We start from the raw sequence: 51,936 nt of genomic DNA, 5'->3' as shown, positions 1-51,936 counted from the left end.
CTTAGGTTGAGTTACCTTGGCTCCTCCAAAATGATAATGTTGTGAGTTTTGTCTTTAAAATACTTGGACTGACAATAGCTTTGGCCTTACATAGAGAATTCTCTTTTTTTTTTCTTTGACCATAAATATTTAAACAAAAATTTATTTGTTAAGGAGTAATACATATGCTGAACTGACATTTATTAAAACAGATAGAATTTGACAAGATTTCTAGGTCTGAGATTCAAGCCACTGGTTTATCAGTAAATACTGCTTTGATAAGATCTTCGTATGACTATATATGGCATGTATTTTCCAGGACACACAAAGCTAATAGTTTGTTTCTGGATAGGATCTCATAGATCCTTGGTGGTCTTTCAGAATCCCATTCCCGCCCCCTCCCTTTATGTTCCCGAACTAGCTGGGCTTTACTGTTCTCTCTTTTTTTTTTTTTGCTTGACAAAAGCATCAGTGGCTTGCTTTAATTCCTCTCTTTCCCCCCTTTTCCTTTCCTCCCTCTTCCCTGTTTCTTTTTTTTTTTCAATGCAGTTTACTTTGTATTACTAAAATTAAAACTCAAGTCTGACTAGTCAATCACTTAACAAACCCAGACAAAGACAACACACACACACACACACACACACACACACACACACACACGGAGAGGGAGAGAGAGAGAGAGAGAGAGAGAGAGAGAGAGAAAGAGAGAGAGAAAGACAGACAGAGACAGAGAATAGGATGAGACAGAAAAGAAATAGAATCTCAATGTGTTTTTACTTATATTTCCCTTATGTACTTTTCCTTTTGAGAACTCTCTGTTCAATTAGATTGTCTATATATTAATTGGATTAAGTTTTTGATTTTTTATATCTTTATATCTTTTTATATCTATTCCTCTGATAGACAAGACAGGCAAAGACTTTCCTCCCAATCCATAGGCTGTATCACCACTCTGTCGTTTCCTTTTCTGTGCAGATATTTCTTAATTGCATGTAATCACATTTCTTAGTTCCTGACATTATTTTTGAAGCAGTGAGAAACTTTTTTATTATATAATTTTGCTGGAGGCCAGCCCTGGGAGTTGACAGAAGATACGGAGTTGGTAAGGGAATAAAGGGTCAGGCATGGTGGTCAGGGGAATCTCAGAGCTCTGACTGACTAGCAATCAGGTTGCTCCTTTATTTATGCAGGTTTCACAGAACAAAGACTAATGATTATCCAAGAAATACAGACTATGTCATTTTGTATCCAGACATGTGTTTGAGTTTTCATTACATGTTCAGGGTTACAAGTTCAATCACAACTAGAAAATACAAATAAAACACATTGTTATTTTATTATCAGCTCTATAACTCCAATTTAAAGAATCTAAAGATTGTCTCCACCAAAATAAACACCTTGATTATATAATGGCCTGCTTTTAGACTGACAAAATTTGCAGTTTTAAAGCACTCCAGACAAACAGAACATATCTGAACTTGTCTTTTAAAAATTGTATTCAAATTTATTTATTTATTCAGTTTATATCCCAACAGGAGCCCCTCTTTCCTCTCCTCCCACTCTCCCACACTCTTCTCCCAATCCCCCTTCCACTTCTCCTCAGAAAAGGGGAGCCCCACCCCCTACCAACCCACCCCAGCACATCAAGTTGCATCAAGACAGGCTCATCCTCTTCCACCTAGTTCAGGCAAGTTAGCTCCTCTAGCCAGGAGTGATCAAAAAGCAGGCAACAAAGTCCATGTCAGAGATAGTCCCTGCTCCACATACTGGGGAACCCACAAGAAGACTAGGCTGCCTGTTGGCTACATATGTGTTGAGCAAATACCGGAGCTCCAAGATGGTGGCACCCACTGTGCAAGGTATCTGAGCAGCAGGAGATTAATTCAGTCACTGCAGAGTGAATGGGAGGCTTTCCTGCTGACTGCAAAAGGCCCATGTCTCTCTCTGCTCCCCTGGTGAATGCTGGAAACAGCCACCTCCGTGGAGAGGGCTCATGAGCATCACGATCAACCAGCCTCTGGTCTGTTGGCACAACCTGCCTTCCCAAGGAGAGTTCCCAGGCTCCAGGATCACAGTTCTACCTGCCTTCCAGTTTCCAGTCTCCACAAGGACCTATTTCCCTTTCTGAAGAGACTAGCAGAACTCAGGTTCATTCAGGTTAGACCCCTATCCCATTCCTCTCCCTGTGGGTTCAAATGGGATAAAGCTATGGGTCTCTTTCCTGAGATCCATCCTCCAGCCTACAGTCCTACCCACCAACCTGAGGGGGGCTGCGACACTCCAGGAAAATACAGCCTCTGGCCCAGGGAACTTCCTACCTTCCCTAAATGTCCAGTGGGTACCAAGAACAATTAGTTTACACCAGGGTCAACCAGATGGCTAAAGACCAACATATGAACACAATCAACAAAAGCCAGTGCAATATGGCACAACCAAAATTCAGCAAGCTGTGGATATCCTAACACAGCTGAAACACAAGAAAATCACCTTAAATTTATTCTTATGAAGACGGTATAGGACTTTCAAGAGGAAATGACTAAACCCCTTAAAGTAATACAGAAAAAATACAATCAAACAGATAAAGGTCTTTAAAGAGGAAACAAAGAAATCCCTTAAAGAAATACAGAAAAATACAATAAAACAGGTGAAGGAAATGAATAAAATGGTTCAAGACCTGAAAATGGAAATAGACACAATAAAGAAAACACAAACTTAGGAAATCCTGGAGATGGAAAACTTAGGGAGAATAACAGGAACTACAGAGTCAAGCATCACCAACAGAATACAAAAGCTGGAGGAAAGACTCTTGGGCATAGAAGATACAATTGAAAAAATAGATACATCTGTCAAAGTAAATGTTAAATCTAAAAAATTCCTGACAGAAAACATCCAAGAAACAAGGGACACTATGAAAACACAAAACCTAACAATAATAGGAAGAGAAGAAAGATAAGATTCCCAGATTCAAGAATCAGAAAATGTTTTCAGGAAAATCAAAGAAGGAAGTTTCCCCAACCTAAGGAATGAGATGCCTACAAACTAGCCTTCCAGAACACCAAATAGATTAGACCAGAAAAGGAAATCACATAATAATCAAAACATTAAATGTACAGAACAAAGAAAGAATATTAAAAGCTGCAAGGGAAAAGGGGCAAGTAACATATAAAGATATATATCAGAATTTAACCTAACTTCTCATCAGACACTCTAAAAGCCAGAAGGTCCTGGGCAGACATCTTTCAGACTCTAAGAGATCACAGACATCAACCAGCGAAACTTGCAATCACTATAGAAGGAGAAAAGATATTAATACAAAAACCAAATTTAAACAATATCTATTCACATATCCAGCCCTATAGAAAATACCAGATGAAAAACTCCAACCCAAGGAGGTAAACTACACCCACTAAACACAGCAGATAAATAACTACACAAGAGTACATACATACACACACACAGACACACACACACACAGAAAGAGAGAGAAAGAGAGAGAGAGAGAGAGAGAATCACCATCACCAATATCAAAATACAGCAATTTAAAAATTATTGGTCACTAATACCTCTCAACACTAATGGACTCAATTCCCCAATAAAAAGACACAGGCTAAAAGAATGGTTGCTCCAACAGAATCCATCTTTCTGCTGCTTGTAAGAAACACACTTCAGGAGTTAAACAATACCTCATAGTAAAGGGCTGGAAAAGGGGTTTTTAACAAATGGACATAAGAGGCAAGCTAGAGTAGCCATTCTAATACCTATAAAATAGACTTTCAAACAAAACTAATCAAGAGAGATGGGGAAGGATACTTCAAACCCATCAAAGGAAAAATTCACCAAGATAACATCTCAACTCTGAACATCTATGCCACAAATGCAAAGATACCCACATTCATAAAAGAAATCACACATTGATCACCACACATTATAGTGGGAGACTTCAACACCCTTCTCTCACCAATGGATAGATCATTGAGACAAAAACTAAATGGGGAAGTAATGGAACTACCAGAAGTAATGAATCAAATGTACCTAACAGATATCTACAAAACATTTTACCCAAACACAAAAGAATATAGCTTCTTTTCAGCACTGCATGGAATCGTCTCCAAAATCGACCATATAATAGTTACAAAGCAAGCCTCAACAGACACAAGAAAATTGAAATAACCCCTTGTATTTTATCAGATCACTATAGACTAATGCTGGAATTCAATAACAACAACAAACAAACAAACAAAAACAAACAAGTCTATAAATGCATGAAAACTGAAAATTTGTCTATGCAACGACCACTGGTCTGGGAAGAAATAAAAGACTCTAGGATTCTGAGTTCAAGGCCAACCTGGGATACATAATGAGACACTCTCTCAGAATTGTTTTCAACACAATGGCAAATATATACTTGTTTCTAAATAAATAACAGAACCCTCACTTTCTTTTCTTCTATGTATTTCTGGAGCTTGCTACCGATTAGGCAATAAGCTATCTTATCAAGAGGAACTGATGACTATCAGATGACTAAAACCATGGTAGATACTAAAACCATGGTAGGAAATCCAGGCTCAAGAGGAGTATGATCGAGGGGCGTGCATGCAGAGGGAGGAGGAAGGGAGGGGTTGGGATGGTAGGAGGGAGAGGACCACAGGGGGGATACAAAGTGAATAAAGTGTAATTAATAAAGAAAAAAAAAGGCCAGATCATTCCCAATTACTCTCTCTTTCACCGCCTCATGTTTGTATCTTAAGATGCAGGCTCTCAGCCACTGCTCTAGAGCCATACCTGGTTCCCTGCCATGATGGTCATGAAATCACCCTCTGAAATTTTAAGCCTCAATAAACACTTTTTTTAAATTAAAAAAAAAAAAAGATGAGTATAATCAACTCAGAGTTTCTACATAGTAGATATGTGACAACAGGCACAACCTACTTCCTGCTCAGCTACTCTTCCAGCGTTCCCACTAGGAACCCTGGGTCACTTAAAGACATAACCACTTAAAGATCAACAGTTTCATGATAAATAGACTGTCATAGGAAAATCTCTGGAGTCCAGATGGATGATCACGAGGGTGGGAAGATAGCTGTTGGGTAGGGTGGATCACCAATGGGGTTAGAGCTGCCCTGAGGCTCCCAAGACAGTGGAGCGTCCTTTCTGAGTCAGTTCTTGACACACAAGGAGTGAGTCAGGGACAAGTTGGTGGGAGCCATTGCCCAAACAGTCCTGGGAATTCACCTCTTTATGGGCTCCAAGAAAAGGAGTTATACCATTTCCTTGGTCTGCTGGTATGTATAATAATCTCTCTCTCTCTCTCTCTCTCTCTCTCTCTCTCTCTCTCTCTCTCTCTGTGTGTGTGTGTGTGTGTGTGTGTGTGTTTTGACACAGGGTTCCTCTGTGTAGCTATGTCTGTCCTGGATCTCACTCTGTAGACCAGGCTTGCTTTGAACTAAGAGATCCACCTGCTTCTGCTCCAGAGTGCTGGGATTGAAGGTGTGTGCACAAATCTCATCATGTTACAAGTTCTTGGGCCTGGATTTCCTACCTTGGTTTTAGTGTGCGCATGTGCTCCACCTGTCTTAATTTACTCTGATAAATTTAGAAATTCTTAATTTTCATAGTCACAGGAGTGACTATCAGCCGGTGCCAGGTGGGCAGTGATGTGCAAGATCATGCCGTTCATGTGTTTACCCAGGTGCACAGTTGTCTTCTGACTTCAAAGCAGGGGTTGAAAACTGAGTGTAACACGCAATCTCTCAAGGCAAGGGGCAGTCTGGAAAAATCACCATATTACATACGCAATATGGAATAACCTAGCACAGGACACAGCCTGACCTCAAAGAAGTGTCCTCTGAAGCACAGAATAAAGAGAGCCTTCATTGTTAGGTAGAGCAATTGCTTAGGTAGAGCAATTCCTAAGCCCCAGGGGTGAATCCAGTCTAGTCCTGTACTCTGAGGACAGAAGACGCATCTTGAGTTGGGAATACAATACGCCCAGGATTAACATATTGCCTCAGAGAGACTTTAATTGCAGCCACACCTTCAGCTGGAAGGTTATATTGGACCTGGAAGAAGGAAGGTTTTACTCTATCTGCTTGCCTTCAACTTCCCAGCACATCCATTACTTCACTGGCATTGGAGCCTACTTCTTTGGGTCTCCATTAAATATAGAAGACTGGTGGAGATACCCAGCCTTGTGGGTAAGTGCAACTACTATATTCTTGGACTTTCATTGACAGTTAGCCATTGTTTGGGTTAGCTGGACTGCAGCCTGTAAGTCATTCATTTATATATATATGAAAATATATTCATTCCATATGTTTTGTGACTCTAGAGGACCCTGATTAATATACTATGCATCTTCACATATGTTCTTTTCTTGTCTGAATGGTTAGTTCCCCTATGTATAGTAAGGGCTTCATTTATGTCCAAGTGCACATACTTGAATTATAGCACTTCTTAAGCCTAGAGCCATTTTTCACACCAATGTAATCAGTCTCATCAAACTTAAGAATGTGTGTAGTTTTACACAGAATATGACATAGGTTTTTAAACTAAATTATATTTTAAAAACAAAGAGTCCTGATAAAGCTTTCTACAAGCAAATGAAGACAAATGTAGCAGATGGCTGGTGACAAGCTGTATGTTACTTTCTTATTCCTGAAAATATACCAACAAACGCCACAACAAAAGAGGAGAGTGATGACACCTCGTTTTTAGGCATTCTAGAAGCCAAGCTCACAGAATGATACTGCCCACTTTCAGGGAGTGTCTTCCCACCTCAACTAACCTAATCATCATAGTCTCTCACAAGCATGTCCAGAGGTTCTAGATCCTGTTGGATTTACAATAGATAGCCATTGCACCTATATACCTTGGTCTGTTGCCTATTAGTTACCTGCCTTCAGGTCATTTGCTCAGGCAGAAGAACTCACAATTTTGCTTACAAAAATGCAGTAATAGTATCTGAACAATGTCTTCTATATTTTGTGTACTGAAATATAAGATCCCAGTGAATGTAGCTGCCTTCTTGACCCTACATTTTTTTCTCGTTGCTATAAAAATAGTGTGATAAAGACCCTACCTATCATAAACTTTTAGCTTTACATTTAGGAATAACTCAGAGAGACAGACAATAGGCTCCAAGATGGTGTTGACAACCCTGCACAGTATCAGAGGGGCAGAAGATGCAAAACTCTGAAACTGGTGAGTGGATGGGCAGCTGAAGCCAGAGCATCAACTTTGGAGGCTTCCTGGGCAAGAGGAGATAATCCCTGAGCTGGGACAGATTGGATCCAGGCCACCCTTGAATGTCTCTGGCATTGAATGTCTGAGAGTGACAAACTATCAACCTGCTACTTAAAGCTGCACCTTCCCTTCCTGGCAGTGGCGGGGAGCGCATAACCCCAGGTGCAGGGTTTCCATACTCTAAAGGTCAAACAGGCAACCCAAATCTGGGAATAGAAAACTGTGGTCCCTCAGCGCTTCCCACACAGGCCTGCAAGTGAGTTCATGGGCCCTCAGCGCTTTCCACACCCACCTGTGAGTGAGTGCTTCTATGAGAGGGTGTATGCAGAGTCCCTGATCCAGGGTCCCTCTACTCTAGCAGACATCAGATCCTTCCCACCCACGCCCCCTGCTGTGGGCAAAAAAAGGGATCTCTTGGACAGCATTCTCAACACTGAAGCACCTATTTTGTGGGTCTCCCAGTAGAATCCAGGCAAACAATTCCTGGAACCAAGAAGGCGAAGCTCAGGCAGATCTGAATAAATGGAGGACAGTACTACAGGCCTGTGGGCCACTGGGTCATTCATGGCATCCCATTGCTGAAGGAGTAACTGATTAGATCTAAGGCCTGATCCAAAAGACAAAACTCAGATCTGGCACTGTCAAATAGTTCAAGAATCCATGGCTAGATTGGTCCTAGGTCCTAGGGAAGAACCAGTTCTATTGTTCTGCCAAATGGATATAAATAAAATAACTCCTAATCTTTTACTGCTATCCACCTAGATTAGACCTCTCATCAGAAGGGAGTTCTCCTTGCAGTAGATGGCTATGAACACAGGGATCCTCAATCGCTCAGGGTACAGAAAGAATCTATGGAGGTGCTCCACACTATAAAGCACACACATTAAACTTTTTTTTTTCCCCACAAGGATTTTCACGGAAGAGGGGAAGAGGGGACAGAAAGATTGTTAAGAGCAGAGGTCGTGGAAACACCGGAAAACTTTTCCAGATGCAGCACGCCGGGGGCATGTATGGACTTGCAGCAGTTGTGATAGTTGCGTAAGATACGCACAAGCGCAAGCCAGATAAAACCCCAGGCGAGAAGTGGGAGAGTGGGGCATAAAACCCCACTACTAGCTGAGGAGCACTACCAGGGTGGTTACAGTTTCAGGTCCTGAACTGGGACACAGGTTTGTATTGGGGTGGAGGCCGCCTGAAGCGTTGGGCCTGGGAGCGTGGGGTGTGGTTGTTAATCTTTGTTGTGAGGCAGATTTGGGTCTGATTTGGGGTTGGTTTTGGGTCACCCTAGCTAGTTCTTTGTTGAGACCCAGAAACCGTTGTGGTCTTGGGGGTCCTGGGGTCTAGCTAGCTAACCGTGTACTGAGGAGGAGCCCTGCATATGCAGGGTGCTGCCCTGTAGCTATCATAGAGTCATTGGCCCCGTGCTCTTCCCGTTTGCCAGTCTGCAGGATCAGGAGGGTTGGGCTCGGAGCTTTAGCGGGTGGGTGGGGTGTGGTGAAGCCTTCCGTCGTTGCTCTTCCCCAGATTAGATTCTCTCAGGTCTCAGCCTCAGTTCTTTGGAGGTTTCTGGTCCTGCTGGTTTCATATGAGAATGGTGTACCCAGGTCCGGATGCCGTCCACCTTACCAGCTGTCGGGGTGCTCAGGATCTGTGTGGGGGCGTGGGGGCCTTTCCAGCGGGGCTCCAGGGTCTGATGACGATGGCATTTGACCCAGACTTTGTCACCTGGTTGAAAGCAGTGCAGACTCATTTACATCTCTAAGGAAGGGCGGGAGGCTCTTCTGCACCTGTAGAGAGTCTCTAAAACCGTGGTTATGCATTTCAGCAAGTAAATCAGGCTGCAGGTTAGGCAGAATGGGCGGGGTCTCCCTATAGAATCTCAGGGGGGTTAATCCCATAGGTGTAAGGGTATTTCTAGCCTTCTACAAGGCAGAGGGCAACAGGCTTACCCAATCTCCTCCAGTTTACAAAGATAATTTAGTTAGAGCCTCCTTGAGTGTCCGATTCGTCCTCTCTACCTGACCTGAGCGTTAGGGACAATTCGTGCAATGCAGTCTCCAATTTATCCCCAAGACCATAACTAATCCCTGGGTTTCCTGAGAGATGAGGTCAGGTCGGTTGTCTGATCCAGGATGATTTCCTCTAACATTTCCTTGGCCACCAAGGTGGCCGTCTCTTTGTGTGTGTGTGTGTGTGTGGAGTAGGCTTCAACTCAGCCTGGAAAAGTGTATGTTAAGACTAGCAAGTATTTATAACCACATTTACCGGGCTGTATTTCAGTATAAGCCATTACCCAGTTTGTACCAGGGCACTGGCCTGGAGCCGTGGCGCAGGTGGTAGCTGGAGGTCTTCTGGATGCATTTACAGCTTGACAGCGAAAGAGAGCGTTGTCAACTAGCTCTCTCATGAGGAAGATTTTATAATTGGCCCCTCTGAGCAAGTCTTTTATTTATTTTTTTTATCCAGAGGTGAGTGAATCTGATGGATGAGTCATCCTTGAAAACTCTTGAGGGAGGACGATGCGATCCTCAGCTGTGTACAACCATCTGTTCTTTCTGTGGACCCCTTGTCATTTAGCCATGTCTTGTTTATCATCTTCAGTGTATTAGGGCCCAATGGGCAGTTAGGGCTTCCAGCAGGGCCAGCATTTCTTCTGCTTTTGACTGACCTTCCTTCTGTTGTCAGAAGACCCCTTTCTTTGTAAATGGCCCCTTGTACAAGTGCAGTAGCCAAGGCGTACCTTCATTCAGTATGGATGTTGGCAATGTCCCCTTTTGCCAGTTGAAGGGCCTTAGTAAGAGCTGTCAGTTCAGCCCATTGAGCCGAAGTGTCCGGCGCCAAAGTTTATGTCCAGAGGGTCTCCAGAAGCTTTACCAGGGCATACTTGGTGCTGTCCTGGACCAAAATGCTTCCATCGGTGAAGAGTATTTGTTCTGCATCTGGCCAGGGGATGTCTGGCAGATTGGGCCTCAGGCTCTGAGTTTGTTGTAACACGAAGAGGCATCCATGTGTCTGGCTAAAGGGTTGCCGGCTTGAGCGCTGACGTGAGACCGTATCGGACGCTGGGTGAGTAAAGAAGCAAGGACTAACAGTGCGCTAGCCTAGCATTTGACAGCCAGCAGTGGAATGGATTCTTCAGCATTCCCTCAGTAGCACGAGGGGTTATGATTACAACTTCTTGTCCCACAGAGATCTTACCCGCATCCTTCAACGATAGGGCAGTGGCTGCCACTGCCACAATGCAAAGGGGCCATCCCTGGGCTACCAGGTCCAGTTTCTTTGACAAATAGGCCACGGGTCTTTTCCATGGGCCCAAGGCCTGAGTAAGGACTCTTTTAGCTATTCTCTTGTTCCCGTCCACATATAAACAGAACGGCTTATAAATGTCAGGTAACTTCAGGACTGGCGCCTCCAGCAGAACCTGTTTGAGTCTTTGAAAAGCATTGTCAATTTCAAGAGTCCAGTTCATGTCATTTTTTTGGCCTCTCATGGTCTCATATGGCAATGGGCCTAGCAATCTCAGTAAATCCACGAACCCAGAGCCTGCAAAATCCTGCTGATCTCAGAAATTCCCTCACCTGTCTACAAGAGGGGGGGACAGGGAGGTTCAAAATAGCCTCTTTCCTAGAAGGGGACAACAAATGTTGGCCCCCTTAAGAATGTAACCCAGAGACTGCCTCTGACATAATCTGATTGGCCTGCTCTTTGATCACCTCCCCCTGATGGGCGAGCAGCCTTACCTGGCCACAGAAGATGACAATGCAGCCACTCCTGATGAGATCTGATAGACTAAGATCAGAAGGAAGGAAAGGAAGACCTCCCTATCAGTGGACTTGGGGAGGGGCATGGGTGAAGAAGGGGATGGAAGGGTGGAATCGGGAGGGGAGGAGAGAGGGGCTTATGGGGGGATACAAAGTGAATAAAGTGTAATTAACAAAAAAATGCAAGTGATTTTAATCTCATGATAGGGCCAAACATTGATGAGAAGGCAAAACCTTAACTATATCTCTGGGACTTTAAGCCAGATGTTAAATTGAAATTAGTATCTATCTTGTTAATGAGCACCAACATAATATTGCACATTAAAAATTACTCACAGGAAAAAAAAAAGAATGTAACCCAGATAACTTACCTCCCATTGGCAGAGTTAGGCCTTCTTAGCAGACACTTGATACCCCAACCAACTGAGTTCCTGCAGTAGTTTCTGCCTCCTGGCATCTCTCCAGCACTGGGGCTGCAATGAGAAGATCATCTATGTACTGGAGGAGGCATACCTGGGGTGGTTGCGTCTGTTCGCACCTAGGTCCTCATTCAAGGCCTCCTTGAGGATGGTCGGGAAGTTCTTGAATGCTTGTGGGAGGCGAGTCCAAACGAGCTGTCTGTTAAAGCCCCTCTCCATGTCCTGCCATTCAAAGGCAAAGAGAGGTTGGCTGATGGGTGCCAGGAACAGATTGAAGAAGGCATCTTTCAGGTCCAGGACTGTGTAAACTGTCCATTCATGGGGCAGGCTACTCAGGAGGGTGTAGGTGTTAGGTAGAGTGGGATATATGTCCTCTATGCATTTGTTGATGTCCCTGATGTCCTGTATCGGTCGATAATCATTTGATTGGGGTTTCTTCATGGGTAGGAGGGGAGTATTCCAGGCTGACTGGCAGGTAACCAAGACACCTGCCTCCCACACTCTAGTGATGTGTGGGGTGATTCCTGCTTTTGCTTCACGGGTCATCGGATATTGTTTGATTCTGGCCAGGATGGCCCCTACAATGATGGCCCCTGCACAATGATTAGGGCCCTGTGTTATGCCAGGCCTGTTGGGTTATTTAGTAGACAGCCCTCATTGGGACGAATAGGTTGGGAGAACAGTGTATATTCTTCCTCCAATGCCAAAGTCAAGACATGAGTGGGGCCAGTAGGGTCCATGGCTTGCATTCCTTCTGGCCCAAAATGTATTTGAGCCCTCATTTTGGTCAAAAGGTCCTACCCCAAGAGCAGGTAGGGGTACCCTGGAATTACCGTGAATGAATGGGTTACCCATTCCATTCCTATGTCCACTTTTCTTCTGGTAGTTAATGCGTAGGGTTTAGTTTCCATGGCTCCTTGGACCCAGATCCTTTTATCAGACAATGGCCCCATAGATTGTTTTGTACTTAACGTTGAGCCCCTGTGCCCACTAGAAAGTCCATGGGTTTCCTCTCTGGTGTTAGGGTTACCTAAGGCTCATGGAGAGGTTTTGAGCCCTGACATCCTCAGTCATTAACTTCCCCTAGTTTGAGGATCTTGGGGCCCTCTTTCTGACTTTTCTGGGGACACTCATTCTTCCACTCCTTTGCAATAGGCACATTAATCTTTCTGCAGAGGCTGATGGGTGAGGAAAATGCCTGCCAGGTGACCATGTAGGCTACTTGGTCAGGGTGTCCTGGTCTTCCCAAAATAACCCTTTAACCTTGTAAATCATGGGTAGGTGGAAGGTACCTTCCTCTAGCCATCCGACTTTGAAAGTCAGTCGGCCATGTGTTCCTGAAAAGCATGGTTAGTTTTGCAGTGCAAACAAGCAAGCCCTGGGAACCCAGGTGAGCAGGAGGCCTCAGCAGTCATGGAAAGAGCAAGAGAAGTTATGTTCTCCCAAAGTGTTCAGAGGGAGCCATTACCTCAGCCATTTACTCTGGGGTAAAATGAAATCTCAAAGTAGTTTTAATTTTCAAATCCTTGGTGGCTAAGGATTTTGGACATTTTTGAAAGATATTTCTCAGGCATTTGTATTTCTTCTTTTCAGAACCCTCTACTTGGTTCCATGCCTTAATATTTAATTATCCTTAATCATGGGAGGAAATTAAAGGAGGGGAAATTAAAGTCTTTTTGAATCAAGAATTAAAAACTAAACCAAGGAGATTCGAGGAAGATGATAAATGAGGGACACCCAGAACTTTATAGCAAGTCCACAAACATAGCATAAAAATTTGGGTGCATGGCTCAAGGGAGAGGATTTCCAGAAATCAACCATGAAGTTGGCTAGTGGGTGCTAGGTATATACCCAAAATTTGCTCAAGTACACAACCAGGACATTTGCTCAACCATGTTTGTAGCAGCTTTAGTTGTAATAGCCAGAACCTGGAAACAACCCAGATGTCCATCAACAGAGGAATGGATACAAAAATTGTGGTATTTTTACACAATGGAATACTACTCAGCAATCAAAAAGGAGGAAATCATGAAATTTGCAGGCAAATGGTGGGATCTAGAAAAGATCATTCTGAGTGAAGTATTCCAGAAGGAGAAAGACAAACATGGTATATACTTGCTTATATAGACCTACAAGATATAATAAACATAATGAAATCTATATACCTAAAGAATATAATCAAGAAAACGGACATGGGGTAAGATGATCAATCCTCACTTAGAAAGACAAATGGGATGTGCATTGAACGTATGACAGGAGTCTACCACAGAAGGCATTTGAAAGACTTTACCTAGCAGTGTTTCAAAGCAGATACTAAGACTCATAACCAAACCTTCAGCAGAGTACAGGGAATCATATGAAAGAAGGGGAGTTTGATGTGGAAAGGATAGGAGCTCCACAAGGACCAAATATATCTGGGCACAGGGTCTTTTCTGAGATTGATACTCCACCAAGGACCATGTATGGATATAACCTAGAACCTCTGCTCAGATGTAGCCCGTGGTAGCTCAGTAACCAATTGGTTTCCCATAGTAAGGGGAACAAGGACTATTTCTGACAGGAACTCAATGGCAGGCTCTTTGGCCTCCCCACCACCCAAGGGAGGAGCAGGCCTGTTAGGCCACAGAGGAGGACTTTGCAGCCAGCCCTGAAGATACCTGATAAAACAGGATCAGATGAATGGGGAGGAGGTCCTCCCCAATCAGTGAACTTGGAAAGGGGCAGGGAGAAGCGGAGGGAGGAAGGGTGGGATTGGGAGGTACAGCTGGGATACAGAGTTAACAAAATGTAACTAATAATAAAAATAAAAAAAAGAAGAAGTTGGCTAGTGGGACCTGCCAAAGTCCAACTCCAGCTAGGTGTGGTGAGCCACACCTGTGACCCCAAGATGTAAGTCCAAAGCCAACCAGACTTATTGCGAACAAACAAACAAACAAACAAATAAACAACAACAACAAAAACTAAGAGACTTAAGGCTGTCTCAGGTGGTAGAGTGCATGCTACACATGCGTGAGGTCCTGAGTTAGATAGGTGGGCATGGGCTGCCTACCTGTGTCGTGGCCGTTGCTCATACAATCCCTTTAAGAGCTGCCGTTAGAGGAAGATCCTCTGACAGTCATAAGAACAAAGTGTTTAAAAGTTGCTGAGACAGGGGAATAGAATAGAAATAAAAAATACTCTGCAGATTCACGGGTTACAAATCAGCGTGTCGGGCAGAAGGCTGTGTACTCTAGTCTTCAACACTGGCTCTTACTGGGGTCCATTGAAGAGCCCACATAAAGCCTAAACAAACAAACCCAGCCATTTAGTGGTAGAGCCACAGTCTCCTGCCTAGTAGTCAGGGTGGGTCTAGGAATCATCATTTTCAAATCCCTTTGAGACCCAAGGTTCCTGAATCACATTCTTCGCATATAAGCGCAGCTGCACCACTGTGAACTTGTTCCATGGTAGACTTTTAATCCACCTTGCCTTGTTTGATAAAAGAAAAACACCATTAACACAATTTTCCTGCAAGGTTGAGTATAAGAAGCCATTTAAACATATCCTTGGTATATAGAAGTCACCACCTAAAACCAAAGGTTGTTCCTGCCTGAAAACCACAAAGCTTTCCAGGGTGCCCCATTCTACCCGAGGCAGGAACTAGAGGATTTTGTGCGATCAGATTAAGAAGCAAAGGTTTGGGAGACACTGAACAGATTCTTCTCTGCCTTGTGTCACTTGGATAGGCTCTAGAAGTGCTCAGTCCAGTGTGTCAAGGTTATGGCAGCATTAGGTCAACAGCTGCATTTCTCCTCATTGCACAATGCATAAATCAGAAGACAAAAGTCCAGAAAGATTCAATAAACTGTGTGGTCAACAGTGGTGAAGGCTTTGCTGTCTGCTTGAGTAGTCCTTCTCAGCCAGGCCATGTTGACAAAACTTCTGAAGAGCCATACATGAACTTTTGAAGAGTCATAAAGCATATGAATGATATCTAATCCACACTCCATAGTCAAAACCTGTGACTATCTCTCTCCCTCTCTTTCTTTCTTATCTCTCAGATAACAATTCTCTCATGCCTCTCTGTGAGTTTGGCTGGTGCTACAAATTATTCTGCTAAATGAAGGAAATGAGAGTAAATGTGGGTGGATAGAAACCAGGTTCTGAATGCTTACAGAGATGTTTTAAATTGCACAAATTAATTTGATGATCTTAATCACCACCCCTTATTTAAAGATAATAATGAGCTGAATGTCACAGGGATTAGACTCCACCTTGCAATCATGTTATAATAAAGCCAAGTGTCAACCATAAATACATGCCTAAAACAAATAAGAAATTTTAATTTATTGGGTACCACCTATCCGCCATTTACAGAATGTGTTCTCAGTTTTATAAGATTGCATTTCCCCCATTTTACATTTGACATGATTGTGTCAGAAAGTCATGACATTTGCAGGTAAATGGATGGAACTGGAAAAGACAATTTTGAGTGAGGTAACCCAGATCCAGAAAGACAAAGACCACATATTCTTTCTTATATGTGGATGATAATGAAGTGGAAGTTTCTTGACTCAGTTTGGTTCTGGTTCTGGTCATGTGATGTTTTGCTGCAAGCTGGGCACGTGATGTTTTGCTTTCTCCTGGGAGGGGCATGACTTTGGCCAGCTGAAAACATCCCATCCGTGGATGGACTTTGAGGATAGGACATCTATAGAAGCCCACGCAGAGTGAGAGTTCACCTTTTTATTGCCATTGCGGTGCTGATCTTCATGCTTTGATACTTGACTTCGCAGAGAGAAATGTTCCCGAGAGCTTCTCTGGGCAATCCAACAGAGTCTTGTGGCTTTTGCTGACTTCGTGTTGCTGCTTGGTGTTAGCCTTTGGACTGGACTGGTAGTATCCTGAAGACTGAGTTTGGTAATCCCATAAAGACCCATCAGCTCTAATCAGCAGGAAGTAGATAAGAGAGGTCAACAACCCCTTTCCCTACTAATCTCCTACTTAAGATTTTTTTTGGGGGGGGCGGAGGTAGAAGGGAGGTAAAGGCACTTTACCCTAAATAAAGTACGTTTGGTGGAAAATCTAAGCCCACATCATAACTTCTAATCTTTACATTTAACTATATAACCTGAAGTAACTGAAGATGTCAATCAAGTAGAAATGGGCCATAGGAGGTTGGGTAATACAGGGAATGAGAGGAAGAGATAAAACAACACTAAGAAAATTTGAAAAAGCCATAGTGAAACATGATATTTTAAAAGCATAAATTTTTTATGGTATCCAACCATGCTTGGGGAGAATGTCCTGCTTCAATGGCTGTAAAGGCCTGAATGATCATGGCTGCATCACACTGTTGTGAGACTCTAATCTTGCATATATACCACAGGCAAACCAAGGAGACCAACACCAGAAGGCCTGCTAACACTCCCATGCCCGCCCATTCCTTCAGATGATTCATGGCTGCAGCAATCCATGTTGATAATCCTGTGGCTAGTCCTGCCGTCCACTCTGGTAGAATTTACTGTGACAATGGCCACTCTCAGCTGCTCCATCGTAGTATCGAATTCTCCAGTCCAATTACCTAAAATATAGCTCGACAATTGTTTAGACAGATTTGAAGCAGGACATTCTCCCCAAGCATGGTTGGATACCATAAAAAGCTAAAATGATACGCTCAGGATGCGAGGCTAAGCACTGCACTCAGGGTCAGCCGCTTTGGACCCAGAGATGAGCATGTCTGATTGCATGCGGGTTGATGCCCCAGGTCCCGCCTCTGAGAAAAAGGTATCGGATGGTCTGATGCTCTTTGGGTGGATGACACCTAAATGAACATCTGTACAAAGTCCCAATTTATTTCTAATATCAGAGATCAGACCTCTACTCTTGCCTGATGCGTCTAAAACAAAAAGGGGGAACTGTAGAGAGCTGCGGAATGCTATGCCTTAAAGATGGAGCTGGTTTCCGCCTTCCACCTTCCCGATGGTGAGTGCTCTCTGTCACGAACAACTCCACATTTGGCTAAGGCCGAGGATCTGGCTTGCTTCCATGTATGTGGACCTATCTGCATTGCCCCCGTGGCACGCCTGGGTTGGCTACCCAGAGGCTATTTAAGCTGTGGGCTGGCTTTCCCCGGGGTCCGAGGATTGTTCAATGTTCCTGAATAAACTGCATTGAAAAAAAAAATAAATAAAAGCATAAATTTAAAAACATCTTGAAGTTTCTGTACCTTTTCTTTAGATCTACCAGTTGTCCGTTTTTAACTTAAACTGTTTACCAGATTATGTATGTTATAACAGTAAGAAATCTTTAATCAGAAAACATGATTCAAGAGTGGTGGTGGCACAGGCCTTTAATCCCAGAACTTGGGAGGCAGAAGCAGGTGGATATCTGATTTTGAGGCCAGCCTGGTCTGCAGGACGCATTCCAGGATGGCCATGGCTACACAGAGAAACCCTGTCTCACAAAAATAAATAAATAAATAAATAAATAAAATAAATAAACTAAGATCAAAAACTCAAGTGACAACACATGCTGGAGAGGGTGTGGAGAAAGGGGAACCCTGCTCCATTGCTGGGAGTGCAAACTTGTACAACCACTTTGGAAATCAATCTGTGGTTTCTCAGAAAATTGGGAATAGCACTACCTCAAGATCCAGCTATACCATTCCTGGTCATATACGCAAAGTATGCCCACCATTCAATAAGGACATTTGTTCAACTATGTTCATAGCAGTTTCATTTGTAATAGCCAGAATGTGGAAACAACCTAGATATCTCTCAATGGAGGAATGGATGCAGAAATTGTGGTACATTTACACAATGGAATACTACTCAGCTATTAAAAACAAGGAAATCATGAAATTTGCAAGCAAATAATGGGATCTAGAAAAGATCATCCTGAGTGGGGTAACCCACAAATGGAAAGACAGGCACGGTATACATTCACTAATAAGCGGATATTAGCTATATAATATAGGATAACCATCTACAGACCTAAAGAAGCTAAACACTATGGAGGATGCTAGGGAGGATGCTTAAATTTCATTCATAATGGCAAACAGGAGAAACACCAGAAGCAGTGGAAGACAGTAAACAGGATGGGAGCCTACTATAGAGGGCCCTCTGAAAGGATCCACCCAACAGGGATCAAAGCAGATGCTGAGACTTAGGGTCAAACTTTGGGCAGAGCACAGGGAGTCTTATGGAAGAAGAGGAGTGTGGGGATAGAGGTACATGGAAGGGACAGGAGCTCCACAAGGAGACCAATGAAACTAACAAAATGGGTCCTGCAGAGACTGATGCACCACCAACAGAGGACCATGCATGTAGAGGACCTAGACCTCTGCTCAGATGTGGCCGATTGGCAACCCAGTCTCCATGTGGATCGCTACGTGAGGGGAGGAGGGGCTGCATCCATCATGAATTCTGTTGCCTGGTCTTTGATCATTTGCTCCTGGTGATGCAGTCTTGCCAAGCCACGGAGGAAGAGGATCCAAGCAGTCCTGATGAGACTTAACAAGCTATGGGCAGATGGCAATGGTGGAGAACTCCCCCTTTCAATGGACTAGGGGAAGGGGATGGGGGGGAGAGGGAGGGAGGGTGAGACTTGGGGAGTTAAGGGAGGAGGCTTCAATCAAGATATATATCTTTTGTAATTTCCATTGTGAAGAAGATTTAACAAGAAGATGCACAACAATTACATACAACACATCACTTTACATATATTGCAGTCTTAACAAACATTTACCATTTGTCACTCATACATGATGAGTATTCCTGCAAAATAAATCAATAGCAACTAATCTAATAAAAAAAAGTTTTAAATGCACATTGCTTCGAGACATTTTGATTAAAATAAGCCATCTTATGTCCTTTGACATAAGGACATAAGAGAGGATGGGACTGAGAGGGGAGGAGGGAGGGGCTTATGGGGGAATACAAAGTGAATAAAGTGTAATTAACAAAATAAAAAAATAAAAAAGAATTAGGCATTCCAAAAGTAATACTTTTATTACAAATTGAAAACTGGAAAAATGAAGGAGTCACAGGTTTTGTTACTCAGTTACTTTAGAGAGTTCTAAGGATAGGTGGAGTCTTGTTCTATCATGTCTTAGGTACAAACTGATACACAAACAATTATATAATAATGGTTATTATGAGTACCCAGACACAATTTCATTAAAACAAATTATACGTAGTAAAACAAAGTAGAAGGGTCTTATCTTTATCTACCTTTGACAAACTCTGTAAGGCTGCCTGTTTACTTTTCTCTGTCTGTTATTTCTTTATAGACCCTCAGTCCTGTAAAGTAGTTGTGTTGGGGATGGGCCCCTTTCTTTGCTGCATGTAGAGACAATTCACCTTCCAATGCCAGGTTTCTGAGTCCTTACAAATCAGACATGGTTTCAGGTGGTGGTGTGTGGGAGGTGTCCTTTGATGCACTTACATGCTCAGTAGCCTAACCTTTGCATCTGAAGCAGGTCTAGTCTCTGCTTTTATCTCTGAGGCGAATCAAAATGGTCCTTTGGTGGAAGGTCCAGTCAATTGAGCCTTACAGGAGCAAATACAATTATTTGAGCCCTTTCTCTCCTTTTTGTCCATTATCTTTAGTCTTTTTTTCCTGTTTGGGTTATCAACCATTGAGAAGGAAATTGCTAACAGCTGAGTCTATGTGGTCTGTGGTCCCACAAGAAACTTCTGAGGCCTTTTATGGATGCCAGGTGCTGGATAACTAATGAAATGTTGCTCCAGATGAGCTTATCCCCCAGCTTTAATGAGGAATTATGAGGGTTCAATTGTTTGAAAGCATCACTTGTTTGATGAATAGGGTAGGGCTTGTTCTTTCCTTTCTTGAGTAATCTTTGTGTTATTACATTTAAAATTTTACTTACAACAAGAAAAATGTTTTGAAACTTCATCATCATCATGTGTCTACAAGTCCAATCTGAGGTGTTATAAGCAGTGGATTCTTGATTTCAGAGTATCTGTGTTTCTGGTAGATACTCAATAGGATTTCAAGCAGTTACCAAAAAGCCAAGGCAAATTCTTTGTTGGTATAGGTCTTGCCATGTACAACCATAAGCTAAAACTTAGGCCAAAAGTCACTAGTAACTTGGGATAGAGACCCTCAGAGAATTTTCCTAGGTTTTCCTTTTATGAACGCTAGATCATGACAATTAGATCATGAACTCTAATTGTCCCCAAGGGCCCAGTCATTACCCATAAGAAGAGTGCTCTAGGCTTAGAAGTAGATGGTTGTTTGGAATCTCTACTTTTTAAAGTATTCCACAGGGCTTGCTTCCCACTTCTCTGATAATAGGGTAAACTGAAGAATATGGAGGTGGTATGGCGCTCTGTGGAGTAGGAGAGGTAAGATATTTTTTCTTAGCTCCTATTACCTGTTGCTTTCTCTTCAGATGTTTGTACACAAACAGAATCATCTAGTATGCTATAAGTTAAAGTTTCTCTTTTTATTCGCTCTTAATGTAATCCCTTATCTTGTTAGAGGGCTACAATGGCTTGAATATAAGGTATGTCAGACCATTTCCCTTGATTCCTGCAAAATAAGTCTAGCTTTAGGACAGTGTTGTGATTTCAACTTCTATACTTTCTCAAACTTCCGCATCAATCAGCTTGTTTTGAAACCTCAGAGAGCAACAGGAAAATATTAGTTTCTCTCTCTTTAGATTCTGAGAATAAGGTTATCCCATCTTTCTTGTTGCTGTTTTGTTTTTTCAAAACAGTTTCTTTGTGTAGGAACTAAAGTCTCCCACTAGTTCCCATCAGTGTTGGGTCAATATGTGATTTTAGTTGTAGTTGTGGGTTGGTTTTGTTTGCTTGTTTGTTTGTTTTCATGAGCTTGAGTGCTCTCATGTTTAAAAGTGTAACATTCCTTTGGCAAATTTTTCCTTGAATGAGTATGGAATGTCCTTCCCTGTCTCTTCTGATTAGTTTTAGTTTAAAATCTCTTTTCTCATATATTAAAATAGCTATGCCTGCTTGCTTCTTGGTTTCATTTGCTTGGGATTTCTTCTTTCAATCCTTTTACCCTAAGATAATATCTTTACTTGATGATGAGGTGTGTTCGTTCGAGTCAGCAAAAATATGGATCCTCTTTTCTAACTAGGTCTTCCCAGCCTATTGGAGGCTGTGTAAGAAAGCTGTGGACTTACTGTGAACTATGAATGGGGCAGGGGCAGAATGTGCTTCCCACAAGGTGACCTTCCAGAAAGAATTGCACTTGAAGGCACAGGCATGAAGAGAACACCCTGGAATATCCACATTGTCTCTGTGGGAAGGCAAAGGGCTGGAGGAATAGTCTTCATTCTTTTCACATAACCAAAGATGGAAGAGATAACACTAGGTATATTCTCTCACTGTACTTGCCCTTGTTTACGCTAGCTGTAAACATCACCTCATGTTTTGCTTTCTTCGATAATAAAAATGAGAAGTACTTTGTTTGTACTATTCTTGATCTCAAATGCTTAGAGTCCCCTGCTACCCTACAGGTCTTTGGAACATTCTTCAATCTGCAGAGACTTAGCCTTACTGGCCCCGGGTGGGTTGACATTAGTTTGTGTCTTTATTGGGGAACTGAGGCAATTGATATTGAGAGTTACTATTGAATAGTATTTATTAAATTCCTGTTATTTTGTTGTTTTTTTCCTTTTGATTAACTATTCTTAGATTATTCATTCCTTGTATCATTTTGGATATAGTTAACCTCTTCAAATTGAAACTTTTCCTCTAGTGTCCTTTGTAAAACGGGACTGTTGGAAGTTGTTTTAAATTGTTTTTATTATGAAGTGTTTTTCTTTCTTTCTCCATGACTTGTGATTGACACTTTTCCTGGGTAGAGTAGTCTAGGCTGTCACCTGTTGTGTCTCAGCATTTCTAGAACATCCATCCAAGTCCAAATGAATATGCTACAAGGTTGTTCAAAGAGAACAGCAAGGAAGAACTAGAAGGGCCCTTCGTCTACACCACAGGACTGGCTGAGTCCAAAGGGGAGGGAGGTAGGCTGGGAGGAGGGGTTTAGGTGTGTGGGAAACAAAAGGTTTAAGAGTACTCTGGAGACTAAAGAATGGAGAACAGGATTCATACTTGAGTCACAGCCAAATGTGGGGTCCCTGATAAAGAGTTGATCCATGGATTGGCAGAGAGTCACACACACACACACAAAAAAAAATGGAGCTGGACCAGAAGGAATGACTGAAGGAGAGGAGGAGAGGCAAGGGAGAACTAGGGAGAGGCTCTGTTTTCCTGAATATCCAGCTTAATAACAGGTACAGGACCTTGAAATATATGAAATAGAGGATGTGAGCTGAGCACAGCATGCATCTATCACTATCCTGCCAGATAAACTGTGCCTTTTCTCCCTTATGTGCTTCTGTCACGGTGTTTCACACTGTATTGTATATTCTCACTAGTTGTTTTTGGCACAAGTACTATGTGTATGAATGTATGTTATGTGTTCAATGTCAGCCTATGTTTTGTTTTAGGAAATTTTCAGCATTAACTGAGAAAAGAGGACTGGATTTCAGAAGTTCCTTTCTTATCTGTACTGCTCAGCTTCGGAGTGAGCAATATACTGAACCTGAGCAAGATGAATGACTCGGGAGTTACAACTGGGCAGGCAAACTTACAGGTTAGTTTGTTATTTCACTGTGTGCATCCAGTCACTGTGTAGCTCAGACTTGCCTCAAAATCATGGTCATTAGGGCGTGCTGCAGTATGTCCAGAGTCTTTTTTTGCTTATTGATTTGGAAAGAGCAAGAATGTTTGACTTTACTAGGTATTTGCGACACTGTACAAATCACTTACTTGCTTTGAACTTTAGTTGTCTTGTTTGTGATGGGGCTGTGACATCAGGTATCCAGGGTGGTGAGGACTCTATGGGGTTTTATTAGCAGAGATTTCAGAGTTGTGCCTGTTCTATGGTAGAATGTGATTAAAGATGGTAATCTAGAACCTGTCAGCTTTTTTTCTGGTCCCCTTGTCTAACGCTGAGGAAACATGCTGTCATACTTGACCAACAGCAAGTGACCATGGAGACAGCTTTTCATGGATGCAGCTTGTTGAGACAAACCCCAGAGCAACCTCCTTGTAATGATTCTAGGGAAATGTCTTTTCTTTTATGTTGGCCCTCACATAATAGGCAGAAAATATGGATCTTCAGTGCTGACTTTTATTTCACTTGAATTCTGTGGCATCCTCCTCTCTGGACCGCCAGGATTCTGACAGCTGGTGTATACGTAAGGTTTTGCCACTGGCTCTAAATTTTTACCTGCCCACTTTGACCATCCATCCATCCATGTGTCTGCCACTTATGAACTGACACAGCTATCAGGTGTTCTAAGAGTTCAGGAGTCAGCAGTTAATAAATGAAAAAATAACTCTGGATTTCTGGGGGATTTGTTCTAGAAAGGGCATGGAATAAGCACAAGTAAGAAAACTTTGTATCATATTAAAGACACCCAAGCCCCTCAGCTTCCCAATCTTAATCATCTTAATCTTCTCAGTAGTCTTCATGTTACTCTCTCTATTTGTCTTTGTAAATAAGCGTGTTGGAATAGGCTGTGATTACAGTAAAATGTTTCCACATTCCTTTAAAATTTTCTCTCTCTCTCTCTCATCTATCTAATCACTTTACCGCTGGATCCCAGCCCCCCTCCCTCCTCTCCTCTCAGTCCCACCTTCATCCTTCCCTCTCCCATTCCCCCCTTTCCTTCTCAGAGACGGCAAGGCTCCCATAGGGTACCAACCCACTCTGGCATTTCAAGTTGCAGCAGAACTAAATGTATCCTCTCCCTCTGAGGTCTGGCAAGGCAGCCTGGCAAGGTGAAAGAGATCCAAAGGCAGACAAGAGAGTCAGACAGTCTTTACTTCTATTGTTAGGGGACCTACACAATGACCAAGTTGCACATCTGCTACATATGTGTAGCAGGAGGTCTAGGTCCAGCTTATTCATGCTCTTTGGTTGGTGGTTCAGTCTCTGTGAGTCCCCATTGGCCCAGGTTAATTGACTCTGAAGGTCTTCTTACGGTGTCCTTGACCTCTCAAGCTCCCTCTATCCTTCCACTGACTCTACCACAACACTCCTATTTGGCCTATTGTTTGGCTGTGGGCCTGCATCTGTTTCCATCAGTTGCTGGACGAAGCCTCTCAGAAGACAGTTGTGCTAGGCTCCTCTCTGCAAGCAAAGCAGAGTATCATTGATAGTGTCAGAGGTTGGCTCTCTCCCATGGGATGGGTTTCAAGTTGGGCCAGCCATTGTTTGACCATTCCCTCAATCTCTGTTCTAACTTTATCCCTATACTTATTGTAGGCAAGACAAATTTTATGTGGAAGGTTTTATGGTTGGTTGGTGTCTCCTTCCCTCCACTGGAAGTCCTTCCTGGTTACGGGAGGTAGGGACTTCGGGCTCATTAACCCCCGCTGCTAGGGTCATTCCCATAGACTCTCCAGAACCTTCCCTGTAAATGCACACACACACACACCCCACACACACAGATTTTCATTCTATTTTATGGTACCCCTCAACCCCTGGTCTCCCCACACCTGATTCCCACCCCTTTAACCTACCAACACCCTCTTCCACCCAATTCTCTCCCTCCATCTACTTCAGATGTCTAATTGATTTCCTCTTCTGGGTGAGATTCAAGCATCCTTCCTTGGCTTCTTTGGGTCTGTGGATTGTAGCATGGTTGCCTGTACTTTATGGCTAACATCCACTTATAAATGAGTACATACTATGCATGTCTTTCTGGTTCTGGGTAACCTCACTCAGGATGATCTTTTCTAGTTCCATCCATTTGCCTGAAAATTGCATGATGTTTTTGTTTTTAATATCTGAGTAGTATTCCATTGTGTAAATGTACGACATTTTCTTTATCTATTCTTTGGTTGAGGGATATCTGGGTTGTTTCCAGTTTCTGGCTATTACAAATAAAGCCGCTAGGAACATAGTTGAGCAAGTGTACACATTCTGCTGATTTCAGGGTCCTTGAACATGTCCTTGTTGGTCTGAAAATAGAAGGATGCCACAAGCTTGGTCCTGAGGGGGTTTGGTCCCAGGTACAGCTGTGTGCATCACCTTCAAACTGGGAACAGATTCTGCTAGGAGGATACCTTGGGCTATTAGCATGGAGAAAAATGCAAATGCAATTTGGGGTTTGTTCCTCGAGAATACCTGGTGACTGAGCACCTATCTTGTTTCAAGCAGTCAGCATGAAAATAGAAACCTTGAAATTAAGGTAAATTAGGATGATTTCGAAGAAGAACACGAGGGAGCATGATGATTGAGGACAAAAATGTGGGGGATTCATGACACAAGGGAAGTTTCCCCAGCTGTAGCTTGCCATTCAGGGTTATGATGATTCTGGTTGCAAGCAGGGCCAACCTGCCTGTGGAAGAGATTATGGAACTGGAAGGCTCAGTCCTAGAGTAGAGTCTAATGAATGGCTCATTTGAGTCAGACACACCTGGCTTTTGATGGGGAAACCGAAAAACTTCCTTGAGCTACTGTGGGCAGATTGGCACACAAAACCTTGCTGTTACTGCTGATAAGCATGTCTGTTCCTTTTCCCTTCCCCTCTTGTTTATTCTCCATATTTTCCTTATGTAACAATGGCAAAGACTACACAGGGTGAGGGTTGTTGTTTTCTTTATAGGTGTTTTAATGATAGTGGGTGGTAGGCAGAAAGAAGGGATTCCCATTGATAACCATCTCCTTCCCTGTACCATTGATTCATATGAATAGTCAGGTGCCAAATTCCAATGAGACAAATTTCATGGGTACTGTCAATTATGTCCTTTACAAGTGAAATGAAGAGCAACCCGTAAAACCTCTTGTGAATCTGGGAGCGGCCACTTCTCACATGAAGATCAGATAAGAAGGAATCTTCTGAGGCAGGATTCCTTTCGTGTTAAAAAGTAAACCTTGTTTTACAGAAGATCGGCCTAAAGCCAAAATATGAAGAGATTGGTGACATACCGGAGGATGAGATAGTGGGAAACATAGCAGTTCTTTTAATGTGATAGGGACCTTATACATCCCTAGAACCCTACTCGTAAAGGCAATGGGGCCAAGACCTTTCTTGCTGAGTCCATTAGCACAGCCATGGACTCATAACATTAAAAGAAAGAAGCAGAGGTGGGTGGAGAGATGGTTCAGGGATTAGGAGCACTGACTGCTCTTCCAGAGGACCTGAGTTCAATTCCCACCACCCACATGGCAGCTCACAAATTTCTGTAACTCCTATTCCAGGGGATCTGTCACTCTCACAAGGACAAACAGACAATAAAAATACCAATGGACATTTAAAAAAAGAAAAAAAGGTGGTGCTGGACCTCTGTAGTCCCAGCACTCAGGGAGGCAGAGGCAGATGAATCACTGTGAGTTTCGAGGCCAGCCTGGTCTACAAAAAGAGTTCGTGACAGCCAGGGTTATACAAGAAAACACATGGAAAAAAGGAGAAGAAGAAGAAGAAGAAGAAGAAGAAGAAGAAGAAGAAGAAGAAGAAGAAGAAGAAGAAGAAGAATTCAAGTGTAATGGTGGCAAATCTCCAAGCTGCTGTTAACTCATTTTCAAGCTCTGTTCATCACTGTCAGACTAAAAATAAGCCAGAAACATTCTTTTAGTGAGTGCCAGAGTCCACAGGCTGCTTGTAAGATAACCAGTGAGAGAGTAAGGGTATGCTGATGGCAGCAAATGCAACTAGCTGTTCCTTCCTGGCTCCAAACTAATTAGCCATTCAGTCCTGGCTTTCAAGTAATATCACTGAAAGACATAGTTCTCACCTCCAAAGGAGTAAAAGACACCGTTTATTCTGTGGCCATGGCCCAGATCACAGATTTAGGCTATCTAATTTTCCATGTTCCAATGTGAAAGTGGTGTCATGAAGATTTTTATAGCTTTACGGAACAAAGAGAGTCCTAAATCAAGGCAAGTTTAAAATATATTGGTGGGTACGTCAGAGAAGAGGTTCATCAAGATTCAGGGAGCGTTTCTGTAGGCCTACAATGATATCTGATGACATTCTTAGCTTTTGGGTAGGTGGATCTGCTAAGTTAATAGATTCCAAAAGGCTTTTATCTATTAGTCACAAGATATTAGTTCCTGTGCAGGGGTGGCTAAACATCACAGTTCGTCTTAACCTTGTCAGGATATTTGGAATTTGTAGCCTGTGCCTTGGACACTGGAATCTTGAGAGACAGTGTTATGGAACACTAGAGTTTCTACTCACTGTTATGTTATTACAAACCACAGAACACGAAGTAATGACTCGTGTGTGTGTGTGTGTGTGTGTGTGTGTGTGTGTGTGTTTTCTGGTGCTTTGTGTGGCTCAGTAAACAGAGTCTCTACATACATATTAGTGGTAACCTCTCTCCCCTGCAAGTTAACAATAAACAAAAGTCTTTGGAAAGGCGAAGAGAAAACACAAGAAAACTGTCCCCTCCAAAAACAATGACCCAGAAATATTTTTGCTACCTTAATGTGTGTTTGAGCCACTGGGGACTCTTAAAAGTTTTCATTTCTAACCCTCCTCGGTGACATTCCCACAGCATGTGATAACAGATTTGATGGATCAAAAGCTAAAAGACTGACTTCTGTCTTTAGGGAACAATCATGTTTCCCTTAGAAAATGCATGCATAGATCTCAGTGAAGTGTTGGATACAGACAGGGCATCTGACAAATAGTCATTGCTCTCTCTGTGGCTGTGACCCCTGATTGTTAAGGCATGGAGAATAGGAAAAGTGAAGACTGAAATGCAATGAGGGTTGAGAGATGCAGATGGAGATGGAGGCTTAAGAGCTCAGCCTTGTTTGTGATGAGCTATTTGGCTTGAGCAAGTTACTTACCCTGACACAGTCATGCCAAATATAAAATGGGGGGAGTCAGTTCCATGGAATTGAAGCATTCTGTAACTGGAGGATAGGTGATGTTTAATAAATATAATTTTTTGTGTTATTCGTTTTAGACAGATTTCTGTTTGACACTTGGCTTTATTTTTACACAATGCAAGGTGTATTGTAATCCTCGTGGCATTTAGCTCTTAATTATCTTTAAATAAGAGGTGGTGATTAGGAGCATTAAGTATGTACGTGTAAGACATCTTGACATATGTTGAGAATCCAGTTGCTATCCACCCATATCTATTCTTATTTCCTTCATTTAGCAGTACAATTGGTATGGACAACCAAACTTGCAAAGGAGGCATAAAAGAATTGGTATCTGAGAGTTTAGAAAGAAAGGAAAAAATAAAGAAAGAAAGAAGGGAAGAAAGAAAGAAGGAAAGGTAGGTCAGTCTCAGGTCTCACCCATGGAGATTCTGATTAATAAATCTGGGGTGAAATTAGACATTATGAAAATGCTTTATGACTCTTCAGAAGTTTGCATATGGCTCCTCAGATATTTTGTTTACATGGTATATATTCACTAATAAGTGGGTATTAGACATATAATATAGGATAATCATACTAAAATCTGTACACCTAAAGCAGCTAAGCAAGAAGGAGGACCCTGGGTAAGATGATCAATCCTCATTCAGAAAGGCAAATGGGATGGACATTGGAAGAGGGAGAAAACAGAAAACAAGACAGCAGCCTACCACAGAAGGCCTCTGAAAGACTGTACCCAGCAGGGTATTAAAGCAGATACTGAGACTCATAGCCAAATTTTGGGCAGAGTGCAGGAAATCTTATGAAAGAAGAGGGAGATAGAAAGACCTGGAGGGAACAGGAGCTCCACAAGAAGAGCAACAGAATCAAAATATCTGGGCCCAGGGGTCTTTTCTGAGACTGATACTCCAACCAAGGACCATGCATGGAGATAATCTAGAACCCCTGCACTGATGTAGCCCATGGCAGCTCAGTGTCCAAGTGGATTCCCTAGTAAGAGGAGCAGGGGTTTTCTCTGACATGAACTCAGTGGCTGGCTCTTTGATCACCTCGACCTGAGAGGGGAGCAACCTTACCAGGCCACAGAGAAAGACAATTCAGCCAGGCCTGATGAGACCTGATAGGGTAGAGTCAGAGAGAAGGGGAGAAGGACCTACCCTATCAGTGGACTTGGAGAGGGACATGGGAGGAGATGAAGGAGGGAGAGGGGGATTGGGAGGGGATGAGGGAGAGGACTACAACTGGGATACAAAGTGAATAAGCTGGAATGAATGAATGAATGAATGAATGAATGAGTGAATGAATAATATGAGGGGCGGAGTTAAGTTTCAATAGCTTGGAGGACAGAAGGATCACAGAAGAGGAAAGAGGCACAGGAGGAGAAAGAGCCACATGGGTCAATATGAAGAGAAGCACATGGCTGGATTGGCATGGATGGAGGAAAGTGGCCCAGATGAGAAACATAAGGAAGTATTTATAGAATTACATTCGGGAAGCAGTTCAAACAGAAATTATTAGAGTGATTGGCATTGGATGGAGGCAGGGAGGATAAGGATAGTTGTTTAGCAGAGAATATCTGCCCAGCCCCAGGTAAAATAAGGCTTATCTAAAATCTATCAGGTGCCTGTGTCTTTTATTGATTTGACAGCGGGTTAAGTGAAACCCCTGTAATAATTATAGGCTTTAATAATAAACATTATTAGCCATTTCAGTTTACTACAACTTCCTTGTTGCTTAGCCTCCCAGGGTCTGTGGATTGCAACACGATTATCCTTCACTTTACAGCTAATGTCCACTTAGGAGTGAGTACACACCTTGTATGCCTTTCTGGATCTGGGTTACCGCAGGATTTTTTTTTTCTAGTTCTATCAATTTGCCTATAAATATCATGATTTCATTTTATTTTAAACAGCTGTGTACTACTCTACTGTGTAAATGTACCAGATTTTCTTTATCCATTCTGCAGCTGAGGAACATCTAGGTCGTTTCCAGTGTTTGGCTATTATGAGTAAAAACTGCTATTGTTATGGGTTCAGGACTAGCCACACACTGACCAGTCAGACACCAGACTCAGACTGATGAAACTTTATTGAATGCTGAACAAAACTGACCAGTCAGGGTCATAATCTGGACTCAGGAGACTATGACACTGGTCTGTTTCTAAGGCTGTTTTTTTTTTTTTTTTTTTAAATACAAAAAACCATAACCAGGTAACAACCAGATAACCAGGTATGGGAAGTGAGGGGAGGCAGCATTACATCATTTTGACTAGCTAAACATAATTTATTTTGTTCCAAGTATATTGTGTTATATCTAGGTAGCTGGACAAAGCACTTTAAGCTCATTGGCTGGGATTTAGGGTAGCAGAGTTGTTGCAGGCTTTCCAGCTTTCTGGGAGTAAGGAACACATCAGGATGTTTTGGTCTTCAACTCAAGCAAAGCATGCATTTAACATCTATTGTTTTGTTCTAAGCATCAAGTATTGAACTGTTGAATTATCCTTGTCTCAGGCATGTAGGCCTGAAAACATGAACTTAATTTCACCGTATGATCAAAATGGAGACATGGAGGCAAAATGGCTTCTCATATGCTAAAGGCTACAGTAGGTGTTAAAGGACGTACCACAATTATGTGGAGAACTAAAGTAGGTCTCAACAGAGGGACTACAGAGTTTAAACAGGTCACAGCACTATGAATATAGTTGAACAAGTGTCCTTGTAGAATAGGGTGTCCTTTGGGAAGTGCAATATTTTTTATTAACTCTTTGAGAATTTCATATATGCATACAATGCATATTGGTCATATTTACTCCTATACTCCTCCCCTTAATTTCTTCCAGATTGAGCCTTCAACACTATATCACCTCCAAACTTTGTGTTCTCTTTCTGTCTCTGTTTCTGTGTGTCTGGCGCTTTCCACAAATTATCCACCGTGACCAAGTTGAAGATTCCCTATGAGTCTAGTGCCATCTACTGGAGTGTGGTTGATAGGCTAAGGTACATACCCTTAAAAAAACAGAAAACAAAAAACCAAAATCTCCCTAGGATTTAATCAACTGTCAATGACACCTCAACTAAGAGTATTCTATTCCCACTTCTTGCTGGACTGTTGAATAGCTTGATCCTGTGAGGTGATGGCAGCTACTATAAGCTTAGGGAAGGATCAGTCATACCATGTCCAGAAGACACTATTTTGCTGTGGTCATCTCCAACCTCTGACTCTTAGAAGCTTTCTGTCTTCTCTTCCTTGGTGTTCAGAATCACAGGAGAAGGGAGGCCAGAGTCAGTGTGATATAAATGTACTATTTGTGGCTGAGCACATCAAAGACACTTAGTCTCTGGACTTTGATCAGTTGTAAGTTTCTGTATTAATCACTATTTACTACACAAAGAAACTTCACTTATCAAGTCTGAGAGCTGCATTAATCTATGTGCATATAGACAGGAATTTAGAGTATAATTTTATACTGTGTCCATTCAGCAAAATATTAGTAGAATATTCACTCCTGGCACCTGTGAGCTCCCAAACCATGGATTCTTAGTCAAATTTATACTTTGAGGCTGTTTCCTCCTATGGAGTATGCTATAAACCCAATAAGAGAGTGACTGGTTACCTCCATCTCATTTATGCCAGTATTTCCCCACGGACATATTTTGTCACATTGGCTTTTATTGTAGTTCAAAGCACTGCAGCTAGGTAATGTGGATTATGGATGTCCCCACCCCAATCTGTCCAATATTAAAAAAGAAAAGAAAATAATGGAGAAGAAGGTTTAAGCGGGGAGAAGGAAGAGTAAAGATGGGAAGAGGGATGTTAACTAATAATAAAGATGCTTGACAAAGCCTAATGGAAACCTACTATATTATAAGCTTCATATGTAGTTTGTATATTTATAGAAAAAAGCTTAATTGGAATAAGCCTACATAGGGAATAATGCTTCTCCAAGAAGCCACAGCTTGTCAAGTAAAAAGCCCAGTGCCATGTGTGGGATGCCTCTACTGGAGTTATTTGTCAGAGATCAACACACTTTAGTCATAGGACATGAAAAAATCAAGTTGATACTAACTCTTCCCTCCATCTTTTGCTTAATTTTGTCTTAACTAACTCTCAAACGATCCTAATGAGAGCTGGTGTTGACATCCAGCCCACACAGCTTTTTTTATCCCACCACATTAATTTAAAACTTACAAATCCACAGTGTGTTTCATTCCTGTTCTCAGCAATAAAAAAAAAAGTTCTTATTAAAGTCAGAGATTCTTCCTTTAATTGGTGTTCTTGAGCGGGGCTTGGATGAAGAATGATACTCAAGAATAAGATTTTCTAAACTTTGGAAATCAGGACTAGGTTGCTTTGTGTGGTAGAAAGGGTTTTGCAGATGGGATTAAGGATTTGAGGTGAGGAGATCAATTGTATCCAGTTGGCCCAATGTAATCACAAGGTCTTCATACGGCAGAAAGAAGTAAGAGGGCCAGTATCATAGGAGAATGGAGGTGGGGTTCAGTGAGAGAGGGTTGAAGATGCTGTGCTGCTGGATTGAAGTTGGAGGAAACACAGAAGCCAAGACATGCAGGAGGCATCCAGGTGTAGAAAAAAGATAGGGAAAGGGGCTAGAACCTTTAGAGGGATCCCAGCCTTGGCCACTAGACTCTGCCTTTGAAGCCTTGTGACTGAGCTTAAAGACAGTAAATATGAGTTGTACTTTATTAGATCAACAGTAAAACATTAAACCAGGAGTATTTTTTGTTGTTGTTGTAGAAGCTACACCATTCTTCACCACTCTAGAGGTTATATTTCCTTTTGAGTTACCATTTGTTTATTGGCTGTAGATGTTTGAGAAAATCATCAAATGTCTGTTAACTAAGCCCATGCCTTCCGGCAAACAGCCAGTACTGGAAGAGGGCAGGGATGACCTCTTCTTTTCACAAATGCCCTCCTGAAGGCAACTCTATTCTTCGACACCACTCAACTAGGCTCAGCACTTCCAAAGTAGCTCTTGGTTCTTCCTCCCTCAACCACACTGCCCTAGATTATTTTAGCCCTAGCTGAAATTTTCTTTTTCTTTATAATAACTCTTGTCAAAATCAGAAATCAGTCATTCCTATCTTGTTATTTTTTTTAATTAGTTAAAATACTTAACTGTGTGTGTGTGCACACATGTTATGTGTCTGTGTGCATGTGTGTGTGCAACGATGTATGTGGAGGTTGTGTGATATGTTTGGGAAATTGGATTTCAGTTTCTGTCTTGTTGTTCTGCTGTTACGTAGCATACTCCATGCTAGCTGGCCTACCAGAAAATTCTACTGCTTCCTTCTCTCATCTTGCCATGGAAATGCTGGGATTACAAATGCAAACCACTTGAGTTCCAGGGACTTATCTTGGGTCATCAGGCTTGTATTCTCTACCTAGGTAGCTCACTACACGGCCACTTAAAATTAAAAATAATAAATAAAACATAAATTTCCCAACACCGAAGGACTAAGAGATATTTTTTTTAAACTTACACACCAATGAAAATTGACCAGTGTTGTGATACCAGCAGTAGAAATTTGACTTTCACTGTATTTGACATGTAAAGGTTCCTCTGTGTCCTCAGTTCTGTTGTTTGAGGCTACACACACAGCAAGGTGCCAATTAACCAGCTCTGTTTAGAAGTGAAAACCTCTCCCCCAATCTTTACATGATTGTATATAGGACAAATATAGTGAACAGGTATGTCATTCATTCAAAAGTTCTGGACCTTATATAAATTATATTGGATTTTAAGTGTCTCTTCATTATTAATTGTAACATTAAACAACAAACTTGGACATTCTTTGCAGAAAATTTTTTACTTGGGATTGTGAAATCATCAGTTTTACACATTTTTTTTATATAAGTTGAAACATTTCTTTTTATATAAATAGGAATAACTGTTTGGAAAAAAATGCCCACGATCTTGGTTAGAATTACTGTCATAAACTACTTACCAACTGAATTTGTCACATTTTTCTGAAAAAAAAAAAGTGTTTTGATGTGAAAAAAAATGGTTTTATAAACCAGCATTTTCAAATATTAAAAAAAGGTCTGGTAGATCATCATTTCTCAATATACAAAAGGAACACTTCCAGGGGACATTTATTAATATATAGATGGTTTTGGAATAAAATTTACATGCTATAGATCGGTGTTCATTGAATAGATTGAACCAAGCTCTTTTAAGACTACACGTCTTTAAGGATTAATGGCTCAGCTCTCCAATCAAAAGATACAGGCTAGTCAAATAAAATTTTCTTTGTGTTGTCTACAAGAAACTCATCTTAGCTTTATAGATAGGTACCACCTTAAGGTAAAAAGCATGGGAAAAAAAGTATACAAAGCAAATGGGGTCCTACCCTTAACCAAAGAATTTCAGGGAAAGTGTTTTGGGATCTAGACAATTCATTTAGGTTCTTTAAAATATGTGCCTCAATTTAAAATAGTAACCCTTTTCCAACATTTATGCTGACAAAATTAGGCTAGAGATTGCACATGAAACACTTGACAGGTGCCTAATATATGGTTCTTATTGGCTGAAATTTTTAATTTTTAATGTGTTATTGCTAACATCGTGAGATCTACTGTGTACCCCTGGCTACCAGAAGATAGTTTGCTGTATGGAGATGGGAATGATTGGCCAGGTTCTAGAATTGAAATGCATATCTTCTATTTTTTCTTATCTGTGCAGAGCACAGGGAATTTCCTAGGTCATGCTCTCGCCGGATCCTTCTTGATTATCTTGGGTCTTTGGTGGAATTCGACGGATATTCTGAGGTATGTTTGCAAAAAGGAAAAGCAGACTTACCATCATTTTAAAGCATGGATTCATCGAGCAGAACTTTTGGGTGGAATTATAGTAATTGTCCTGGTTTCAGTCGGTGAGTGCTTTTAACGTCAGAGTTCTATGTTCTTTTTGCATGTATATTTTCATGTGTATAAAAATGATTTAATAGAAAATAAAGTACTAAAGACAATTTTGTTTGCAAAATACCTCTTTATATATTTAAATTATAATTTCAAGCTGTTATAATTTTTCAAGAAGGTGATTGTTGATGTGTACTCAAAGGCCATTCATTCTTTAGTGAATTAGTCATAGAATTTAATTTACCCTTCCCATTTCGGTGAATTTTCTTCATGAAATTGTTGGAATCAGTAAGATAATTTTGTATCAATTGCACTGATCCATGATTTAAAAAAAAAAAGAAAAACTGCTTGCTCTATCAAGTTCTTCTGACTCTAGGAAGGCTTCAGTAACATGTCAGTGCTGGAAGGTTTGGGAAAGGAGTCAGTGCTAGGGAGGGCCTTGCTTCATGCACTCATTTATTTCTCTTATTTTCTGAATTGGAGAAGTAGTCAGACTGGATACTTTGTAAGGCCTTTGAAAATTAAAAAACAAACAGAAAAAACAAAACTGGTTTTGGAGTTCTGCAGATTCTCCATCATAAAAGACAAAATATCCTATCTTCCTGTTACACACTTTCTTCACACTTTATTAATGTCAATAGATTGTTGCTATGGACTTCAAATTATAGACTAGTCATTATTTGAAGAGAGGAATTTCTTTGTCAATTTCTGTAGAGCATTAGATAAGGCAGTATTCCTAACAATGTTAACTTGTTTATGGAACAGTCTGCATGCTGTCTGTCAGGGCTGGTAAGTTGTCTGTAATTATGGAAAGCTGAAAGTACAAGTATTTTATTGAAAAGAAGAGTGGCCTTATGTTAATGAAGTAATATCTAGAAATCAAAGAATCTGCTGCTGTCAGGTTGATTTCTTAAATATAAACAACCTAATCTTCTGAGATTTCACTAAATTAGAATGGGTTCTTGAACCAGAATGATTGGTATTCAAGAACTGGTTTCCTAAGAGGACAATAGATTCAAACATGCATTAACACATCCTCCTGCATAATAGGAGCTTATGGAGAAGGTTACTTGTACTGTGATGTGCTCTTTTACAGGCATAACTGGCCTACAGTTATATGCTGGTCACTCAGAGACCCAGTTGTCGCGGCTCCTGCGCTTACAACACATAGTTATGTATGTCTTCTATGGGCTGCTTGGTGTGGTGAGAATCTTGAACAGTATCATTCATTCATTTTCGGTCTCCTTAACCACGCTGGCATTGTCAAATGCCTTCTTTTTACAGTGTAAGTATCAGTATGTTTTGGGGGTCATTATCAACTCTATCTATATCTAGGTAGCTTTCTATAAGGCATATTTGGTGTCATGGTATAGCCTTGATTGAGCAGACCATTTCTATATGGGTGATAGTCAGATATTTGGGTGTCAGAATGTCAAAGATCTTCCTTCCCTCCCAGTTTATTTAATAGACCTGAGCCAGCAGAACCATTCAGTGTACTTCATGTTTTACCCCTATCTTAAAGGCTCCCCAGTAGTGGTCATTTATTCTTTGGCTTTCTTGGAGATTATCATTATTTCCACTTTTCATAATGATTATTAAACAAAACCACAAGTCCTGAACATCTTGAAATAGAAAGACTTTTAACATCTGGATATTTCTATCATTCGCTGACTAAAATTATTCATGGAGCAAAACTCTGTTAGTATGTAATAGTAACTCAAATATTCAGTCATATAGAAAATGAGGTTCTTAGGGCTACAGATACAGGACAGAAGTTAGGAGTAATTGCTGCCTTTGCAGAGAACCAGAGTGTGACTCCTAGTACCAAGTCAGGTAACTTGCAGCTGCCTTCTTCTTGTCTTCTGGGACTCCACAGAGGTATGTGCACGAACTCCCGCCCTGACACACATAGATTAATTATAAATAAATCTTCAGAAATGAGGTACCAATTTTGTTCAATGACAAACTGCGCATTGTGTCCACTTAGTCTCTCATCTTATTGTAAGAGGAAAGAAAGCAAGTGTGTAATGCCTTGTCATCATTCACAGCGTCATCATGTAGGAAGCACATTGATTATGGAAGCCTGCAATCCCCAAATTATCAGAAGGCAGCCACTTCCTACCTCTTCCCCTTGACTTCCATATCTGATGAAAGAATGTTTGCCTATTATTCTGAGGACAAGATCCAGATAGAAGATGTGTCCCAAAAACCAACAACGTGATCCTGTTAGATCAGAGTATTGCTATAGTATACATTTCATGAATGTGCTTTCCTCTTTCAGTGAAAATGTTTCGATGACTTTGGAATCTATTCATGGGATGAAACATTGCACTCTTTTACCACTTCTTGGGAGCTAAGAACATTGCAAACAACATTGCCATGTCTATTTAGATCCATGCTTGTGGTTTATGTATGTGCTTACATCTCTGATTAGACTAAATGACCTGATGTGAGGCGTTTCCTTCAGCTAATTTATCTGTATTGTTGCATGACTTGCAGCCCCTTTAGGCTTCTTATCCATCATTCCACACAGAGAATTCTTTGACATATAGGGAAGATGCCAGGTTGTGTAAAAGGCAAAAAATAAATGTTAGAGGAGGGTTATCATTCTAACATTCAACTTTGAAGAAGCAGCGATGACAGCATGCATGAGCATGGATATCAGTTGGCACTTGTTTGTTTATAAGTGTTGTGGACAGAGAGAGGGAGACAGAAGCTATGCATAGCTTTTGGTTCCATAGGAAAAAGCAAACTGTTTTTTTTCTCCTCTGTTAGCTTTTGTCTTGTACAACCACGATCGTGTCGGGGCCATAGTGGAAGTTTATTTGCACAAAATACTGGGCCTCATCACCATTTCATCAGGCCTGGTTTCCTTCTCGGAGGTCATCACAAACAATAACTTAACTTTGGGGCTGCTGCGGTCAAGTCTCACACTACTTCAAGGGACCTGGTTCTGGCAGGTAAGCTGGGACTATGAGGTGACGGCCATGTGCCTGCTTCTTCAGCTTCTCTCATTTTGGTGAAGCATGCTGCTCTGTGGTTCAAAATCTCCATGATAGATTCTCTGCAGTGCTAATGTTGACCTCTGAGAAATTATGTTTTTGTGAATGTTTAGTGGTCCTGGGAAGAATTACCAGAAGAGCTTCTGAGGAGGTGGGTGGCAGGTACACAAACCTGAGTAGAAACTCTGAGATGATGCTTTTACTCAAAAGCTGTTTGTTATACTTAGACATTTTGCTGCCTGATAACCAGTAAGGTCTAGACATTTGCTGAAGGCAAGACATGGAGAAAATCAATCTTTGCTGTGCTTTATCACCGCAATAGAAATCCTCACTAAAACAGTCTAAATTGAAATGTATTTGCATGTGGGGCCCAACCACATCCATTGAAAAAATATTCTTTATTTTGAAATTCACCAAATTTCAGATCATGGAGCTTAAAGTCTGTTTTCTTGTGTTTTATGGTTTTAGATACAATGTTTTTATTTTAAGGTAATTTTTTACGTAGTAGGAACTAAGTTTCATGTAGTAGGAGCAAAGTTTTCTTAGGAAATGCTCCTGGCAGGCTCATGGTTTCAATGCTTAGTTCAAGCTGGTCGCTTAATTTCTGCCATTGCATCTTGGAAATACTTAGTTTTGCTTTGGCCTTTTTAAAGTGGCTTTCAGCTAATTGCCTGCCTTGAGTTTCACAAAAGGCTATGAGTTTGGACTTTCACAAAAGATTGGGAGTTTGGACTTTCAAACGATATTGGTACTATTAAAAATTTAGGGATGCCAAGAGATAGTATAAATGTGTTTTTTTTACTATGAGATAAATGGCCATGAGCCTCAGGTCGCCACATAGTAAATGGTCAGCTGTAAAAACATACATATAAGTAATGCTATATGAACCCAACAGGTTATATTTGGGAATGTATGTATGTATACTATATACAAATACATATATGTGTGCAGTAACAATAAAGACAAAAGAGATAAACAGAGAGAAGTAGATGGGAAGCTTTGGAACTGGGAATGGAAAAGGAAAAATGTTCTACTCCAAATAGAATTTCAAAAATAAACAATAATAAACTCAATTAAAAATGTCTCTTACCAGGAGTCTACTGAAGGCATCTGAAAGACTCTAACTAGCAGTGTTTTCAAAGCAAAGACTCACAACCAAACCTTTGGCAGAGTACAGGGAATCATAAGAAAGAAGGGGAGTTAGTCTGATGGGGAAAGGATAAGAGCTCCACAAGAACCAAATATATCTGGGCACAGGGTCTTTTCTGAGACTGACACTCTACCAAGGACCATGTATGGATATAACCTAGAACCTCTGCTCGGATGTAGCCGGTGGTAGCTCAGTAACCAATTGGTTTCCCATAGTAAAGAGAACAAGGACTATTTCTAACAGGAACTCAATGGCTGGCTCTTTGACCTCCCCACCCCCCAAGGGAGGAGCAGTCCTGTTAGGCCACAGAGGAGGGCTTTGCACCCAGTCCTGAAGATACCTGATAAAACAGGATCAGATGAATGGGGAGGAGGTTCCCCCCATCAGTGGACTTGGAAAGGGTCAGGGTGGAGATGAGGGAGGGAGGGTGGGGTTGGGAGGGAATGAGGGAGCAGGATACAGCTGGGATACAGAGTTAATAAAATGCAACTGATAAGAAAAAAATAAAATAAAATAATTAAAATTAAATAAATAAATAGAAAAAAGAAAAAACAATGTCTCTCACAAGCTCATGTTTTAAATGTTTTGTCTGCATATGGCAATGTTATTTGGGAGAAGCACTGGAAACTTTAGGAAATAGGATCAAGTTTGAGAAAATAGGTCTCTAGGGGCAGGGTCTTGGTAAAGTCTTGTCTTTAGTGCCCTCCTCTCATTTTCTCTGCTTGCTTTCTGCGTGACGCTCTTCTCTAGCATGCCCTACTGCCCCACCGTGTCCTTCTCAAGTACATGGACTGAACTCCCTCGCTCTTCTAATTAGTTTTGGCTTGACATCTACCTTGTCAGATATTAAAATGGATTCATCAGCTTGCTTCTTAGGTCCATTTGCTTGAAATATCTGGAGTGATGTCTATCCTTGATGATAAGGTGTTTCTTGGAAGCGGTAGAAAGATAGATCCTGTATTTGCATCCATTCTGTTAATCTGTGTCTTTTTATTGGAGAATTGAGGTTATTGATGTTGAGAGATATCAATGAACAGTTTTTGTTGATTCCTATTATTTTGTTGTTGTTGTGGTGGTGGTGTGTATGTGTATGTGTGTGTGTGTGTGTGTTTCCACTCTTTTGATTTGCTGGAATTATCCATTCATTTGTTGTATTTTCTTGGATATGGTAACCTAGAAAGAAATAAGGGAAACAACACCCTTCAGTTGGAATTTTCCTTCTAGCACTTTCTGTAGGGCTGGGTTTATAGATAGATATTGCTTAGATTTGGTTTTATCATGGAATGTCTTATTTTCTTCATAGATTGTGATTGAAATTTTTTATGGTTATAATAGTGTGGAATGGTCTATTAAAGTCTTTGGAACACCTTTTTAGGCCTTTCTGGCATTTAGACTCTTCATTGAGAAGTCAGGTGTCATTCTAATACATCTACCTCTTTATGTTACTCGGTTCTTTTCCTTTGGAGCTTTTATATTATTTCTTCATTCTGTATGCTTAGTGTTTTGATTATCATGTGCCAAGGGAAATTTATTTTTTGGTCCAGTCTGTTTGGTGGTTTGTATGTGTCTTGCATTTTGATAGGCACCTCTTTCTTTAGGTTAGGGAACTTCTATAATTTTGTTGAAATACTTTCTGAGCCATTGACTTGGGTTTTTTTCCCCCTCCTCTATTCCAGGTATCTATTTCTCCATTGTGTCTTCATTGCCTGAGATCCTTTCTTCCATCTCTTGTACTCTGTTTGTGAGGTTTGCCTCTGAGGTTCCTGTTCAAGTTTCTAAATTTCTCATTTCCAGATTTCCCTCAATTTTAGCTTTATTTGTTGCATCTATTTCTACTTTCAAGTCAAACTGTTTTATTCATTTCTTTTCATTGTTTGTGTTTTCATATATTTTAAGGCATTGTTTTTTACTACCTCTTTAAGAACCTCTGTTTATTTACTCATAAAGGCTGTTTTAAGGTCTTGTGCTTCACCTGTGCTGCTATTCTCCAGAATTAGCGTGGAAGCAATGCTGGGCTCTGGTGGAGAGGTGTTGTCCAGGATGTTATTGTACTTTTACACTGGCATCTTCACATCTAGGGCAGGGATGATTGCATGCTGATATCTGCTCTTGTCTTTGTTGGGTGGGTGTCTTGTTTCTTGGTTTCTGTTGCCTTGGTTCTTAGTACAGCTTGGTGCTGTATGCCTGGTAGGAAATTCCTCTGGGATCTTGCTAGGTGTGGGAACTAGGGCTTCGGGGGGTGGGGGGCTGTTTCTAGGTGTTGAGAGCTGGAATTTAGGAATAAAGATGGTTTGGGAGGGCTGGGTGGTTCATGGGAGGCATGAAATCGGGGTGTTCCACCATGATCTGCTTAGTCCCCTGGGAATGGGGTACAGAGTGAGGAGAGGCCAAAATAGGAAGTCTTCCTCAGAGCTGGTGTTGAGACAGGGGGATTGGGTCTGGAGGAGAAGAGGGAGAGCTACTATCTGATGCTTGCCTACCCTTTCCTCTTGGTTCTCTGTCAAGTTTGGCTGGTAGTTTCCCAGGGAATGCCTGCTGGATCTGGGAGCTGTTATAATGGGATGAGTGTGGAGGAAGGGTGGAGAAGAATTGTGTGATCTGCTGGAGATAGGGGCTGAAAGGAGGTGGGAGGCCATAGCAGATTGTATGCTATGGAGGTGGGAAAGAGACTTGGGGATTAGATTTGGAGGAGAGGAGGGAGAGCTGAAGATCTGCACTTAGCCTACCTACTTTCCTGGCTGGACTCTATTTTACAATCTTATGTACTCTAACTTTGAAAAAATAGAATGAATCTATATATGTGAACTCTCTGAGTATCTTCACATAACAAATAATGCTTACCATTCATATCTTGAAATTTAATCATTAAATTTTCTTAAATTTTTTTATAAAAACTGCCATTTAATAAATATATTGTCTTTGTTACTAAATCAGGTCAAAACGTGGTTTTTATCTGTGGCATCTCAGATAATAGAAATTATCTTAATCACCAAACATTTTTAAATGTGCCATTGTTACCAATATGTTTCTGTATTTTAATTTTTGGGTTTTTGTTTTTGCTATGTTTTGACTTATAGATAGGTTGTGTTTTATATTACCCGAGAGAACATCTTGAATGGGATCTGATGGATCATCACAACAACACTCTTCTTTCCATATACTTTTGTTGGCATTGTTTACTTACCCATATCATCATTGGAGTGAATTATGCTGCTATCAGCTGGTAAGTTAGTGATTTTTATTTGTGGATGTTCCTTTTCTTTTTTTTGGCATATGATCATTACGTGTTAAGAATACTGAAAGGAAAAGCTTGAAAGGGTCATCTTCTTCCTGCCACAGCTCCGGGGCTTCCTGATGGAGACCACAGACCTTGTGGTCTGTCAGAGTACAGCTCTGACTGCAATGTTCTGTATCCGTGGTGTTTCTAGTGTTCCACTTAGCAGCCACTAGCTCTTGAGCGCTTTAAAGGTGGCAAGTACCACATTCATTTCTGTAAATATAAGTATCTAGTAAGGCATAACCTCTTATTTAATATTTTTTCTAAACTACACATTTACTTTCCAGTCAGTCCTCGTCCCTAATGCATTTCATTCTAGACTTTCCAATCAGGCACTTCCTGCTAGTCAAATTAAGTGATTATCGCTTCTTTCAAAGTTCCTGTGATTCCTCTAAACTGATTCCACCAGATGTTTAACCAGTCAGCGGTGCTGGACATTAGTGCATTTATGGGAGTCCTTCCCACTGTCTCATGCGGTCAGAAGGACACACTGTCAAACATGTAGCACATACACAGTCAATTGATTGTTTGCCACTAAAAGATCGGTGTTCTAGATAAAATTAAATACAGCACACAGCCTTCATTTGTTTTGAAAAAGTCTTATGTGCTTTTTAGTTTTGATTTCATATTGATATTGGAAAGATAATATCAAGGTTCAGTACTAACCTTTCTGTGATTGAATATCTGGCTAATTTGGTAGTTAGGATTTCACCAGGGGTTTGAAGCTCATCCACATGTGATGAAGTACCAAACACTGTGTAATTGGTTTGGCGCAGCACAATGATTATCGTATAGCCTAAGCAGAATATAAAATTGCCACTCCAAGGATCCTTAAAAGATGAGACTATCTGTGCCAGTTTCCTAAAGTAATGGTTCAAAGAAAGCCTCATCCTATCTCATACCTGCAGTCTCAAACACAATGGCTTATATCTGGGAGTTATCTGCTCAGAAATCTTGCTATGTGCTTAATATGTCTTTCTTACACTTAAGGTCCACTGTTGTGGGTTATTAATATTTATTATTGATTTATATTTTACTAAACCAGCTGTATAACCAAATCACCACACAGAGACTAGGATATATTTAATTAACCTAGAGCACAATGCTGGGCAATGATTACTCCATCCTAAATCTCCAAGCCTGCATAGTTTCCTACCATTCAGATTTTACCCATTATACTTGCTTTTAGTCATATCTTAGGTCCAGTTCATCTTTCCACGTGGTTCCAAGTCCTGTCCTGCCAACCTCTGTCTCCTCCTTTCTGCTTCCGCTCTCTCCCCTCCAGTTGTTTAAGTGACAATATAGAGAACAAATGGTGGCATATTTACACAAACTTGCGACAGGTGATGCTTAGAATAAGCATCACAATGCAATGTCCCGATTGAAACCAGATAGTGGGGTAGAGAAGTCAGCATTTGAATGAACAAGGGTAAACTGTATACATTCCACAAGAACACTATACCAACAGTCCACCTTCACACAGAACAAGATCTCCTCTATATACAGAAAGTCAACAACCAATTAAAAACAGGTTTTGCAAGTGCTGACTAATTTTGATGAGCGAAGCAGAGATTCTCCAAGTGCCAGACATATGACAGTTAACTGGCAGGGTGGCCATTCTCTTTCTCATAAATGTGAAGGGAATAGATGGAATCAAAAGAATGTATCTGCTCTGATTTTAGCTCCTAAAATTTGCCCCCTTCTAGTGACTAGTGGTTATTTTTCCATTCTTGTTCGTTAACTTTCTCTTGGCCCCCCTGAAGGCCATTTCTGCATCTCTAAACTTAGAGCTACGAGAAGCAAATAGAACCTAGAAAGGTGTCTGACTGTGACTGAGTCTGGTGGCTTGTGATAAGGCCACACATAAACCAGAGAGAAGAAAGGTAGGGTCACTAGGGATATGTTAATAATTAACTCACGGGCTAGAGAAACGGCTCCGTGGTTAAGAGCACTTACTGCACTTCTAGAAGACTCTAGTTTGGCTCCCAGCACCCAAGTCTTTCAGTTCCTGACCACCTGTCACTCCTGTTCTAGCCTTCAGGGTGCCCTCAGACGTGGTATACATACCCAAAGAGACATAAATTTAAAAAATTAAATAATTTGCTATAAGCAACTGCATGTACTTTAATTCTCCACAAAAAATCTCAGTAATGGAACTAGTCAGCGAACAAGGCAATCCTTCACATTTTATGTGTGTTACAGGTGTGCAATGAGGAAATAATGTGTGGTTTGAAAAGTGACGGAAGTTCTCAGGCTTTTCACACGTTGCTATGTGTTGGCCTTTCATGACGACGAAGTAGTTTGAAAGTTTGAGGACAGTGGGGACAATATTAATATTCAATAATCAAGGTAAATTATTTTGAGCCACTGTCCTTGGCTCCGGAGTTAACAGACACTTCAGACATTATTGAATCATTGTTTATTGGAGGAGTTAACAGCGATCGTCAGCAGAGGGTAAATGCTTAGCTTCTATTCACAGAGAAGTAATGTGACGCCCTGTCAAAGTGTCCAAAATGTTACATGCCAGAATCTGTTCAGGCTGGCTGGGTTTAGGATGACAGATGGGATGAAGCCTCTGCTCTGCTGTAGCTTTAGTGGGACTGAGAGCTCAAGAAAAAGCTCGGAACGCTGACAGGGGTGGGCGGAGCTCCATCAGAAGGTGGGCAGAAAGGGAAGGTCAAGTGTGGGTGGTCTGGTGAACTTTCTCTTAAAAGAGTGATCTGGGGGACTTGTTTTGTCAAGCATCCTTCCATGGTCTTCTGTGTTGTTAGAAATCTTATTCATGTGATCAAAGCCACTGTGTCCTTATGAAAATCACACATGGGAGAAGATTTGCATACGTCTTAATACCTTTTTTTAGCAGAGGCTCAGAAAACCTGCTGCCGGTGAGCCCCTAAGTAGCTTCCGTTCTTCCAGAGTAAAAAATTCATCATCACTATTTCCCCGCTGAGGTTCTCTTGAAGTAAAAATGGTCACAGGAGCGAAAATAGTTCTCCAACCTTCTGAACTCACCATGGACAGGGCAGCCACCCAGTCCTGAGAGCTCCCTGCCCTGCACAAAAACATATTTCTGCAGAGGCAAGAAGGGATTAAAAATCAACACAGAAATGGCATAGGGCCCAACTTGGGCTGCCACCCATAGAAAGTCACAGATTCGTGTACTTCCTTGGTAGGAAGTGAATATATATATATATATATATATATATATATATATATATATATATTTTTTTTTTTTTTTCTGCAACCCATGGGTAGGTTGTGATTTTGATGCTGAAACTCCACCGGTCTCAGTTTCATCCCACCTTGCTACAGCCCACAGATTCTTCCATTTGTTTTAGAAACAATCAAAAGGTTCTGGTGTGTAGTGAAGCAATTATGTAATTCATTTCAAAGCCATACTCACCTATTTCCTCATACTCTGCTTTAATCTGTATACATTTCCGGGACTCTCTAACCCCAACCAGAAGCAATGTGCTTTTTTTGAGTAGCCCCCTCCAAGTACTGAAACAATATAGCGTTAGCTGTATACTGTGCTCAGCGATTTTAGGTTTCACATAACCAAGATTATCCCCTAACCTCCCCATCCAGGTTGGTGAAATGGAGACTTAGGAAGATCTGCTTCACAAAAGTTCCACTCCTGAAACAGACTGAGCAAGACTCAGACGAGATGTGAGCTTGATGGAAAGCCATTCTCTCTACACAACCTTTTCTTTATTGTCATCAGCGCTGCTTTCATTTTGCTTTTAACCTGAATTCCACGCACAAGGGACCTGTACTGCTTATTGCTCCAAGTTTGTTAAAGTACTTAAATGTAACTGTTTTATTTTTATCTTTGAAAGTACTTTTGGTGACAAGTTTATTTCACACACACAGTATTATAGTCAGAATCATACATAAAAATATTAGCTTTAGCTTGCCGAATGGCTAGTCTTCAGCCTCCTGAGCTTGCCGAGTCTTGTAATTCACTAAAACTGAGGCAATGAAAATAAATAAATATAGAAACCTCAAGTCTTTGTTTTCGTCATTGAGCTATATCACATTCTCATGTGATGCAAAAAAAAGTGAGTAATCCAGAAATACCTTTTTGTGATGCACTCCTCATGGAGAAACAGACATAAACCAGGGTAGCCCAAACTGTTTACCCTAGCGCCCCTGCTATGAGATTGGGAGCATACATAAGGTAATCTCTGGAAGCTCTCAGGCTATCTCACCCCATTTCACCTCATCCTCACCACGGTGACCATCAAGGAGACTCTATTTCCAGGTGGAAGGTTGTCTTCAGACATCCACACATGGGCCACGGTATGCACACAGCCATGTCCACCCACATACATTCACATGCATACAAACACACATCACACACACCCAAAGGAAAGTATGATTTGCAATGAGCTCTTTATTTTCTTTCAGAAGCAATCCTTTGTGTTAAAGTGTACTACATGAGTTTAACTTTTGACAGGGTTACAGTGGGTGAATTTGGACATTCTTTGTAAGGTTTGTGACCCAAATACCAAAGGTTGTATGTTTTCTTAAAACACACACACACACACACACACACACACACACAGCCCACAGGAAATGATGACACATGTAAGAAAAGCATTCTCAGAGAATGAAGATTACATGCTTTAAGCTGTGCTTTGTTTTGTTTTGTTTGTTTGTTTTTTAAGCTAAGGATAGAGTCGTAGGAAGGGTTTCATTAGAGGCAGAATGGATTCGTTAGCTGTTTTCCTTAGAAAAGCCTTTTTGTTTTTTCTCTTTTGAAACTGCATGGTCTGCTCTCTCATTTGCAACAACCAGGTGTCTGAGGTTTGGGGTCAGCTGCTCTTCTTTTGAAGTCTCCAAGTCACTAGCTTCCAGTAACTTTGACCTCTCATTAGGGTTTTGACTTTCATTTATGGGAATCATCTAGTCCACTGAGAGCTTGAATGAAATAAAAAGTTGAAGAAGTTTGCCTCCTTTTCTTATCTCATGAATTGAGCTGTGCTTTAGTCAGTTTCCATGTCTACGACAAAAGCCTGAAGAAACTGTCTTAAAAGAAGAGGGGTTTATGTTCATGCTTTCAGATGTCATGATCATGTGGCTCTAATAGTGTAGGCTGAAATGTCATGGCAGGAAAAAAGAACGGTTTACCTCATGGAAGCGAGGATCCACAACACAAACAAGATTCATCCTTCAACGACACACTCCTAGTGACTACTGTTTCCAACTAAGCCTCCTATCCCATAATACCTCATTCAGCTATAGACTCACCAATAGAATAGCCCATTGATGAAGTTAGTGCTGTCATGATTCAATCACTTGCCCATGACTACTGTGAGCAGGAAGGTCCTTGCCCCCACAGATCACCAGGGAAACCAGGAATGTTAAGCACACATACTATTGTTTTTTCAAAGGAAAGGCTGTGTATCTTGTTTTTCCACAGAAGGCTGGGAATTAGAAGTCATTGGCCTGGTAATCTACATTACGTGCTGGGCCAGGCCATGTCACACTTCCACAGCCATGACCAGGTGGATAATAGGCCAAGTGACCTGTACACTATTTGTATGCGTGGGACCAGGCCAGGTCCTTCCTTAGGCCCTTAAGCTAACACACATAGCACCTCTCTAGAACCAATCTTCTTGGAAGAAATGACATGTACTTTGACTTCACTTTTGATGTAATTATGCCTCCTTGTGCACTGGGGATTCTATTACACCAGGAAACTTTTATTTTTCTAAATTTTACTGTGTTTAAATATGCTGGCAGCAAACCACCTGACATCAGACTCCTAAAGTTTGATCAAACCTGGCTGAACCGAATTTCCATTCTCACCTCTTCACAAATCGTCTCACTGCCAGCCATGATACCTGCAGGCATCCCTCATACCTGGCATCACCAGCTAGGACCAAGCCTTCAATAACAAACATTTCTAAACCACAGTAAGCTGGGCCAATACATATTATTACACACTATGCTTGTTTGTACTGATATTTGTACCACCATAACTCTCGTTCCCATGCCTTTCAAGTCAGACTGAATCATATCATTAGATTTAAAGCTCTTCAGCTTGTACCTTGGCCTGTTTGGGAGAACTACACAAATTTCCCAATCTCTTTCTCTGTGTCTGTGTGTGTTTGTGTGTGTGTGTGTGTGTGTGTGTGTGTGTGCGCGTGTGCGCAGACATAAGGCTATTGTGTAATTCAAATGCTGATTTCTGTACCTCCCCCATATCTGGTTTCAATCCTTGTTCTGAAAATTTCCTGTTTCAATGTTGTATAAACACTGCTTTCCAATTGTTCCCTGATATGCCAATAAAGCACCTTATACTCAGTAGATGAGCAAGGGAGAGACTAGGGCTAGAATTCCTGCCAGGGGAGGAGTTAGAAGAGTAAGTAGGAGGATTCAGCCATGGGATTGAGCCACTGTCCAATGTCCAGGAGGGACTGGAGAAGAGAACTCATCAAGGAAAGTGACAAAATGCAAGTATCTACAGGATGCTTGCTGTGAGGAAGCCAAATTAATTTAAAGGGTTAAGAATAGAGTGGACACTGCTCAGGTTTGTGCTGTGAAGCTTGTTAAAACAAATGTAGAAGAATCTCAATTATTTGTGTGATACCTGGGTTAGTAAAGAAACTGAAAAACAGACATGGTTTTGTAAAGACAACTTTAAAGTGTGTGGATGTGTGTATAAGGAGAAGCATTGACTCAGGACCCACAAGACCAGGATTTCAGCACAAAGGAAATGTATTTGCTCTAGAGGGACAGAGGGCAGGGAATAAGACAAACAAGGGAGACAGGCCAAGAGGGGAAAAAAGGAAGAGAACAAGGGAGAGGGAGGAGAGGTATTTGTCCTGGAGGACTGTATCAAGGGACTGCCTCTTGATACAGAGGAGACAGACATGACACATAGGAAAATGCCAGTTTTTAAAGGTACAAGGAGGAACCTGTGTTAGAATGAGGTGTTTAATTTTGACTGGGCATGTTAATTAGGTGAACCAGAGGGGGCTTTTGATTGCTGGACTTGGATACTTTGATAGCTAAGCCTTGGTAGTTGGTAGTCCTCAGGAAGAGGAGGAGGAGGAAGTGGCCAAATAAGGAAAAAGATGTTGGGGGCTGGACTTAGAAATGTATTCTAATGGCTTCTAGTAAAGGCAGCAGGAATTGGCAATAAAGACAAGGTCTGCCAGCACCATGCTCATCACTCTCAAGCTGGCCAGAGTCCCTTCAGTGTGTCCGTGTAGGGGTGTGTGTGCGTGTATGTGCGTATGTGGGTGTCTGTGAGGGTGGGAAGGGGGGAGAGAGAGAACTTTCCTTTCTAAGCGTCTCCTTCCATTCTAACAAGCTTGCTCTAGTTGTTTTATAGAAAGTCTCAAAGTTACTTAAATACTAGCTCTGTTTCTTCAGAGAGCCCTGGCTAGCACAGTGAAGGCTGTAACAAAAAGAGACATAAGGGCAATGATGTCCGTGTCTCTTGGTCAGTGAAGATGCACCAAGGATGAAGCTGTCTGTAATCCAGTTGGAGGTGCCTACCAGAAACTTGTGGTTCTGGTGCACTGGCCTTAGATTTCCCAGATACCTGAAACGTGCAAAATACAGATGCATTGTTTAAGGCATTTATTTCATGGCATTTTTGCTTAGCATCCAGAAATGAATAAGACCTTCTTTTTGCTGAGCACATATGGAAATTTCAGATTCCCAGAATGGAAGTAGACCTTTATAAACACATTTTGTGCACAGTGTAGGCCACGTGAGCCATCACTGTCATTTAGAGAGAGTTTTACTTCACCTAGTATTTAGCAATCAAATTCCCAGTCATGCTAAATGCCAACGGGAAAGTAGGGCCTTTTGAATATAACAGGCTCAGGCTTGTGATGTCATTTTTCCCTTGCACATCTTTGATAACTTCCTTATTAGTCTGTCTGTAAAAGGAAGGATTGGCCCTCTACAAATCAGACATTACTAAGATTCTAAATGTCCCTTTTATTTTCTTCAGTTAGATAATAATATCTCATCTGGTTTTGCAATCCTCTGCCATTAAGAGCACCCACCTACCCACCCACACACAAACCCTGAAAAAAAAAGGATGTTCCTGGTTGTTTGATGCCCTGTAAGTCATGTAACAGTTTCCTCTGACACTGAAACATTCCATTCTGAAGAGAAGGCCCTTAAGCAAAAACGTAAATAACTCAAAAGGACTTCAGGATTTTTCTGAAACTGACCAGATTCACTTGCCCCTCCTTATCAGAGTAGACAATAAAGCAACAAAGAAGTCTCTCAGAGGAGCCAAACGACAAAGAAGACTCTGAGGATATTTCAGGGGCCGAAAAGAAGCATACTAGCTGAGCTCCTGGGAAGAGGCTTTAGACAAGTTGAGGCGCTTTGAAAGGACGCTCTCCAACTTGTTGAGCTGCCTGAAGGCTGTGCAGTGTGCTCCAGGTTCCCAGCCTCGTGAGCTGTCATCCATACTGGGGGAGACTCTGGTGATGCAGCTTTGAGACATTTCTGCTCTCATAAGTAACTTCTCACCCATATTCTTGTAAGTAACCCCAATAAAACTCATTGGTTCACCACATTGGACAGTAGTGTTATTTGTACTTTGATCTGTTATGGATTCCCTATCTGGGTTGAAGAGATGTGTGTAGAGAGTAGACAAACATGGCCCATGGGAAAATGACAGTTTATAAAGGTAAAAGAGGAAACTCCATGTTAGGATGAGTTGGTTCATTTCAATTGGGCATTTTAATTAAGGTGGCTAAGAGGGGACTTTTTATTGTTGGACTTCAACACACTGATAGCTGGACCTTGGTAGCCAGCCTTAGTAAGGGGAAGTGGCAAAATAAGGGAATGGACCTTGGGGGCTAGCTTTAGGAATGTAATCTAACAATTTTTAGCAAAGCAGAGGGAATGGTGGAGAAAGGCAAGGCCTGCCAGAACCATGTTTGCCATGCTCAGGCTGGCTACACCTTTTCCTTTTATTATTGTGTGACTCAGTGTTGGGTAAGTGGGGGTTGTTTTCTCCAGCTGCTTCCTGCTGAGACTGGGTCATCATTGGTAGAGGACCCGCTGAAGCTGGGTTGCTGGTCAAGGCTGGAAGAACATACTGTTTCTCTTGTTGTACCATAGGGAACTGTAGTCAGTGAGGCTGGACCAGGATTTAGATGCCAAGAGAACAGCTGGGCTGGAGTTGGAGTAGCTGGAGTAGTCTGTAGTTAATTTAAAATCTGCTGGGTCAGACAGACTAGAGACCAATGTAAAGTTAAGGAGTTTAGGAAAAATAATTCTTGAATTCACATTTGAACTTTTAGGTTCATGGTCCTACTAGTTAGGAAGAAGAGTCCCAAGGCCAGGGACTCTTCCTACC

General features: G+C 41.4%; 1 protein-coding gene across 1 annotated transcript; it reads left to right on the top strand.

Moving 5' to 3' along the window:
* The first annotated feature begins 20,727 nt into the window (after nucleotides 1-20,727).
* LOC110539798 (transmembrane protein 45A-like) lies at nucleotides 20,728-46,471 on the top strand. The gene is made up of 6 exons (XM_060370114.1): nucleotides 20,728-20,751; nucleotides 34,989-35,178; nucleotides 36,261-36,449; nucleotides 37,940-38,124; nucleotides 42,394-42,539; nucleotides 46,182-46,471. The coding sequence occupies exons 1-6, from the start codon at nucleotides 20,728-20,730 to the stop codon at nucleotides 46,264-46,266; spliced, it is 819 nt and encodes a 272-aa protein (XP_060226097.1). The 3' UTR covers nucleotides 46,267-46,471.
* Nucleotides 46,472-51,936: the final 5,465 nt, after the last annotated feature.

The sequence above is a fragment of the Meriones unguiculatus genome, chromosome 17, assembly GCF_030254825.1.
Source record: "Meriones unguiculatus strain TT.TT164.6M chromosome 17, Bangor_MerUng_6.1, whole genome shotgun sequence".
In the NCBI taxonomy this organism is placed as follows: Eukaryota; Metazoa; Chordata; class Mammalia; order Rodentia; family Muridae; genus Meriones; species Meriones unguiculatus.
The sequence above is the reverse complement of the archived record's forward strand: the minus strand, read 5'-3'. Positions and strand labels throughout refer to the sequence as shown.

What these genes read in the sequence shown, in the direction of transcription:
- LOC110539798 (XM_060370114.1), top strand. Translation starts at nt 20,728, where the DNA reads ATGGCGCTCTGTGGAGTAGGAGAG. An exon ending in CGCTCTGTGGAGTAGGAGAG is followed by an intron (nt 20,752 to 34,988) that starts GTAAGATATTTT and finishes TTATCTGTGCAG; the next exon opens with AGCACAGGGAATTTCCTAGG. An exon ending in AATTATGCTGCTATCAGCTG is followed by an intron (nt 42,540 to 46,181) that starts GTAAGTTAGTGA and finishes CTCCCCATCCAG; the next exon opens with GTTGGTGAAATGGAGACTTA.